Source organism: Apium graveolens, chromosome 5, assembly GCF_009905375.1.
Source record: "Apium graveolens cultivar Ventura chromosome 5, ASM990537v1, whole genome shotgun sequence".
Classification (NCBI taxonomy): domain Eukaryota; kingdom Viridiplantae; phylum Streptophyta; class Magnoliopsida; order Apiales; family Apiaceae; genus Apium; species Apium graveolens.
Window position 1 is genome coordinate 292,836,888 of NC_133651.1, and position 70,245 is coordinate 292,907,132.

Here is a 70,245-nt window from a genome sequence, read left to right on the forward strand (position 1 = left end):
GGTTCTGCATGAGTTGTTCATACGACTACTTAAAGTTTGATTAAATTAGTCAGACCTCCACGTGCTTCTGCCAACTCTCTCTCTTGCTCCATCCTTTTATTACTTGCCTGCTGCAATTCCCCATTTCATTTCTGCTACTACTTCACTCCATTAACTCTCTCTCTCTCTCTCTCTCTCTCTCTCTCTCTCTCTCTCTCACCACAATAATCTCAAGAACTAAATCATATTTGCTAAAACAAAATGACTATAGAAGTTGTTGAAGAAGATTGTGGAGATGGAAGCATGTTATGCACAAACCATCCTTACAAAAACAACACCCCTGGTGGGATCTGTGCTTTTTGTCTCCAAGAAAAACTTGGCAAACTTGTCTCTTCTTCTTTCCCTATCACTATCTTCCCTTCTTCCTCTTCTCCTTCTCCATCTTTCAGATCTCACCATAACTTCACCACCACTTCTACAACAACTACATATACAAACCCATCTTCAGCTTTATCAAACACTCAAAATGAATGCCACCACCACAACCATAACTTCAAGATCTCCAAGATTCCTTATTTTCTCACTCATAAGAAGAAAGTGAAAGAGTCGTCTTCAGATAATCATAACAACAATGCTATGATTTTTAAGAGAAGCAAATCAACTGTGACTCCAAGAAGAGGGGTGCATTTCAATGAGTTTGAAGATTTCAGTGCACATAAAAGAAGGTTTTTCTCATTCAGGCATTTCAACAAACAGTCAGTGGGCAAGAAAGTCCCGGAGATGAAACAGATTAGCTACCCATCTTCCTCTCACTCTACAAACATGGGGTTCTCGTCAACATCTAGAGAGAGAAGTTGGAAGAAAGAAAATGTGGTTGTGGTGGAAGAAAATGAAAGCCCAGATCAAGTTTCATTTGACCGGAAAGTTTCTAGATCAAGATCTGTTGGGTGTGGTAGTAGAAGCTTTTCGGGCGACTTTTTCGAGAGAATCTCAACCGGATTTGGTGACTGTAGTACCCTCCGGCGAGTTGAGTCACATAGGGAAGGTAAATCAAGAACTCGCCGGAGCTCCGGCGCCGGTGCCGGAAGTCAAGATAGTATTAAACAAAGATTGAAATGTGGGGGTTTATTTAGTGGGTTTATGTTGAATTCCTCATCAAGTTCATCTTCCTCATCTTCTTATTGGGTTTCATCATCAAATGAGGATAATAATAGTGTAAATGTGAAAGCTCCGGTGGCCGGAGCCGCCAGGATGAAGGCGGCACATGGGCGGAGTAAGAGTTGGGTTTGGGCTCTTGCAAGTCCAATGAGGGCTTTCAGTAAGCCCACTGCAAAAAGAGATGGAACTAAAAATGTTGGCCCAAACTTAGGTGCAATCCCTTCTTTGTTGGCTGCAAGAAGTTGAGAATTTAAAGGTTGTTCAGAATTTCTACTAAATTTTTGGTTCTTAATAACTTTGTACTGTCTTGAGTAAATTACAAACAAGCTAGTACTATTATTGTTCTTGAATCTGGCTATCTATGTACACGTAGGTATGTAACTATGATGTGCACTTTTGTTGTTAAAGAAAGATGTTCAAGTAACTTTTTGTAATATTTTGATGTGTACAATTTGTATATTTATTATAAATAGCAAAAGGATGAAGATTGATAAAATGATTCTAACTTTTGTGCATGGACAAGTCTAGTTTGATGAGTAACTTTTTTGTGAATAAAGTTTTTGGATTAGATTTGGATCTTTTTGGCCAGTGTCTCAAATCTACGAGTCTATTCTATGTCTTTTTGTATATTCAGGTATGCATGTGAATTGTGAAGGTTGCATATGCACAACTAATCAGGGTAGTTAAGATATTAATTCACTCCTTCAAGTTCAGTTAATGAGTCAAAGTAAGCACATGCTTGCTTGCATGGTGGTTGAGGAGCACATTGAAAGATCAATTGACAGCTACATATCTTTGATAGATCTACAAAGTAATTGTACAACCGACTCAAATTTTTCTCTGATTTCATAGTCAGTTAATCTTTACACTAGGGCTAAGGCTGGACAAATAAACCGCTCAACCGAATCCAATCGCTCAATCGCTTCCAATCGCTTAATCGCTCGCAACCGAACCACATTTACGGATAATCGTGAAACGCATGTTGGTTGTGGATTTAAATTTTAAAAACCGCTCATTTGCGGTTTGGATGCGGTTTTAAATTCTTAAAAATCGCAAAATCACAACCGCAACTCGCAACATATATTTATAATACAATATATTTCCAAAAATGTAGTTGATATCATATAAATTAATAAGTATACACATTTATCAACTAATCTTAAGTTAATGTTAGGACTTCATTCATCAAATTCACAATCATTATAAGATATATAACCAAACAAATGAAAAATATAATTAACATGTCATTTTTTTATCATTTTCTTTTTTTTTTCTCGCATCCACATTTTTGTATGTTTTTAATATCCTTACTCCACACGGAGCATTAGTTTATATTTTATTTTTGAATGTAATTTATCACGTAACTTAAACTTCAATTTATTAATAATCCAAATTTATTTTTTTGCAAATTATTAATTATTTTAAAATAAGTGGTTGAACCGCAAACCGATCCGCAATAACCGCAAATGCGGTTGGCGGTTGCGGATGACAATTTTTTAAAACCGCTTTTACGGTTGCGGATGACAATTTTTTAAAACCGCTCTTCGCGGTTTGGTTCGACTTTTACCTCAAAACCGATCCGATCCGAACCGCGTACACACCTACTTTACACTATCAAAGGGTTGAGTCGATTAACCTGACAAGTCCTTGATGAATGACTGCAATTAGGATATAGCAACTGCAAAATAATAATTTTCTCTGTCCCGTTTATTTCTATACAAATATCTCATTCAATTTTATACATTTCAAATTTACTAAAAATACTAAGAAATAGTAAAAAAATTAATAATATAAAAATCAACCACTTCCACTACTTTCTCCCATTACACTCACTTTATTCATTAAATATTGAATGATCCCACCACTTTACCCCCATACTTTTTCTCACTAAATTACATTTTTTTCTCTCCTATCTCACTACATTACCAAAACTAATATTATTTTAATGAATTTATTGTTATCCGTAATACAAATGGTTTGGCCGGACTGTAAAGTTTAACTTTTTTTTAATTAACTTGAATTATAACATTACAATATCTTAGGAATTCTCAAAATGAATCGGAATCGAACGCATGAAATGAGAGTGTATAAGGCTTTAAGCACTTGTATTATTTAATCGCGGTGGAGTTTGATGACTAAAGTTTAATCATTGATAATAGGAAAAGAGTGATATGAACGATGCAATTGAATAAAAGCAGTGAAAGGATAAGTGTTGATACTTGATAATGAAGATGTCTCTTATATGCAAAAAGACACTAGAAAAAGCTGTCTCTCAGTGCATCATTATATATTGGACTCGGAAAGAGAAACCCCTGCCCACATTTGGGAGATGTGGACAAAGCCCTCTCTGTTACGTGTGTTTGGGCCCCCATAATTGTTATTCAAGCTGTTGGGGTTGCTTCTCCCATATTTTATTCTAGACTTTACCTCGCTCATGTAAATTTTTCCATTTTTCATTTGTTTTGTTTGGACTTGGATTACACAAAAAATGAGGTACTTTAAATCTGTAAAGAAATTGATTCTAATTCAACCCAAAATAAATTAATACATATATGATACAACCAATGTTGAATAAAAAACCCTCCTATATAGAAAAAGTCATAAATAATCCAAATCTCATTGAGTCAAGGTTAAAAATATGAGTTTTTTTTTATTGTAATAACAAAAATAATGATTATAAAGGAGGATGGCACAAAATACAGGATAAATAGAATTTGGGTATTCAAATTTATATAGGATACACATAATAGATAAAAGGGGTGTTTGCTTAATACGCATTTGTCAAAAGGATCTTCAACACTTAATACGCATTATTGGTTTGTGTATCCAAAACAATACGCTTACAACTGTTAGGTATCTTGCAAGTTGCAACTATCAACACATATCTACATGCATATACATACATTTACTTTCCAGAATTTCTTACTCTTTTTGCTTGATACACAGTTATAGTCTACAATCAACCCATACCACCATGAAATCATACATATGTTAGAGATTTGCTCGTAGGAAGGAACATGGATGTGAGAGAGAGAGAAAATAAGTTGGTTACGCATATAACAGTAGGGTAACCAAATGGGTAAAAATTGATCACATATTCTGGAATTGGGTATTTTTGTTACTCTTACTTAGATAGTTGATATTTTTATCATTTTTTTAATCTCATTCACAAATGCTAAAATCATCCTAAAACCATCCTAACCGAACTGCGGTACGCAACCCTAGTACTTCCAAACTTGTACTCCCTCCGTCCCAAAATAAGTTTCCCATTTTAACTTTTTATACTGTTTATGGTAATCGACTGACTACTAATTTATGTATATTCTATAAGATCAAATATAGTCAGTGATTTTGTTGGATTCGTATTTGTTAGTACTTTAATACAATGAAATTTTTATATTTAATAGTAATACGAAATTGAAGATATTAAGAATCAAAAGTATATATCGGCAAACGTGTCCAACTAAAGAGGAAATGTTTTTAGGGACGGAGGAAGTACGTTATAGCGTTATTCAGTACAGTACATGTACGTATCAAGATTGCATTATGAATTGTCAACTTCATATAACAGCTTAAAACATTAATTATAATAATAATAATTCCCCCAGTACTTGTATTATTTTGTTGATGAACCATAATGGTTGTAGCCAGCTACTACCCTTCTGTATTATGTATTTACACTGCTCACTTGTTTTAAATTATATGTACATATTTTCAAATACATTTATCACATAAGTCATTTTTCTGAATAAAAACTTATCAAAGCATACATGTATTTTGAAACATATGGAGCATATTTATAACTACGTTATCACTTTAACTGTTAGAATTGCATTTGCAAGTTGCAAGTGTAAATTTAAACAATAACTCCAATTATATTTATCTATATTTACTCTGAAAAGAAGAAATTGAGACATTGTGAATGCTTTGTTTTGTCAAATCATAATTTGGCGTATTGGAGCTCTACATGAGGTTCAGCCTTTTGTAGTTGCATAACAGTTTAGTATGTCTGCCGTAAATTCCATGTGCTACTTTTGGAGAGAAACGCACACTCTCAATATAAATAACGAAATGTAGATAACTATCACATGTCCATGTTCACACTGGATCACTGATATTCAGCTTTATTTTATTATTTTCCTACTGGATAAATGCTAAATAGTTCAGTACAGTTTATAAAGTCAATAAATCTGCTTCATTTTTTCTGATCTTGAGATACCACACATTTGTTGGAAAGTTTAAGTGTTCAACTCAAAATTAGCAAACAAAAATTACAGGTATAAAAGGTGCAACCAAGTAAAGGAAAGTAAAAACAGTGTACAATAATATTAATTATCCGGAGAGGATCGGAGCAAGTAAAATCAGCAAGAAGAATATTTCAAAGAAAAAAAAAGACAAGTAATTAAAATATCATCTCGATTATCATTTTCTCCTCCACCTGACAAAAATTGTTCCAAGCAGTTGCTTGCCCTCCCACATCTATCTGTAGTTTTTTCTTCAAATTCTTGATACTTCTCTTTCTTGATGGATGTGGTTCTTAAAGGGGACAGGGTGGGATGTCTAGGGTTGTACCAGCTTGAATCTGACCCCAACCGATCAGACGCCAATGTTTCTCAACTCTCCGGCTCAGAGCGATTTTCTCTCCTTTGCTGGTGCAGACTGGAGACGTAAGCTGCAGTTTTGCCAAATCGTTCCTCACGGCAAGAACTCTGGCTCCTGTGGACATGGATCCTATGTTCAACATTAGTATCTCTCCCTTTGTTAGCTTGGACACCTTTCCCTGCCTCTCAGTGCCCTTTGTCCTTACACCCAAAAGTCTCCGCAACAAGAAAAAGTTAACCTAGAAAAAAGATCAAGGGAACAGCTCAGACATCATAATAAACCGTAAAGAATTACATAACACAAGGTACTTGGCCAAGTTTTACCTCCAGTTCGACATACACTTCTGGAAGTGATCCAACCTCCCCAAGAACTTGTCCAACAAGTCGATCAGCACGGGTCAAAGTTGGGTCCATTGTTGTCCCAACACCAATCAGGCCACCAGGCACCGCGAATTGTAGTTCATTTTGCTCAGCAAATAGTGAAACTATTCTAGAGTATATTGGTGTGCACTTGATACTGCCACTTTCATCTTTAACAACAATCCCGGGACGAACCTCTATGTATTGATTGACCTTCAATACACCCTGCATATATGCACTGAACTTAGAACTATTTAACACATTTTTCATAGAGACTTGTAGGATGGTTTAGAATAATGGCTAAGATGAAGTTAAACCCTGCAACAAAATGTAAAATAATGAACAGTAGACCTAAATGAGAGATATAACTGAGATGCAAAGTCCACAATTTGGCCGGAGATAAAGGAAAACCAAACCTTGAGGATACTTCCACCCGCAACACCACCTTTGATTTCATCAACTTCAGATCCAGGTTTATTAACGTCAAAAGACCGGATGACAATCATATTTGGAGGAGAAATGAAGTTTCTCTCTGGGATGGGAATCTTCTTCACAATATATTCACACACTACATCAATATTATATTTCAACTGTGCTGAAACCGGTATCACTGGCGAACTATCTGCAACAGTACCCTGGCAAGAGAAAATTGAAACAGATTACAACTAAAAAAAAATATCGAAAGGGCCTCTGTTAAAATATACAAGAGAACAAACCTGAATAAATTTCTGAATCGCATCATGCTGATTAGTAGCAACATTTTCCTGGATCAGATCAACCTTGTTTTGAAGAATAATAATATGTTTAAGGCGCATAATTTCAATTGCAGCCAAGTGCTCTGAAGTTTGCGGCTGGGGACAACTTTCATTAGCAGCTATAAGCAGTAATGCTCCATCCATAATTGCAGCTCCATTAAGCATTGTAGCCATGAGAATATCATGACCCTGCGGAAAAAGATGAACAATTAGAATCACATAGATGAAAAACACATGATTTCTGGTTAACTAGGACTCAAAATCCTGGGCAATATGAGAGGTCAAAATATATAAATGAATCTACAAGCCGTAAAAAACACTGCAGAGTATACAATCAAGTTGATTGCCATATTAATAGTCTATTTTTTCAAATATATTGCGACATATCATGTATCACATGTGGTTTGCTAGAGCATTGACTGGTCTACCAACACGTGAGCAACTCGAAAGATTTGCTATTTAATAGATAGTAAGATCAATTCAAATCTGGTTACAAAGCTGTTAAATCATCCATTGCCTCAGCTGGAAGTTTAACATGCAATTCACTTGGGATCTAGGAACAGCAATATTATTACACCTTCAACGTCTAACCTCAAAAGCTAACCCTAATTTCTTACGACCTCCAAAAGTAACTTGCAAAGAATGTCATACTTTCTTAAAGAGTCACTAATAATATCAGTTTAACTTGGGAGAACATTGACACAAAAGAAAATGCCTAACGAATCCTCTGCCATGGTGCACTACAATCTGCATTTGCTGGCTCATTTATTAAACTAATATTAGGTGCCACAATGTTAAACTTCCTAAAAAATTGATTATGCATATGACAGGTCTTCCAGTTCAATGAGTTATGAGATAATATGAGGCGTCTTTCTGCAACTCAACAGTAACAAAGATCAACGAAGAGCAGACATCTGTTGCATTTCGACTGGGTTCTTGTTAAGAAAAAATTAAATTTAAGCTTATAGCATAACTTTTTGGGTGATATATTGCTTTCAATCCATCAGCAAGACAAACCTAAACAAAATCCCTAACCACCAATGTCATCTGAATATCAACCTACATAATCATCAAAACAGAAGACATTTTACATATACAAAGAATACTTGCTACCCAATACATAATACAGATTAAATGTTGAATCAGGCTAATGAATTAACATAAATCTGATTTTTTAACCCCTAGTATTGGGTGTGTTTCTGTTTAGCTTTCAGCCTGTATGTGACAATGCATTTTTTAAACTATAAAAATTGGGTTGATATAGAAGGAAACTGTAAAATAGAAGAAAATATAGCTCTTCTAAGTGGCACTTCATATATATTACCGGACAATCAACAAAAGAGACATGTCTCAATAACTTCATCTTAGTATTTTCAAACCCAGGCACATCACATTGAGGAGCATCTTCTTTCCCACTTCCATATGCCCTGTTCAAAAATTTAAGTTTAATTAGACAAAAAAAAAAGAAACAGAAAGTGCAATCCTGAGTGATAACATACTTGTAGCACTTTGGTCGAGGGCAGCTTTCATCTTCACATTTGTATATCTTTGCATTGGCATACCCCAGCTTTATAGTGATATTTCGTTCTAGTTCATTTTTAAAACGTACGGTCTGCAAGGATAAAAAAAAGAATTTCAGAGACTCTGCATTTATAACTAATGCACAAGTACATAACTAAATTATTATACAGCTAGATTATGCTTATGGTCTTATCCTATTTTAAGAAGGAAAAAATATATATATTCAAACTCATATATGTACTGACTTCCAATTATGTTCAACAGATCTTCCATATACATAATACAGGAAAGTTGCATGGTTAACATAAGAGCTTGAACTATGGTTTAATAAACTCACATCTTGATGACAGTATACAAAAAGCCAGAACAAAACATAACATATACTTTGAAGTAATCCTACAGGGAAGTAAATCTATAGAGATACATAACGATAAAGTCATAAACCATGAACTATGCATTATCAGAACTCCTAGCTCAATAAGGAAATGCAGAATGAACATTAATCACAATTAAAAGGCCATATTAGATGTAGGGTTACACATATTTGTAATGTTTACTTATTTGCAAAGATAAGTCGCAATAAATGCCCCCATAAAAATGATAACTCACATCTAAGGAGAGTATCACACTCAATTCTATCAACTACCTTGTAAGTTTTAGTTCCCTATAGGTTTTTGCAACATTCAATTTAAATAGCTAGATCTCTGGGCCAAACTTAAATATCACAACATTTTATGTTACCATCAAGAAGATACACAGTACACACTATAATGACTATTTTTCATGTTAACGAAATTGGTGCTCATGCTCATATATATATATGTATAGACATCTGGACTGCTGACATTTACACTAAAACTTAGAGGTCAAAGCTTCTTTGTTCTGTACATAACAGGAAGAGCCCATTATAGACCACATTCAGAATAACTAGATAATGAAGAGATTACCTGAACACCAGATATAGCTTTTACAACTGTCGATTTTCCATGTGCCACATGGCCAATAGTACCTGAGATTATAAATCTTTCTCAATTGTTGGGTACTACAGGGTCAAATTACGATAAAAGCTCAATCAGATGTAAACAAACATTGAGGGACACCAATATACCATAAAATTAAATATGATGAAAAACAGCTAGTTGCGGACTTTTCTTTCTTCTAATTGAACATTATTATATGAGCTACAGTTTTCAGAAGCAAGTACAAAGTTATAACAAGCACTGACTTACCAATATTAATGGTAGCCTGCCGAGATATGACTTCTGGGGACAGTGGATGTAGTTGTGTCACATCCAGCTTGCTCAGATCTTGCTCCATCAGTCCTTTCCGCGACATTTTGCTCTTCCTGAAAACTTTCCACTTTAATAGAAGTAATTTGGAAACGTAAAGTTCAGGAAGAAATAAGATCCTTCAAAAAGTCAATTAGTTATATAGCGCTGCATCGAACATTGAATATGTTGTGTTAAAATCATGGCTCTGTCAAAGCAAGACAACTCAAACAGAAAGGGATAAGAGTTGCATTGAAAATTTGCCTAATTAAAAATTTAAGAAAAATCCAGTCTAGCATTAGTCTATTAGTATTAGTCCGATTTATTGGAAACTAAAGCAAGACAACTCAACAGAAAGGGATAAGAGTTAGGTTGCAAGTTCGCCAAAAAAACCCAGGAAAAATTCAGTCCAGTATATTAGCATTAGTCTGTTAGCATTAGTCTCCATTCGGCAAAAACAAGAAAAAGGGGAAAATAGAATTCAAAATCTCAAGATCTGGTTAATAGGAAATAGGAATGGTTGTCCCGGATATATGATGTTTAAGTGTTTGATCAAAAAAACCTTGGTTGCACTTTCCCCAATTCTCCCAATCGTTTCTCACCAACTCTCTCTGCAAATGAGTACTTTCTAATCAATTATTCTGATTTCTTCAGATTTATTTTCTTTTTTTTAACTAAGATCTGTTACTATTATTAAATTCTCTAGACTAATAAGTTCCATTTCACTGGCAGACATGAATCATTAGATTCCATGTGGCATATTAGTACGGGGTTAGAAACTAGGCAACCGAAAAGACATTACTAAACGATTTTAAAACAATTGTACGAATACATGGTACATGCTACATATGCAACACGGGGAAGTAATCAGTAACAATAATTCACTACCTAAAAGGCAAGGGAGCTGCACAGTCAAGAATCAAGATGAAGAATAAACAATTCACAGCTCACAGACAATATCACAGATAAAATTAGCATATGCAACTATTTCTTCATCATAATAATCACCATACAGTATTTTCATGCCAATCCATGATATCAAACTGAACACAGGATTGTCTTGTTTCGTGAGAACAAAATGTAACTTAAACTACACCTACAACATTATGCATGACACTCATTTTAACCCCCAACTCCATTCCACAATCTTAAACTACAGTTCAATCTGACCAACGTAAAAATCAATACTCACTTTTACATTCTACTCATATCTTCCCCAAATCTCATCAATTCATAAACATTCCCCATCCTATCATATCATTAACATCTCACCCGATTGATCATTCACTTACACATATCGATATTCTTCTAATACATTTCATTCTATCCACCGGAACCCAACCTCGAAGCATAATCACAACTACTTCTAAACAATACCATGCAACAACAAACTGATAATTTAACGCAATTGCTTAAACAAATTAATCATACTATTTGCATAAATTTTCAATAAACACATAACTATTCTAATTAACACTAACATCATACAATTTAAGCTCAGACAGTTAACAGTTGAAAATGTTGTGTTTTTGCTTCTGTGTATGCAATTGAACATGAAAATACACACATAACGATGATTAAACATAAAAAATTAATAAAAAAAGACAGTTAATTACAAACCTTAATCAAATACTTGTTATTACCGAACAGATTTGATGAAGCTTGAGCTTGTTATACAAGCGCACACTCTGTATCTATCTATTAAGAACTTAACCCTAACACTCGACTCTTGTCGACTAGTACTAGGATGTCCAAAACCCTTATAACCCAACACACTTGTTACAGGGCTGGCCCAACTATGTTTCAGGATTCGGCCCAATGTCTTCAAATTTTAAAATTTTAGAAAAACCAACTATTTTTTTATACATAAAAAGTTACTGTACAACATAAATGGCTAGGATTAAATATTGAGAAATTACCAAAAATATTAATTTATATATTTGATTCCACATATCCATGTTTCATATCCACCTCTCAACTAGGGTATCAAAAACCCATCATGGGGTTTATCTTGGGGGTTTAAGGTATTAATTTAAAGGATTAAATTTCAGAACCAAACAACAGTTATGAGTTTAAAATGATCAAAACTCATTCTTTATACATGAAAAACCTGAACCAAAGGACCCCCAAGTGTTTTTGTGATATTACCATCTTCTGAAAATATTTGTAAAATACGGTGCACCCAAAATTAACAAGATATCCAACTAGTTGTTTCGAGTTTTTTCTTACATTCGAGATTTCATGTTGCATGGAGTTACATCTAGTTGCATCGGCTTATAGAAAATTGCATTTTTGCAAAAATAATTTGAAAATAGTATTTTTACCAAAAAAAATTAAAAGTTGATAGTAGTTTTGCAAAAATATTTTTGAATTTGAATATTTTTCAAAAAAAACCCTTAAATATTTGAACTTCACATTAATAAAAATATTATTTTCCAAAAGCTGGCTACAATACAAAACTAAGATAGCATGTTTTCACTTATATACAAATGTGTTTAGAAACAGAACATGATTTTTCTATAAGTAAGTGTATATGTTATGTTCAAGATATAAATATTTAATTAGATAAAAAAAATTAACAAAATAGCTTTGAAATCCGTCCGAACAAACCCCCACAAAGTCAACGATCAAAAATAAAATTAAAGACTCTTGCTAGAGCATAAGATATTTATTTATAAAGCGTTTTATAAAATCTAGATATTAATGGTAATCTTTTTTAATAAGTTTTGACACTTGTCAATAAAGATGTGGATTTCTCCACACAAAAAAAAAATAAGAAGAAAAATATATTTTAAAAGAACACAATAAATTCAAAAACAGTATTTAAAATTAATAAGAAAGAAAAACTAATCATAATTTATCACAACATAAAAAATTTATATTATCCATTATTGATCTTAAAAGATTACATGAGATGGGTATTCAAAAACTTAGATAATAACCTTAACCCACGGGATTCTAAGAAAAAAATCAATATAAGCCTAAATTAAACAATATCTAAATCCATTTGGGAAACATTTTTAATAACCAAATCCAAATACAAAATGGATAAAAATCGAATTTAAATAGGAAAATAAAACTCTAAAAGCTTGAAATAAGAAAAATTCTTCTAAGTGTAAGGTAAAAATTTGCAAACAAAATTCTAATTAAATAAGTAATAATCAGCTACTTGTCCAACTCCATTCATAACTCCTTATTATCCAAGTAAGTTTCGTCATCCATGTTTGTATTCTCTCCGATTGAACATAGTATACATAACCAAATCCCAATTAACATAATCATTCATTAATCTTCATCATTCTCCTCTCCTTTTAAAAATGACCCGTCTTCGAGTTCTAAAGTATTTATGAATAAGCACACAACAAGATAATTTCTCGTAGAACTTGAAATCTTTGAATTGCAATTTCATGACCAATATCTTAGAAAGTAAACTCGAAAGAACAAGATAGTTTGATGAGTTATGTGCATTTAACAAGTTCTCTACACCCAGAAAATCAATGTGTTCCACGAGGATGATATTATTTTCCTTGTACACAACCTCTTTAGATTGGAACATGTCCACCAGTACCTCTTTCTCTTCAACCATGTTATGACACACAAGTTTAGGAGATGTATCTATATTTTTTTTTCAACAATCAAGACTTTATCATCATATGACTTGCTTTCTTTATGCTTTTCTGTTATAGCTTCCTTTGAAACTTGTTCCTCCTTTTCATTGAAACTTGGCGTAGTCTTCACATGTAACACCTTATAATCAACAACCAAATCGATAAGATTCTCCACAATAACAATGTCTTCTTCTTTAGTTTCTTTTGAAAGAGTAAACTCGTAAAAGAAAGACTTTAATTTCTCATCTTGTTCCTCTTGTTGATAAGATTCAAATTTCCAAGCAAGATTGTATACATCATTAAATGAGATATATGGACTTAATTTAACCCTTTGATAAATAGGAAAATTCAATCCACGAATAAATCTTTCAATCTTCATTATTTCTCTCTCCTCAAAGTCACAAATAAAGCGTAATATATCAAATTCAGAAGTATATTTAGAAACACCCATAATACCTTGAGACATTGATGTCATCTTCATTATAAATTCGAATTTATAATCAAAAGGAATATATATATTGCATGAAGTTCCTTCTTCAAAAATTTCCAAGTTATAATTTTTTCGTTTCCAGATTTAGCACCCCTTTCTTTTAGATGCGTAAACCACAATCCAGCTTCCTCATAAGTCTAGTTGCAACTATCTTGAATACTTTCTACTCATCCCAACCCTTATAATCAGAATTCTGCCTGACTTGTTTAATCCATACAACAAAAATCTTCAGTGTTTCCTAAACTTGTAAAATAATCAAGTTCTATGCAAGGAACATAGAATCCATCACTATCTTTCACCTCAAGTAAAATTTTACCCAATACATCAAACATCGATTATGTCGAAGTAGAAAGCTTTTCAGTACATTTATCAGTCTCTTCCAATTTTCTAAGTAATTTTCTGAGCAATTCATCTATAGCCATAAGAAAATTTCGAAAAAAGAAAAAAAATATATTGAACATTACCCGTGAACAATGGCGATGAACAGTGCATGTGAACAGTACTGATAAACAGTACTCGTGAAACAGTGCCCGATGAACAATAACCCATGAATGTATTTTTTATGTTTAAAAATCTAGATCCCAACAATTAAAATATTGAAGAAAAATCTGTAGTTCTTGAGACCAAATTGATGTGGATTTCTCCACAAATAAAGAACATAAGAAGAAAAAGATATTTCAAAAGCACACGATCAATTCAGAAACGTGAACTTTAAATCTCAAATTGCTTAGATAAATCCAGAAACTAAGTAATTTGAATCCAACTGTTGTGCAAGACATGCCTGTACTATAACAAGACTAAGTCAAATTGACAACCCTGAGAATTAGTTGTATGATAATCTTAATTTGTATTTTGTATTGTATTACTTGAGTTTGTAAAAATGTCAAAGATTAGACTGGAGTTTTTTTTTCTGTAAATAGTCTCAAGCCTAAGAATTAACTCTGGAAGAAGATCAAGAAGATCATGTCTCAGAGAAATTGTGAAGAAGATTGGAGTTGAATAAATCTGTTTTGGGAAAAAATATTCTAAGTCAAGATATCTACAAGTCACAGATCAAGTCATATAGAGAAGCCATTCGAGAACTCCAGAATGACTTATCGATAAGTCCAAAATAGCTTATAGAGAAGTCTCAGAGATATCGACAAGCCAAAAGAAGACATGAAGATTGGAGATATCGACAAGTCAAATTATCATTAGAGATCTCAGAGATATCTACAAGTCAAAATATATATATAGATCTCTGAGATATCGATAAGTCATTTCCGCATTAGAGAACAAAAAGATATCGACAAGTTAAAATGAAGATATGAAGATTAGAGATATCGATAAGTCAAAATTCTCATTAGAGATCTTAGAGATATCGATAATTCAATATGCTTATAGAGATCTCAGAGATATCGAAAAGTCACTTTCACATGCATAAATTTGGAGACCTCGACAAGTCAAGTTCACTTTTAGAGAACTAAGAGACCTCGATAAGTCAAAACACTTATAAAGAACTAAGAGATCTTGGTAAGCCATTATACTTATCGAGATGTCAGTTCTCTATAGATCAAACTGGAGATCTCGATATAAAGCTCAAGTAAAGAATGCAGACAAGTCAAATATCCAAGATTATCAATCAACAAACGATCTAATTAGTTAAATTGAAAAGTCTACACAAGCAGCTTGAAGAGTACAAGATCAAATGCCAAGATTAACTGACAAAGGAAAGTCACAGTTTCACATGATTTGCGAAAATACACTAAGCCAGAAATGGAAAGCTTTAGAGATAACTTAAAGTAGAGTTTAGTACATTCTATTGCATGCTGTGTAAACCTATGTTTACTAATCTATAAAGTAAACACTGGTCCTTTGCTTTTAAAAAGTTGTATCAAACATATCCAGAATTTCTTGTAACTCTCTCAAGGAAGAAGCTGAGTTCTTTACTTACAAAGAACCCAGAATTTGTAGCAAGACATCGGCTTAATTTTAATACAAAATTAAGTGAGTTTTGAAATATTGTGTGCACTGTTTTATTTCAGTTAACATAGTATTGCTGCATTCTAAATCTGCTTTGTTAACCAAGCAACTAACATTCAAAAAGCCTTAAAAATATCCAAAACACATAGCATTTAAAATAATCCAGTAATTTAAGTTAAGAAGAAAGAAAAAGTAATCATAGTTTATCTTAACACAAAAGTTTTATATCATCCATTCAGGGTTATTCATAGGCTTAAACAATAACCCTAACCCGGCTGAATTCCCAGAAAAATTCAATGCCGGTTTGAATTAGCCAATATCTTAATCCATCTAGGAAACGTATTTAAAAACTAAATCCAAATAGAAAATAGATAAAAACTGAATTCAAATAGAAAAATAAAACTCTAAGTGCTTATAACAAGAAAAACCCTTTCACGTGAAAGGTAAAAACTTGCAAGTAAAATTTTAACTAAATATATAATAATCAGCTACTTATCCAACTTCATTCATCGTTTCATTTTTCCCTACTGTCCAAGTAAGCTTCGGCACACATGTTTGCATCTTCTTCAATTGAACATCATCGTGAGTACACATAATCAAATCCCAATTAGCATATTCATTTATTGTTCCTCATTAAATAATTACCCCCAAAATACGAAGACATCTTGGTGGTACTTTCAGTAAGAAACAGTTGAAAATTATTCTATAATGGAACTTGAAAATGTGATTAGTTTGATGCTATGCAAGATATTTCTGTATAATAACAAGACTAAGTCACATTGATAACCCTGAGATTTAGTTATTTGATAATCAATTTTGTATTGTATTTCTCGAGTCTGTAAAAAGGTTAAAAGATGGTTAAAAGATTAGACTGGAGTATTTTTTTGTGAATAGATTCAAGCTAAGAAATAAACTTTGGAAGAAGATCAAGTCATGATCATGCCTCATAGAAAAGTGTAGAAGCTTGGAGTTGAATAAAACGGTCTAGGAAAAATATTCTAAGTCAAGAACTCTAGAAGTCACAAATCAAGCAATATCGAGAAGTCATTCGAGAAGTCCAGAATGACTTATCGAGAAGTCCAAAATGGCTTATAGAGAAGTCTCAGAGATATCAACCAGTCAAATGAAGATGTAGAGAACTGGAGATATCGACCAATCATTTTTGCATGTAGAGAACTCAGAGATATCGACAAGTCAAATGAAGATGTGAAGAATTAGAGATATCGACAAGTCAATTTCTCATATAGAGATCTTAGAGATATCGACAAGTCAAAATGTATATAGAGATCTCAGAGATATCAACAAGTCAATTCTATAAGTAGAGATCTCAGACATATCGACAAGTCATTTCACATGCAAAGATCAAGAGACCTCAACAAGTCAAATATGCCTATAGAGAACTCAGAGATCTCGATAAGTCATTATACTTATCGAGATGTCACTTCTTTATAGATCAAACTGGAGATCTTGATATGCCTCTCAAATACAGAATATAGAAAATTTCAAGATTCAGGATTATCAATCAATAAATGATCTATTCACTAGATTGAAAAGTCTACAAAGTAGCTTAGAGAATACAAGATCAAGGGCCAAGATTAACTGAACAAAGGATGGTCACAGACCTGCAAGATTCTGCACATATTTGCTAAGCTATAAATGGAAATAGAAAAAGGTTACCTAAGAAAGTAGTTTAGTTCATTTTAGTGCAAGTCTTGTAAACCCGTGCTGCTAGTGTATAATGTATGCACTGGTCCTTAGTTTAGGAGTAACAAACAAATTCATATTTTCTTGTATTCTCTCAAGGAAGAAGTTGAGTTCTTATATTATTAAGAACACGGAATTTGTAGCAAGATAAACTTAATTAATACAAATTAAGTGAGTTTGAAATAATGTGCTTGTTGATTTATTTCTTTAACACAATATCTCTGCAAATACAAACTGCTTTGTTCACACAATATCCAAACAAGATTAAAAAGGCTAAAAATTCAAAGAAACACATTCACCCCCCTTGTGTTGTAATCAATATCTAACAAGTGGTATCAGAGCAAAATCTGAAAGTAAACAGATCAAGATCTTGGAAGTATGAGTGCATAAAAGATAAGCAGTATCAAGATACCAGCCTTTGATAAAATCAACTATACACTTTGGAAGAAAAAGATGATGTTTTTTATAAGGATGGTCAAGAATTGCCCTTTTATTCCCATGGAAAGGGTTGATGAATCTACTGATGGAGATATGGTCATTCCAGCTCACTATTCTCCTAAAGACCCCTCAAAATACACTGAACCTGAAAAAGAGAAAGTCTCTCTGGATAGTGGCATGTAACTAATTCAGATATAGCCACTTGATAATGTCAAGTACAACAATATTGTCAACTGTGACACAACCATACAGATCTGGGAGAAAATTGAAATTCTGTGTGAGGGTACAGAGGAAGTAAGATCTAATAAAAGGAGAATACTGGTGTCTCAGTATGAGGGTTTTATGGCCAAGCCTAAAGAAGGAATTACTGAAGTTTTTGAAATGTTCAATAAACTGATAAATGACTTGCAACTTCATGATAAATATTATGAAGCTGAGGAGGTTAACCTAAAGTTTTTGCTAGCTCTTCCAGACCACCTTAAACAGAAAATATCAGCTATTAGAGAAGGAAGAGACTTGAGTAGAATGACACTGGAAGTCTTGTATGAGATCTTGAAATTATATGAGCTTGAAATGTTATAAAGAAAGTCATTAAAGACAAACCGAGTACATGTAGTTGATGGATCCAGTGCCTTGGTGGTCAATGACAGTGAAACAAGTGAAGATGAACAAGATGCTCAAACTCCAGTCATTCATACTGTGGAGCAAAAGAATAAAGAACCTCAAAAACAAGTTATTTTGGAGCTAGGGAAGATGAGTTCTACACCCTTGATGAGCTAGATGAGATGGATCAATCTATGGCTTACCCGGCTAGAAAATTTTCTAACATAAGGGTCAAAAAGTCAAGGTTTTTCAAGAATAAGGGACAGTCTTTAAATAGCAACAATTGGAAATCAAAACTCAGTATAACTCAGCTAACAAAGGTGGCTACAAAACTGGATCTGTTGACAGATCAAAGATAAGGTGATTCAACTGTGATGAGTTGGGTCACTTTGCTACTGAATGCAGGAAGCCAAAGAAAGTGAAGAAGGATAAAGCCTAACTGGAACTGGAAGCAAAGTATGAAGCTCTCTTGAAGAAGCAACATGGATAGGCTTATATAGCTGAAGGCAATAGTTGGGATGATACTGATGAAGAAGATGAGAATGAAGAGTTTGGAAATTATGCACTTATGGCTCTTGAGCAAGGAGAATCATCCTCATCAAAATCAGAGGTACCAACTCTAACTACCATTGATTTAAATACAAGCAAATATAAAGAAACTATTGAAAAGATGAGTGTAGAGATGTTTCATATCCACACAAGCATGGTGGTAGCTATTGAGGAAGTGAGTAGACTGTCAAAGACAAACGAGAAGCTTGAGATTGAGAAGCAAGAATTAGAACTGCAGCTTGTTGAGCTTGAAACTATCAAGCAGGAAAATGAATATTTGAGAAACAAGCTCAATTGTGCAAGTGAAATAGAATTTGTGCTGAGGGAAAAGTTAGAGAAGAATGAGGTGAAACTGAAGTCTTTCAGAAATGTATCTCAGTTGGTTGGACAATACCATGAGAAGAACAAACCATGTGCTAACATAGCTATTGGTTTGGACTATGATACCTTGAACGACAATAAGAAAAATGAAGTGACAAAGGTAAAGTAATTGCAAATCAAGATGTCCCAGTTATGCCGAGAAAAGTTGATGCACCTTTATTCAAGGCATGTGAAATAAATTTCAGTGAATTTGAGTTGGTCATCAAGAAAGAATTTGCAGATGAAGACAATGAAAAGAAAAATAAGAAAACCACTCCTACTGCTAAAATTAAGAAGAAGCCCATGGTCAACCAAGTTTCAAAGACACCGATCAAAGAAATCAAGATTGTGAATGCAGGAAAGAAAAAGATTAACATGAATGGGAAGATTGGAGTAAACAAGAGCAATAACTTTGCATTTGTTGCAGATACTCCCAAGAAACAATGTTAAAAGTGTGGCTCTACAAGTCATTTAACTCACCTTTGTAAAAGACTGTTAGTGAGCCAAAAGTGGGAGCATGCAAATACAATGAAGCAAAGGCTGAAGATCCATATTCCTTCTGTGACAAATTTGATTGCATTCCTTGCAATATGAAAGTGATGACAAGCTGTCATAAACTGAGAGTAGATCTCAAAGAAGTTAAAATTAGATCTGTAGCTAAAAAGAAAAATACAAATCAGTCATTGAACACTGTTCTTTCTGAATTATCAAATTATACTTCTGCAAATTCTGATAACAAGAAGAAAGTACCCAACACTGCTTGGGTAGCTATATAACGACTCGTATATTTCTGTAATATTTAAATATGCAATTATTGCGTAAATATATTGAATAAAAAATTTTGTATTAATTTTGGTCCCTGTGTCTGATTTATTATTGTTTATAGGTGATTGTTGGATTGCGTGGTGTGTTTTCATAATTAGCTGATGCACCGTTTTATTTTGATTTCACTTTTAAAAATGATTTTATGACAATCTTATTTTCAAAAGCTATCTAGGTTGCCTCTAAATTTTTTTTTATGATTCTAAAATTTTAAGGACTATTTTTGGGATTTTATAAAATTTACAAATCAATATTCTGTTAATTATTTATTTTTGAATGATTTTCTGACTGTGTTAATTAGTAAAATCCATATTTAATTCCAGACTTCTTGAAAAATCATAAAACTTGTATTTCATTAAGTTCATAATATTCTGAGAATTTTAAAAATTATTTTGGAAATTTTCGGCATTAAACTTACCCGCGCATGGTTTCATTTAAAGGCTAAAAGCGGGTATAAGTTGCGTTTTGAAAATTGTCTTAAAATTTCAAAATCTATGTTTTTATAAACTTCGGGATATTTGTGACATTTTAAGACTATTTTGGATTTTTTCCGACTAACTCTCGCGCGCGGTATGTATCGCCAATTTTACGATTCAGTGTTATAAAAATTTTGTCCAGTCTAGGAAGTAGCCACGTGTTCCTTTTTATTGGACACGCGGCTTAACAGAAGGAGGGGGCATTTCTTTTCATTTCAGTTCATTCGACCCGGTCTCTCTCTCTCTCTCTCGAATCATCTCATCTCTCTCTCCCTATCTTCTCTCGTGAATCCTCTCTATCTCCTTCTCTGTTCTTTCTCTTTGCTTTCCTGTTTCTAGCTGTTGTTCACCGTGTTCCGGCCGTTATTTTTCCGGTTGGACCCTGCCTTCGATTCGCCTTCGTATATATATATATATATATATATATATATATATATATATGTGTGTGTGTGTGTGTATGTGTGAGTATATGTGTGCGTGTGTGAGTATGTGTGTGTGTGTTTTGCTTCCGTGTTGCTGTTGTGTGGCGATGTCGCCTGTCCTGGCCGTTTTCCGGCTGTCTTGTTCTTCTCGGTGGCACGTGTAGCCACTGTCCTTCCCCTGTTTATTTTGCAGACTTTAATTAGGGAAAATTAGTATATTAATTATTATTGATATATTTCTTGCAGGAATTTTTGTTGACTGACTTCATGAAATAAATTATTTGTACATAGAATATTTTGATTAATCGGCGGAGTTTCGTGTTGGGAACCCAAGAATTAATCGGGTACCCGCGAAATTTTGCTGCCATCCGCGATGACTTTTTACGAGCGGACGGTGGACGGTGATGACGTTGTTCTGAGTCCTAAATATTTTAATAAATAAAATGAGTTGTATAAATTGTTTTCGGGACTAAAAAAATTTAGTTATGTGGCGATTTGAATTGTTGTGTTGGGATTTGGCGTCGATTGATGTTTCGACGGGTAGGCCTATAAATAAAAGAGTCGCGGTCCAAATTTTTCTAAAAATTTCCTTAAATTATAAATCGAGTACATATATCTCGTTTAATACAAATTAACCCATGATTGTTATGTTCTCTTTTATTGCGTATATATTATTGTTATTAATATGCATGCGAGTCGGGAATTATATCGTTAGATAATTATTACTGAGGAAAAGTCAAGCACAATCGGTCGTTTAACCTAGGTTATTTTGATTTCGTAGGTTCGAGTCAAATGACCCAGTAGTTGAAGTCAATTAGAGTTAAGCCAAGAGTTAGTGCAAAGCTTCGCAAGGCAAGTACCCCTGAACTAATCTTTTACAGTTCAGTATATATGAATAGTTGTTGATTTGAATTATGTACTGGAACAGAACGTTTTAAGTTACGTATTCCCCGTATTTAAATATGTTTTACTGAACGAGGTTTGGATAAAAAGTAACTTCTGAAAATGCCTATCTCTAGATTGTGATTAAAAATTTAAAAAGAACGATCTCCGAATCATTTAATAATTAAATAATAGGGCTCGAACACTCGAAAATAATTTTATAAAAATTATCGAGCTTGGAAAATAATTTAAAATAATATTTTAAAGCCCAAAACTATTTTTCGGAATTTTTAAACCAAGAATAAATAATTAAATCTAATTAAATAATCAATTAAAATTTATTAATAACTAATTAAATTAATTAATCAATTAACATTTAAATTAATTGACTAATTAAATAATTAATTATCAACTAAAATTAATTAATTAAATAATTTAGATTTATTTTTGAATTAAAAATAAATTTTCGGAATTAAAATAATGATTTTCAAAATAAAAATGAATTTTCAGAATAAAAGAAACTGAATTTTGATTTATTTTAAAACAAAAATCTGCATAACAGATTATGAATTGGGGTTTAGGGTTTTAAGGGATTGAAACCGGGTCAGGCCAAAATAGAAACGGGTCGAATGGGTCAAGAAACGGGTCGCCAAGAATCCCAGGAACTCGCCGGAAACAATGGCCGAATCAGGCGACTTCCCGGCCGATTCCGGCATCCCGAACCCTGGAAAAACACCACCTTTGAGTCCAGATTTTCACACCAACACGATCCCTATCGCTTCTACAGCCCAACAGAAACCAGAATCACGTCGTAATCAACTCGGAATCGCAGTTCCGATCCAAACGACGAAGAACACGACCATATTCCGGCCAACACCAAAACCTTAACCAAAATTAACGATTAATAGCTTAAATTAAAGCCCTGGATGTGTAAAATCTATCCACGCAAACCTAACTAACAACGTATTCATAGATAACCCAGAAAATTGAAAATAAAAATGGCAAAAATCGAAAATTCGATTTACACTATTCTGAACTGAAACAACCATGATTTATAAGCAAAAAGATTCTAATAATCACGAAGAACATATTCATATAGTCAAAAACAATCAACAGCCATTAAATAAAAAAACACCCAAAATTCGTATATAAACCCTAAAAATCGATTTTGTAAATTACCAATCCTCTAATAATTTTGATGATCAAATAAGAAAGAGGATGTTGAGAGCTTCAAAACGGTTACTCATACTTGTAATTTGGTGTTCAATAACACCTTCAAAATTAACTTTGATTTTCAGAATTTTCCAAGAACACCAAGAACACATATTCAAGAAATTTTCAGAAAATCAAACCTTAATTTCTATATGATATTGAACTCTATTTTTAAAGTATAATATACCAAATCGACCAGAAAAACATACTCTACAACATGGAAGCATCAAATTACATCAACAACATCAAGAACAAAAATTCGTAATTTAATTATCAAATAATTCGAATATAAATAATTAAATAAGAAAATTACTGTGATTTATGGAAAGAAACTGATGATTAATTCAGATAGAAGATTTCGAGAGCTTCGTTTTGATATGCTGCACGCCCGAATCGGAGTTCGATAACGCCCTCGTTCTTGTGTTTGATTCTCGGGAACGTATCGGTTTTCTCGGGTTTTTCTCTGTATTTACAGTGTTTTAACTGGTTGCAAATGAATAAACGGAATAAACGAAATAAGAAATAGGCTATTTATATTTATGGAATATTGGATCGTTCTGGATCGTTTTGGATCATTAAATTAGTTGCTTAGCCGCTAAGTAACTGCAATAACGATCCGATTCAATACCAAAATTGGATAATTATCAAAACCGAGCTTTTTATAAAACACCATATACGAAAATAATGTAATAATATCCCGTCTCTCGAAAATACGGGTTTTTGTCGATTACCGAAATGATTATCGTATCGAAAATATTGCGCCGGGCCACGCACGGTTCAAACCGTAATCCGGATCGAAAAAGTCAAAACACGGAAAATGTCCGGAATTACCAGATTAGGTTAGGAAAGAGTTTTCGGAAGAGTTTCGGGTTGTAAAAACGCAAAACGGTTGAAGTCGGACGATTCCCGGCTTTATAAAATAATTTTGGTAATTATTCAGAAAATAATTAATAATTCATAAATTAATATAAAATCATCTAACAGTCCAAAAATTACCAAAAAAAATATCACAATTATCTATATTTTATTCTGGACATATAATAATTCAAATACTCAAATAATATCACATCTAAACATCCAAACATCAATTCCACTTATCAGATAATTCACCAAAATTCACATAAAATCACATAAATAATTCCAAATAATTATAATAATAATATTTGAAAATATGGGATATTACAAAGAGACATCCAGAACTTTTGGAATTGGGCTTCAGCTACCTTGAGGAACAAGAGCCAGAGCCAAATGAGGGTTTATCCATTATTCATAAACCCCACTTTTGGGAGAGCCCGACTAATTATTCTCGGGAAATCTATAGAGCATAGGCCTATAATATTGGAGTTAAGGACAAGGGGTATCAATATCATCACCTTCCCCGCTGAAAAAGTCCTCATACTTTGTATTCAATGGTTGGATATGGGTTTCTTGATATTTACCTGATGGTTGTGGGTTCTTTTGAATTTACCCGTTGGCTGTGGGTTTCTTGGTATTTACCTGTTGGATGTGGGTTTCTTGGACTTCACCCGCAGGCTATGGGATGGTTTGGCATATACTTGCTAGAAGCAGGTTCTTTGGTATTCACTTCTTGGTTGTAGATTCATTGATATTCTACCTATAATTGGATGGGTATGCACTGGCATTCACTTATGGCTACTGGTAAATAAACAAGTATGGATTCCTTAAAAGGCGAAGTTGGAGGTATGTCTTTCAATCGTTGAATTCACCCCTCACAACAACTTTGTACGGACATGTAAGTCTAATCTTATGACTTCCTATAATTTTATGCATTGGATATACATTGAATGATTATGGTTGATTATGTGGCTGGATATTTGATATTCTATGCATCATACTTTATGTGATTTACTTGTGTTCTTCGTTTAGGGGGATACTAGTGCTTCGTGGTACGAATGCCACGGGATATTAAAACTGTGATAAAAAAGGATTTAGGATTTTAAGACATTTAGAGGGTACCACATTGGAGATGCTTACGCGTAGCCCAAAAATTTGCTTACCTAGGAAGAACATGTAGTAGGATATTACACCTATCTAATTTTTTGTTCAGGCTAACTATTTTGAAAGGCGAATATGTATAGAGGGATGGATAGTTGGACCCTAGGGTATGCGCATGAATTTCTATGTGTGCATGCCTGATTGCCTAGTTGTTAATGTAATATGGATTCTTATATGTGTATGTCTGATTATCTAGCTGGTGCTATAACGTGGTTTGAGAACTAGCAAGTAGCACATCTTCTATGATTTACAACATGACAGTATTTGCTAAGTTGAAATATATGCATGAACACTGATAGGCGTATCTTTGGATACAATGGTTGATGCGCTTAAAATGTGTATACATGGGAATGTGTGGCATGAATTTGATGTTTTACGTGTACATATGTGAACATGTAGTATGGGATTATCATGGAACATTCTAAACTCTGAGCTAGCTAACATGTTTGGAGGCATTCACAATATCCATAGAAAGTAGGTTTCTTAACATGTTTAAGGTTTAGACCGGAGAAGGATGTCATATGAGGTAGGGAATCTGTTGGCTCAGGGGGTATATCAACTCTTTGATACCCCACCACAGAAGGGCTAATATGATGGAAAATGGGCCTTTATCAATGGAACACCCCGGAAGAGGCTTAATTGCATTAATTTCCATGGATTAAACCCTGGTCTACATTGAAATGAGATAAGCCATACTCTCATGCTTTTACATGTTCAATATCATGCATATTTTATGTGTATATTTGGAAATTAATTATACCCCATATCTCTTATTTTGCCCTATATGTGGACATATTTCTCTTAATATGCATACCGTATATTCTCAAGGAATAAAACTTACAAGGGTTTACATGTGTGGGGGTATTTTATTTTATATATTTCCTTACATTATGCATGGGGTTTCAAAATATTTTTAAATTTATTGACCGAAGCTTTCAAGCAGATACCTAGGCACGCTATATTCTTCATAATGTAACCACTTGGAAGGACAATAGCAACAACTGATGGGTATCTACATGGCCTTCCCTTGGTCTCTCCTTCGCTAAACTTAAATAGCCCCATGGAATATAGGCAGGTCGAAAAAGTCCCATATCACATGGGAAGGATTTGAAAGTCCCATATTACATGGGCAGAATTTAAGTCCCACAAACACTGGGCATCAATGAAAAACTAAACAATATATTAAGAGGCCAGGTGAAAGAACCATGAAAGCCTCTGAAAATTGTGGCTTTGTCTTGAAAAGTGCATTCGCCAAGGTTCAGCCTGATTGCTGAAGCAACAACGAATATGGATATTTATATAAAATCATCCACGCTTTCATCTGCTTACTTGCATTCTACATGTATGGGTTTCATGCATTATATATAAGAGCTGTTTAGCTCGTGCTACTAATCACTCTTTTTAAGTTATCTTGGCAGCCCAAGATTATGGATATATGAAGCCTATTTGAAATAACAGGAGTTTCTGGGATTCATTCATAAAGGATTATAACCTAAAGATCGACTTCACAAGGAAAATGGATATCTTGGAAGGTTAATGCATGACTTTTGGGTAAATGGCTGAAAGCCATAGGATATAGCTGAAAAGGACAGGAAGTCCTAGATTGGAACTGGCATGGGAATAGGTGGTCTGAAGTGTATTCAATAATTTTATTTAAGGATTCAGATTGAGGTACATATGTTGAGGCATTGTGTTTCCTGTTTTTTACACCGAGTTAGCTCATGTAAGCTTGGAAGCAAAATGTGCAAGTTATGTATTTCTCTGAGAAGGGTAACAAATGATTAAACTCTGTGCTATATAGGTTCCTCTTGCATTCAATTGCTTAGAGGAACCAGGGGGTAGTTGTTGTGCCTAAAATCAGCCTTGGGCCGGATTTATGGGCCATAGAGGGATTAAATGAATTGACATATTGGATTGGGTTTTCTGGATGGCAAAGTAGGGGTATTGGACCCGAATGGATTACTATGGTGGGGGTATAGGGAAAATGGTGATTGCCTGTCGGAAGGGGTATTAGCAAGGGGGAACTAGAAGCATACTTAGTGGATGCCTAATACCCCAGGGTCTCTGTAATGTGCTAAGACATCAGGGTATTCGGAGAAGGGCACTTAACTGGGCTATTCTGATAATGGTAAGAGGCCTGTAGAAGCAGTGTTCTAGTTAGAAACGAACTCTACAATGGGACAACAAGATGGATACGACTTCTAACAACTTACAGCTACTTATAAACGGATTTATATGATATATGTATGGAATATACATATATTTGATGGATAAACACAATAATATCAAAGATAAATAAGGATTAGTGGCTTATTAGAAGTAGAACTCTTTGGATTAAGCCTAAACCTAGTTGGATAAGGCTTGGAAGCTATTATGGGCTTAGTAAAATGTGGATAGCCCATCATGGAGGAGTCCTAAGAATATAAAACTACATATGAACTTGATTCCTATAAATATAGGATATGTAGGCCATTTGCAGAGGTTGGACACTCGTTTTCTCTACCAAAACATACAGCGGAGCTCTCACGAGACCTATTCCGGGCACCCCCACGGCTGAGTAGGAATTACTCCGCCACCACGCTCTGAATCCTTGCAAATTCAGTCCAAATACAGCCACAAACACCTCCCGCTTTCGGCAGATCAGGCGTATTCAGCTTTTCACAATACGCCCGATTTCCGGCTTAAATCTCCGCGATTATTCCGTTATTCCAACAACAACTTCCCCGAATGTTACCAAATTCCTCTCACAACAATTACTAAAACATACTGAAAACCAGAAGCAGATGGTGCCAGAAGCAACTAATTCAAATATTAACCTTAAAGAATCCACTATAAATCGCTTAAAAACTTGTTCTAAATTGCAGAAAAACGTCTACTAAAATTGCTTAAACTAGTATAACTCCTTTTAGTGTGGAACACAAACACAATTTACTCAGAGAAGATGAAAAACTGTCGTACCAAAAAGATATGCATCCTTGCATATCAAGCTTTAAATCAAGTAAACATGCAGGTGCACTATTAAAAAAAGCATCGCGAGTGCAAGAAATAGCTCAAATAAATTGGTTTCTTGACAAGGTTGGGAGAAAAGAGATTCTGCAAGGTCAGCAAGAACAGATGTACACCAAGGACGGGAAATAAATTGACAGGTTTAAATCCCATGGATAATGCCAGGTTTAAATTAGCCTGCTCAATGGAACTAGCTACCGGTTTCAATATATTAAAACCCTTAACTAAACAGTGATATATGGCTATCAATTTCCCAATCAGGATATAGCACCTTGAAATTCGGCAATCCAAACAGCCTTTAAGAGACTAGGTGTTCCAAACATACCAGTAAAGAATTACTAAATTGTTAATGAAAATATTAACAAAAAACACCATGATGATCTTGGAGAAAATCAATATCAACAATGAGCCAAACCTGCCATGGTGGCGCTATCAACTGAAACATGGATATTTGCATAATAAACGGATCTTCAAAAGATATTAGTTCCCGGATCCAATAACCATGTTTGGATCGACAAAATAACTTGTAACGAGTCAAAGAATATTTGTTTGTCACTGGTAGATGATACATAGAGATGCGGACCCCTCCCACCCTCATCATTACACGTGAGACTCTCATCAGATAGTTGCACAAGTGTCTACAAGCATTTGTATCTCACCCCGAAGAGGAAGCATCAAGTAAAGCGTCGAATCCTTTTGAATGTTATAATCTGCTAATGTTAAGATAATCGATAGTGTCTGGGCATTGAACCTCCAAAGTGATGGTCATGCCAGAAAAAGTTTTCACAAAACTTTGCATTTCAACACGGACTGAAAACATTAAATGGAGGGTTGATTCCTTCGTAATGTTGTAATCAGCCAAGGTACGGCCATCCTCAACCAGTTTACTGGAAAAGAACAGACGTTGAAGATGTGGAGGAATTAGCCTTAACAATTTCAACTGTATCACATCTTTCAACATCAAGGGTGATGGTTCTTCCCGAAAGTTCTTAACAAATATCTGCACACTGCCACTGAGGCAACGTACCAAGCGAAGTATCGACTTTGTCTCAATATTATAATCTGCCAAGGTACGGCCATTCTCGAGCCATTTACCAGCAAAGATCAGCCTCTGATGATCCATTGGAATTCCTTCCTTATCCTGAATCTTAGTCTTAATATCGTAAATTGTGTCAGATCTTTTAGCTCCAAAATCTATGACTCCTCCAACAAGGTTCCGCACAAGTACTTGCATGCTGTCAGCAAGGCAGCAAACCAAAAGGAGTACTGAATCCTGCTGAATGTTATATTTGGTCAAGGTACGGTGATTCTCAAGCTGTTCATCAGCAAAGATCAGCATCTGATGATCCACATGTATTCCTTCCTTGTCCTGAATCTTAACCTTAATATCAAATATTGTGTCAGATCTTTCAACTTCTAGGGGAATGATTTTACCATCAAGGTCGATAAAAACTTGCATTCGGCCACCGAGATTGTGAAGCAGGAGGAGTATTGACTCGCCCTGAATGTTATAATCAGCAAGAGTACGGGCATTCTCTAGCCGATTTACACCAGAGATCAGCATCTGCTAGTCTGGGAGGATGCCTTCCTTGTACCGAATCCTAGACTTAACATTGTCAATAGTGTTAGAACTTTTAACCTCAAGAGTGATGATCTTGCCTGTTAGAGATTTAACATAGATTTGCATCCCTCCTCTGAGACGGAGGACCAAATGGACGGTTGATTCCTTTTGAATATTATAATCATCCAAGGTGCAACTGTCCTCTAGTTGTTTCCCAGCAAAGATCAACCTCTGCTGATCTGGAGGGATACCCTCCTTGTTCTGGATCTTAGTCTTAACATTGTCTACAATGTCTGAGTTTTCAACCTCGAGAGTAATAGTCTTTCCCGTAAGAGTTTTAACGAATATTTGCATCTGCCTGATTAGCAAAAAATGACCAAAAAAATTAGGGACTACAAACCAAATAGCAATATAAAGTGGCACATGCCATCATGGCCCTTCAATGGATCGGATTTGACCGGATCGACCTAAATCCATATCCATTTAATTTTTCGGATTTGGATTCGGATTCGGATCGGCTCCGGATTTTTTATAAGCCGATCCATATCCGGATCTGTTCGGATCACGGATTTCGGACGGATAGCCGCTCCATTTATGTATATTTATTTTTTAACTTAAATTATTACAATATGTATCTAAAATTGACAATTCCGAAAAATATTAAAATACAAATGGAATACAACGAAGTCCAAACATAAATTACGAACTAAAATTCGCTTTTTGAAACAAATATACTATTCAGTTGTACAATATTTTTATTTAACAATAAAAAAAAATTGATGTTGCAAAATGAAAGTATTACATGAATTGAGATTTGGCTTATACGGCTCTAAGAGGTAAAAGAATCAGGGTTATAAATATGGACTGGACTATAGAGACTAAACCAAACGAAATATAAATATGGGATTTGACTCGAGGATAATACGTTTAAAATTAGAATTATTAAAAAATATTTTTAGTACATTATATATATATATATATATATATATATACCGGATCGGGTTATTAACGGATCAGATCGACTTAAATTCATATCCGCTCTATTTATAATCGAATTTTTCTTATCGGATCGGATCTCAGATCGGATTTTTAATAGGTCAATCATATTCACTAAAATGACTACGGATCGGATCGGGTCGGATCGGATTTTCGTTCCATTGACATGCCTAACACCATGCACAAAAAACACATCGAATTAATCATTGCGAAAGTGGCACATAAACTTCCATCAATCTATGAATTGTAATTTAAGAGAGCACACAAACTATAATGTTATGAACCAATAAGTCAATATCAAATTAAGTGCATAAGATCAAATTTGTATATAATGTTATGAACACACAAGTCAATAGCAAATCAAGTTCATGTTCTCTTAAGATAAAAGTTATTGTAACAAAATCAACTGCGGTAGCATCAATTGTGTCAAATATAATCATAAATTAAATTACAGTGCTAAACTACCGAGCGGGGTTTTCAATTGTGCACAATATCATGACATGCTGATCAGCATTTCACAATCAAGTCATTGGAATTGGGTCTTGAACAATAACGAACTATAGCTGACCTACTGCCGGGCGCCACATTTCTCTATGACACTTACATTTAAAGATCGGCAGAACCGGTAGATATTGCCTGAGAGCGACTGCATAGCCTAATTGTTAAATGGCTTATACTTTATGGTTTCATATTGGAGTTTGACTCTGGCTCACCAGAAATAAAATTTAATACAACAATGTCGGAAACTTAGGGTCTCGTCAGGTCTTGAAAGTTGGTAGATTTTTTTGGCCCCGGGTGATATTAGATAATTGGTGAAAAATCTTTGTTATATAATATTTCAGGCTCAAAAGTTTTTTCAAGAATATGATTGATAAAACTTGTGTGAATAAGAAACAAGTGTGTCGGTGTGTATTTATGCATATGGAAGTAAGAAACAATGTAAGAAAAATAAATTCTTGTCTTACTTATATGAAGCTTGAATAAGTAGATAAGAGAGTACTGGTTATACACATTATTATTTGCTCACTACGTTTTATACAGTATCGCTACAGTGTCGTTACAGTACAAGCTTGGGGACAAAGTTGTGGTGACGTCATGGCCATGACGTCATTGTTGTGAAGTCATTACTTTAACACACCCCTCAAACTCAAGATGGTCTATACACCAAGTTGAGTTTGGAAACATAATGACGAAAACTTCCAGGAGAATGAGATTTCGTAAAAATATCTGCAGCATTGTCTATGCTAGGGACACTACGAAGATGAACCGTGCCTTTTGTAACTTGTTGACGTGTGAAATGACAATCAATCTTTATATGTTTAGTTCGCTCGTGAAGGACATCACTGTGAGCAATATCCATGACACTTTTACTATCACAGTAGAGAGGAGTGGCCGGAGAGCGCGTCCCACTCATATCTTCAAGTAACCATTGTAGCCAAATTAACTCCCGTGTGGTGTCTGCAAGTGCTCGATATTCTGATTCTGCACTTGATTTGGAGACAAATGATTGTTTCTTACTTCGCCAAGAAATGAGGGAGTCACCAAGAAAGAAACAGAATCCTAGTAGAACATCTGGTAGTAGGATCACCACCCCAATCAGCATCAGAGTATCCATGCAACTCAATAGAATAGTTATATGAATAATGTAGTCCATGAAATATGGTTCCCTTGACATAAGGAAGTATGTGAATAACAGCTGTATAGTGAGGAGTGCGAGGAGCTGCCATGAATTGACTTACAATGTGAACAACATGAGCAATATCTGGACGAGTGACAGTGAGATAAATTAAACTCCCAACCAACTGACGATATAGTGTAGGATTTTGAAGTAGTTCCCCATCCTCAACATTAAGTCTTGCCTCGTATTCTAAAGGAGTATATGCAATTTTTGTGTCAATAAGTCCAGATTTCAACAAAAGATCTAATGCGTACTTGACTTGAGAGAGAGTGTAGCCACTAGGGACCAATGAGACCTCAAGACCCAAGAAGTAGCTTAACGAACCAAGATCTTTCATTTCAAATTGTTGACTCAGAAATTATTTTAGTTCATAAATACCAATGATATCATCTCCAGTAATGATCATATCATCCACATATAGAAGAAGTAACACAATTCCTCGTTCAAATCGTCGAATGAATAATGCATGATCGTATGGACTGGAGGAGAATCCCAGTTGTTGAACCACTTTGCTAAATTTTTCAAACCATGCTCGTGGTGCTTGTTTAAGACCATAAAGAGCCTTGTTAAGTTTGAGCACCTGATTTGGAGAATGAAAGAACCCTGGAGGAGGTTTTAGGTAAACTTCCTCATGAAGGTCTCCATTAAGAAAAGCATTCTTGACATCCATTTGCCACATATCCCAATATTTTGATGCTCTAACTGCAAGTAAACTTCTAACAGATGTGAGGCGAGCAACCGATGCAAAAGTTTCCTCATAATCAATACCATACTCTTGTGTAAAACCTCTAGCAACAAGACGAGTTTTATATCGATCAATAGAGCCATCAGATTTTGTCTTGATTCTATAGATCCATCGACAACTCACCGTTGTTTTTCCAGGAGGCAAAGTCACCAAATCCCAAGTGTTAGTTTTCTCTAATGTTTGGAGTTCATCTGCCATTGCTTTCTGCCAAAAAGGTTTAACACTAGCCTCGCTATATGTTTGAGGCTCATGTAACAATTGTATAGCAGAATAAACATGATAATCAGTAAGTCGAATAGAAGGCTGTCTTACCCGTGTAGAACGAAGAATAGGCTCAGCTGAAGGTGATGGTAGAATAAGAGGCTCAACATTAGAATCCTCAGACTGAACTTCTGTTGGAGGAACATTAGTAGATGAGGATGGTTGTATGAGCTCGTTTGAAAGATCTGTTGGAATTGTGTTTGAGGATGTTGATGAGTCTAGACATTCGTCACTGGGATGTAGATCAACAAAAGGATCTGTAAAGTGATAAATGCTAGAAGAAGTGTTGATTTTAAAATCTGACATAGATGCAAACATGTTGTGCTCCCAAAATACCACATTTCGAGAGACTCGTAGTCGTTGAGAGATAGGATCCCAACAACGATATCCTTTCTGACCACTACCATAACCAATAAAATAACAAAGACGTGAACGAGGTTCTAGTTTTGTTCTTTCATGTGGAGGGAGAAGAACAAAACATGCAAAACCGAAAACCTTAAGAGTATCATATAAGGTGGTTCTTCATATAATTTTTCATAAAGAGACACATTATCTGTGACTGGAGAGGTAATCATGTTTATTGTATGAACAACAGTCAATGCAACTTCACCCCAAAAGTATTTTAGACATGAAGAATAAATGAGAAGAGCTCGAATTGTGTCAAGAATGTGTCTATATTTTTGTTCGGCACGACCATTTTGTTGTGATGTGTATAGGCACGAGCTTTGTGCAAGAGTACCATATGATGCCAAAAATTTTGTAAGTTCTGACTCTTTGTATTCTTTTGCATTGTCGGCACGAAAAAGTTTGATTTTCTTTTTGAATTGAGTTTCGATCATAGTGGCAAAATTTTTATATGTTTCTCCTAATTCCGATCGATTTTTCAAAATGTATATCCAAGTGTATCGAGAGAAATCGTCAACAAATATCACATAGTATCTAGACCCCCCCATAGTGGGAGTTGGTGAGGGACCCCAAATATCAGAATGTATAAGATCAGAAATAGTTGATGATTTTTTATAATGAATAGGAAATGGAAGAACATGTTCTTTTGCTAGCTTACATGACATACAATCAATAATGTTTGCATTTACACTACCTCGATGACCACTAGAAACAAGACTACATAAAGGAGAAGTTGAAAGATGTCCTAACCGAGAATGCCAGATGCTGGTTGTAGATGAAACTTAACCAACTACATTAGTGGAGGGAGATATTGATGTAGGAAGATGAAGTGAAGTGAGCTCAAACAACCATCCATATATCCTGTCCCAAGAGTTTCTCTAGTATGAGGATCCTGTACATAACAACCAGAAGAGGTAAAGATAATGTCAAAACCGAGATCACATAATTGACTAATAGAAATAAGATTAAGTGAAAGATTAGAAATAAAGTATGAGTTAGGAAGAGAAAGATCTTCTGCGGATACAGTTCCATTATGTGCCACTTTCATTGTAGATCCATCGGCAGTTTGAATATTTGGAAGGTATAAATTCTGTGTTTTCGTGGTAAATACGGATGGATCATTTGTTATGTGATTGCAGCATATAGAATCAAAATACCAAGAAGTACCTGAAGTGATAGAGAATACAGTGGAGGGGGAGTTGGCTTTCTAGTAAAACCTGTCGGAGCAAGGACTCAAGCTCGCTTGCAGATGTGGTTGGTTCAGTTTCTGATGTAGATTCAGAGGTTGCAGCATCGGAAGAATGAGAGAACTTGTTTGGGCGAAATGATGATTTTTTCTTGCAAAACTGAATGGAGTAATGTCCTTTTTAATGACAATGTTGGCATGTGTGATTGTGAAGTGCAACGCAATCCTTAGTTACATGTCCATTTTGACGATAAAACCTACAAAATATTTTGTCAGAAGTAGATGTTGGAGGTACTTCTAGGACAATATCAGTCGTGGGACTGATTTTACCGATGCCAAGTCGTGTTTTCTCAGAAATAAGTTTAGTTAAGTTAAGGCACTCTCCAGCAGTGGCGGACGCAGAAAAGTTTTTTAGGGGGGTCCGGAAAATTTTTCGTGCCAAATTTTTTAGCGTAAATTTTTTTATTTTCATTAAATTTCGGGAAAATTAAAAAAAACATAATAAAAAATGATAATATTCTAAAAATAGTTTCTATGCATCACCCCTATCATCCTTCGAATATCTAACATATATAAATTAGAAGACTAAGGGGGAGGAAAAAACTAAGACTGAGGAAAAAAATAAGGAAAACAAATGAATGCAGAAGTCTAGAAGAGCATATGACAAGAAGGGGTTTCGAACCCTGGTGTCCGGTGAAAATAACACTACTTAAAACCATCCAACCTACATCAACTAGTCATGCATTGAGCCTACTACACTGAATATATTTAGAAATTTAGGGGGGGCCAGGGACCCCCCCTGGACCCCCCCCCCCAGATCCGCTTCTGCTCTCCAGAGTAGGCAGCGGAACACGGTGGAGGAGAGCAGCTCTAACTGGTTCAAAATCTTGAGTAAGAGCCATTAAGAATTGAATGAGCCGTTGTTGATCACGGTAAGAGTGATAAAGTGTTGCATCCTCTGTATGTAACCATTTTGGTTCAGATAGTGTTAACTGATCCCAAAGTGCTTGAATTTGAGATAGAAAATCAGCTACCGATTGACCAGATGCTTCTTTCTGTTTACTCATAGATCCCATAATTTGATACTGGTGTGCAAGATCCGATGTAGTATACCAAGATGCCAGCAAATCCCAATTTTTTTTGCAGTCTCAAAATTTCCAAACTGCAAATTGATTTTAGAAAGAGAAGTGTTTCTAAAGAATGTAATTACTTGATGATTTTTGAAATCCCACTCTTCAATGCGATCTTTGAACTTTGATTCAAGTTCATCCTTCTCTTTATTTGGAATAGTAAAATCCCCATTTACATAGCGCCAAATTCTTTTTCCTTTGAGAAAACTTCTCATAGCTTGAGACCAAGCTAATTAGTCGAAGCCATTTAAAATTGTTTGAATAGGTTCATTATAGGTTTTAGGTTTAAAGTGTAATTATTATAAACTATAAGGACAGGTTTATAAATAGCAAGAAATTCTGAGACTGTATTGAAAATGGGCTAATATATGTGGTACTTATTTGTAATTTAATTAAAAAATTAAACTACAAGCTCTGTATCAAATATAAAGCATATGTGTCTCAGCAGAGATATATGTGATATAAATTGATAAATTTGATTATTTGAGTTTAGTGTTACCACGGGCTAGATGATGATGACTTGGCAGAGAAGAACCAGGGATGACTCTTCAGCCTGAAAACTCGAGAGGATGGCCCGAAAACTTGTGACCGGAGAGAGAAAAAGTGGCCGGAATTTTTGACGGAGGTTCGTCGGAGAATGAATAGAGGCTTCCGGAGTTGATGTGCTCCCTTGTAACAAGAGCAAAACTTTGGTTTGGCAAGTCATTGAGTTGGTTTGTCAAAGCGTAACTAGATGAGTTGACTCATCAAAGCGTAGCTTGCTGAGTTGACTCGTTGGTGGTTTATGATGGTTGATGTTTCCCAAAGTGTGCTTGTAATCAGTGGAAGCTTCACTTACGAGGTTTTCTGGGTTCTTTTATATTGAACAAAGCCAGGAACCTTGACTGCAGAGGAGAACCCACTAACTGTTTGATTAAATCTCGCAGAGAGTTGGCTCCTCAAAATGATTGTCGAAGCAGTTGGAAATGTCCGGAAATGATGCAGGTAAGGAGCATAAAGCTCTGATACCATGATAAAACTTGTGTGAATAAGAAATAAGTGTGTCGGTGTGTGTTTATGTAGATGGAAGCAATAAATAGTGTAAGAGAAATAAACTCTTGTATTGCTTATATGAAGCTTGAATAAGTATATAAGAGAGTACTGATTATATACACAAAACTACTTGCTCACTACGTTTTCTACAGTAACGCTACAGTGATGCTACAGTGTCGCTACAGTAACAATCTTGGGGACCAAGTTGTGGTGACGTCATGGCCTTGTCGTCATTGCTGTGAAGTCATTACTTTAACAATGATCAATTTATTTCATTATTTGACATCAGAAGATACAAGACACTATGTTGTAACTGTAATCTAAAAGTGTAAAAAAGAGAAGTAGGGTGAATAATCCTTGGACAGTGGAGAACAAGTGGTGAGTAGCTGAAGCAAGTATTACGAGACGGAATATTCAAACAGGAGTACACAATAAAACTACAATTACATGAGTGTATTTTTACGGGGGAGGTAAGTTGAGTGTAATTGCAAGTTGCCACACTTTCCCGCTTTTATAGCAATTTCAATAGAGCCAATTTGGGTCTCTGTGAATTTTTTTTATGAAAATTGGGTTCTTTCTTTTTGCTTTTTGACTCTTGAGCGGGCCCGGTTCTAAAAATGGTATAGGCGGTGATTAGATATTAGGGTTTAATGTTATAATACAGGGATTGGTGATTAATTTTATAATTTTTTCATTGTCCGTGATGAAATTAAATGATCAATAACTTTAAAAATGATTAAATTAAAAAAAAATAACAAATTATAGATAATGAAGCTTATGTATGGAATATGGAATGAGAATGTTTACCGATTTAATTAATGATTTACCTATTATATTTTTGTAATACTAAAATTAAAAAGTAATTCTATATTAATAATAATTTTTAAATATAACCGATTATTAATTCGATTAAATTTTGTCTAGTCGATTAAATATTAGGACCGCCCTGTCCGTTTCTTGCAACATGGACTGTCATTAGTTACTTTGAAAAGTTGATTTAATATGCAAAATCTCACAAAATACCAAACAAGTAGTGATGGGAATAACCCCCGACCCGTTTGTTCCCGATCCGATCCCAGCCCCGAACACATCGGTATTTCGAGGATTTTTTCGGGTTCGGGTTGGGGAGCGGGGAGTTTTTTTTTAAAAAAATCAGGGATCAGGGCGGGGACGGGTTTTAGTGCAGCCCCGCCCCGATCCGACCCGCCCCAATACCCGAACCCCGATTTATCCCCGCCCTGATCCCCGCTTTATACCCATTTCCATGATACATTATACATTATATTAAAAAGATGGGACTACAGGAATTTGAACCTGCGTACTTCTTTTTTATTTGCTCTTCCCTTACCCATGTGCTACTAATGCATCTGATGGACAACCTTTAAAATCTAATAATGAACTTGATGTCTATTAAAGTAGACAAACCTATACATTCCATATTTATATAATATATTAAACATATCTATACTATATTATAATAGATGAAACATTAAAAGTTTGGTAGTCGATCGATCGGTATTTGGTGAAATTACTTAATTACCCTTAGTTAATTATTTTAATTCTAATTATTGGGTGGATTAATTCTAATTCTAATTGATATTGAAGTCAACTTCCTCTATTATTTTACCAATTTCAATTTTATTTTATATCTAATTCTATATCATTATAATTTATATTAAATTCAACTTCTTCTACCAATTTATATTTCAATTCATACCGAGTTCTATATTCTTCTAATTTATTATTTCGGGCTAAATTAATAAGCAAACTAAATATAATTAGTAAGATTTAATGAATATGTCATGTGAATCGGGTTAAGATAAAATAATAATAATATAAGTCCTCCTAAAAATTTATACAAATGAAATTGGATAAATAAAATAATATATTTTATTATCCAGGATAAAAAAAATACATTATACAATTGCTTCGGACTAACACAAAACTAAAATAAAAATACAATTCGACAAAAAAATATAATAATATATAGTAATTATTCAGTCTAAAACAAAATTATCTTATTGATCCATACTTAAAAAAAATAAACTAAAAATAATTAGTTTGATTTGGTCGGTATATTGGACATCAGGCTAAAATAAAATAATATAAACAACTGCTCTGAGATAAATTAAATTAATATTAGACTAAGTATAATTCGTATCCTATTGATGTGAACTAAAAATCAAATTTTAATTAAAACATAAATATTACTTTTTATTAGGTAATGAATTACACACAGGGGGGTGGGGTGAATGTGTTTTTATGTTTTTGTACTTTTCTTGAACTGTTTTTGGTTGAACAAAGTAAATAAAATCTTGTAGTGAAATGTGTTAATACAGAAATTAAATATGCAATAATAAAGAACACAATTCTTTCAAAACTCACTTAATTTTATATTAAAATTAAAAAAATTTTGCTACAAAATTTCTAGGCTCTTTGTTGATAAAGAGCTTAGCTTTTATCTTGAGAGAATACAAGATTTTTGATCTGAATTGTTACCCTTAACTAAAGGACCAATGTTAACTTTATAATTTAGTTAACTGCTGGTTTACACAGTGTACAATAAAACATGCTATTAACTTTAGTAAATTGTCACTTGTCATTTTCATTTTAAAAAAAGTGTATCTTCTATTTCTGGCTTAGCATATCTTAGCATCCTGTGTTTACTTTGATCTTCCTTTGTTAGTTGATCTTCACCCTTGATCTTGCACACTCTTCAAGCTGCTTTTTATAGACTTGTCAATCCAGCTGGTTGGATTGTTTGTTGATTGTAAATCTTGGATATTGAACTGGTCTGTAATTTTGTACTTTGAGATTTTACCTCGAGATCTCCATTTTGGTCTATAAAGAACTTGACATCTCGATAAGTATATTGGCTTATCAAGATCTCTAATACTCCATAGTTAATTTGACTTGTAGAGGTCTCTGAGTTCTCTATAAGAGAATTTGGCATGTCGAGATCTCTAGTCTTCATTTCTTCATTTTAACTTATCGATATCTCTGAGTTCTTTAGTGGTTTATTGACTTTTCGATAACTCAGAGTTCTCTAGTCAAATTTGACTTGTCGATAACACATAATTCTCTAGTAAATTTTGGCTTATCGATATCTTTGAGTTCTCTAGTGTAATTTGACTTATCGATAACTCAGATTTCTCTAATGAATGTTGACTTGTCGATAACTCTGAGTTCTCTAGTGAAGAAATGACTTATCGATATCTCCAATCTTCATGTCTTCAATTTGGCTTTTCGATATCTCTGTGAGTTCTCAATAAGCTATTCTGACTTCTCGATAAGTCATTTTGAGTTCTCAAGTGACTTCTCTATAACACTAAATCTGTGACTTGTAGAGATCTTTGACTTAGAATATTTTTATCCATACAGATTTATTTAACCCCAAGCTTCTTCATAATTCTTTTAAGGCATGATCTTCTTGATCTTCTTCCAGATAGAATCCTTAGGCTTGATACTGTTTAAAAAAAAGACTCCAGTCTTCTCTTTTATATTTTTACAGACTTTAAATGTTACAAGTACAAATGCAAACTAAGATTACAATACAACTTACTTAGGGTTGTCAATTTGACTTAGTCTTGTTTAAAGTACATGCATGTCTTACACAACAATCTCCCCCAATTTGTAAGAAGAATGCTTAACACAAATTCATGCCTGTTAACAAGACTAACCCCAAGTTAAAAAAATGGAAATTGAAATCAATACATAAAGCTTGATAGAATTACAACTTTTATACATTAGGAGATTTACAAAGTTTAATGATTACAAGTATCAGGTAAATACAGTTTTTGTATCTGCTTCCTCCCTAAGAACATCCTTCAAGTGATCAAGAATTTCCAGTTCTTCTATAATAGGTGTTCCACTTAGAGCTTCTACCAGTTTTTGTATTGCAACCTTTGGATAACCACTGTCGAGTAAATCAATCTTAAATCTTGAGAATCCACCGTCTTTGATGTTTAGAAATTTCCCATCCTTAGAGATTCTGCTCATTCCTTTGGCCTTGAGCTCTTCTGATCCATCTGTGAGAGAAAAAAGAACGAACGGATTCAACAATAAATTTTTTGAATTCAGAATCCAAATCAAACTTTGTTTGTACATCTCTATTTCTTCATCATACTTCCTCCTTCTTTCTTCAGATTCAGCCTCATTTCTTTTTATTATTTCCTCCCTTGTAATCAACCATTCAGTTACAACTTATCTCCATGCCCTTGTAGTAGTATCCTTGTCCTTTAGCAAACTTATCATTCTCTTAATTTCTGTGGGAGAAAGAGAATCCATTAAATCACAGCCAAGAAAGGTGAAGGACCCATCTTCATAATAAATTCTAACTTCCCTTAGAGATACAACCCGGACTATAACTATTTCTTCAGCTAAATGTTGGAAATAATCTTCATCTGAGATGCACCAATTTAAAGGTAGAAAGTCAGATTGCTTGAAACAGTTCCTGACGGCCCTTTCAGTGACTTCTTCTTTCTTTGTAAGCTTGTCTTTCTTAGTCTTTATCCCAACAGATTTGAGATTGACTTTTAGTGAAGGCTTGGCTAAAGGTAAGGTTGTGATTTTCTTGAGACTTGTCTGGCTTGTGGTAATTGGAATTTTTAGGAAAGAGTTAGCTGTTTGTTTGAATAGAAATTTAGGCTTTGAGGTTTGAGGTGGTTTTATGTTTGAGATAGTTGATGTTGTAGGTTGAGATGAGGTTTGAGCTAGTTGTGTTTGGATTTTTAGGGTTTGTTGTGGTTCTGAACCATCATATCTTCTCTTACTCCTTCTCTCACTTGCTCTCTTCTTCTCATCATTTTTCTTATCATCCTCATTCGTCTTCTCTCCACCCTTGATGTCAGATGGCTTAGTGGATTGACTTGGATTTGAGCCATAAGGATTTTGATCATCTTTCTTCTGCTCATCATCATCCAAATTATCCTTGTTGATTTGAGATTTAGGCAAGTTGGCTTCGGCATCACTCATATATCTTTTCAATAGCTTTATCATCTCCTTATCTTCAAAAGCCTTGTTCCTTTTTTTTGTTTTCAACTCAGTCTCCAGAGTGATGATAATCTTCTTGTTGGCCATGACACACTGCTTAGGAATTTGGAAGTGTTTGAAGTGTTTGGTGGTAGGACAGATGTATGCCACTCCCTTGCTAGGCTGTAGATAAGCTTATAGGAAAGCAGCCACTTATGCATTCTTCAATTCTATTAGCAAGAGAGTGTCTTCATGAATTACCACTTTGACTTTATTTATTAGAATGTCTAACTCAGATGCCCTCCTAGAGATAAGACAGTTGAGGGACACCTGCATACACCTGTCTACCCATGAGTCATTTATGTTGACCACTATCCTTTTTTCCTTGAAGTTGTCTTTTGTTACCAAGATCACCCTTATTGAGTTTATAGTCATGTCCAAGGCTTTCTTGCAGGTGAAGAAATTGTCATTGAGAGAAGCCCTGAGTGCCTTAAGCAATTCATCAAATTCCCTGCTTAGACTGGGTCCCTCAGCTGCTTTAATAAGCCTCTCCATTCCAATATCAACAACTTGACTCAAGCTCCTTTCAACACCTTGGACATGTTAAGTAGATGATCTTGATTGTGCTAGCCTAGCCTCTATCTCCCCCTTAGTCTTGTTGGCAGGCATGAGAAGGGGAGTATGAATTTCAGGCCTCACAGCTTCAGGTAGTGCATGCAATTGAATATTGAGCTTACCCATGATAGCTGTAATATCCCATATTTTCAGATATTATTTTTATAATTATTTGGAATTGTTTATGTGATTATTATGGGAATTTTGGTGAATTATCTGATGATTGATATTTATATTTGGGTGTGTATATGTGATAAAGTGTAAGTATTTTTGATTTTGAATATGTTCAGATTAAAATATAGATAATTGGGGTATTTTCTGGTAATTTAGGGATCGTTTCCGTTTTTCAAAAATCAAACGGACCGGGACCCCACCGGGATGTTAAACCCCACAAAATCTGTGTTTTTTTATTTTTATAAAATTATACGTGTTTCAAATATCCCGTATTGTTGTATTTTTGAAGTATTCGCGAATTTTAGGAAATTTTGATATAAATTTTATATTTTATCGCTTTTAAAATTATTCCCCAAAATTATTATTTTTGGGCCTAATTATTTTGATTAGGGGATAAAAACACCCTAAATTGATTTGGGGGTATAATTTCCTGTAAATATAAATAGCTGCAAAAATATATTTATTTTATTGGTTTTTATTAAAAAATTCAGAAAATAGAAGGAAATCAAGAACATTGTTCTTGGGGGTATAATCTTGTTCTTGACACAAATCAAATGATTCCCGGAGATTTACAAATCGGTTTGGGACGTTCTGATTATCAAATTGAAGCTCTAATCGAGCCCGTTCCGTTGATACCAATATCTCGATCTAAGGTTGAGTATTGTAAAATTTCGATTTTTGGGTTATAATCTTCGAATCTAGGTGTTTGATTTTATGGTTGTTTTGATTGATTCTGATGTTATAACCACGTTCACCATGTTAATTAGAATCGATTTATGCTAATTGTTTATCTGTTTTAGTCTCGAATTGATTAAGCGAGTTTTGGTGTTTATTATTATTGGTTTTCAGTTTCTGGATTATTGTTAGATTGGTTGTTAATTTCGATCATAGCAATAGGTTGTAAATGTTTCCAGGGTCATTTTCGTGTATGGAGCGTTGAATTTGGATTACGAATTGCTGCGTTCGATCTCGGCCGGAAACCTTGAGCTATGGCCGGTGTTCATGGCGTTTTCTCGCCGGAATTAACGAACTATAGTTCGTTTGTAATGGTTTTTCGTGAGTCTGATTAACTGAGATGGTTTCGAATCGATTAGGACGATAAACACAGCTTTGTCGTGTGTTTTCGGTCGGGAACTGTAGTCGCCGGGAAACCCCCTGTTGGCCGGAATCTGGGTATCCCCAGAAACCGATGGGTTGTTCTTGGCAACCCGGGGTTGTTCTTAGTGACCCGTTTGGTCGACCCATTCGACCCAGGTTTGATCTTCCCTTTCCCCAAAACCAAAACAGAAAACTGTTTATAAATTTCTGATTTAAAAATAATTCAAAAATCCTATTCTAATTCTAAAAATCTATATTTAATTCTGAAAAATTAATTTTAATTCTAAAATAAATCTTAATTAATTACTTAATTAATTTTAGTTGATAATTAATTATTCAATTAGTCAATTAATTTAAATAATAATTGATTAATTAATTTAATTAGTTATTAATTAATTTTAATTAATTATTTAATTAGATTTAATTATTTAAAATTGATTTAAAAATTCTGAAAAATAGTTTCGGGCTTTAAAATATTATTTTAAATTATTTTAAAAGCTCGATAATTCTTATAAAATTATTTTAGGGTGTTTGAACCCTATTATTTTATTATTAAATGATTCGGAAGCCTATTTTAATTTCGAAAAATGTTCAAAAATTCATAATAAATCAACCGTTCGTCCGTTTAATACGAAACGAACGCGTATAGACTCAGAAAAATATTCTGCTTTCATTAAAAATACTTTCGAGACCCAAATCTTTTTTGTTTCGAAAGGTCGTTTGTTTTACGAATCATTCTAAGTCGATTATTCATCGATAAATCATATTTTTGACCTGATTTCCGTTTTAAACGTATCGAGTCGACCCTTTTGACGAACCGAGTCTTATGTGATATGAATTATGTGATATATGAGTTATGTGCTTATGTGCTATGTGAATTACGTGTATATGTGGGTCATAAGTCTTGTGTTTGACTGTTTTTCTTGTGTGTGGGCTATCGTATGGGTAGACGATAGGCTTTTGACGCGTAGTTCGTCGAGTGGTTATCGATTAGACAATTAAAATTCTATATTTTAATTATAGATGTGGATCATTCGAGTTGATCAGGACAAGACGTTGGATAAAGAATGAGATGGAATGGTATTGGATCTCTGACTTCTAGCAATCGCAGGAGCAGCATATCAGTCAAGTGTTGAAAAGCAGGACGGAGATGTCTTGAGACAGAATGTCAGAATAGATGCGTGTTTGCGAGTGTGACTAACTGCTAAAAACCCAAAGGCAAGTACACTAACCTCACTTATCATTCAAGTGACGTTTAATTCGATTCATATTATGCAAGTACCCCTGACTTCACTTATCATTCAAGTGACGTTTATTTCGAATTATATTATGCAAGTATTGCTTTCCATATTCTCAGTTTAGAATGAATAAATGTTTTACATATCGCTAAATTAAATGATTCTGTTTACGCAAGTACCCTCTGCTATTCTATGTTCAGAATAGTCAAGTGATTTTACTTATCCAATTATTGGATTTATAAATGTTTTGGATTTTGAGAAAAGTGATTTGGTTGCGAATATTCCTACCCAAGAATTGGGGGAATAAAATTATTTCGGGTGTCGAGTATCATGACCCCATTTCAATAAAAGGTTTTAAGATTGGATTATAATTGCGTAAGTGACCGGGACGGACGGTCCAGCGGAGGGCTATTTCTAAGTGCCATATGAAATATTATGACACCATTTTGCCACAGGCTAGTTATGCCTTTTATTTGAGTACTAGTGATTTTGGGGTCACGTTTCTACGAATCATGACCTTGTGCTATCACACGGGCTGATCAGCATGTGATAGTACGTCCGTCGGAGGATGATCCTAATCTAAATTATTATATCATTTTTGATATTCATAGAATAAATGATTTATCAACTGTTTCCGTTTTGGAATAATGGTAAAGTACGGTTTGATTCAGATTTTGATTTATGCTGATACTTACGTTGTTGCTAAATATCAAAGGTGGTATTAGTATATGAATGATGTTGACTTCAGTATGGAATGTTGTGAGCATCAAAGTTCGTATTAATATCTAATTTGATATGACAACAAAATAAGTATTAATCTCAAGAGTTCGGTTTTGAGTAAAGTTTATGATTCAATCCATAATCATTGTTTCATGTTATTGTGGTTTACGATATTTCCGTAAACACTGTTTTACGAGTTTTATTCTCGTTATGATTCAAAGTATTGCTGAAGCACGTCGCTGGAAAATATAAAAAGGGTTTTTGAATACAATTAAGGAATCAATTCTGGGGTTCCACTACTAAAATTTTATGATTCAGCAATTATGATTTTTAAATGTTCTGCGCTGATGCAGATGTCGATTTTATATCAAAACGACCCTATATATGTTATAATTAACTTGCTGAGCATTTCTTTCGCTCATACCTGCCTGTTTTTAAATTTAACCTCCAGTGAGGATTAGCTTGCGCTACTTAGCTGCGAAATTCGAGGAAGCAAAGAAGAAGCTCTTGGAAGGTGGTTGGTCCAGGGTTTGCGGACTAGTGTAAGTTTTATTGTGTAAAGTTATTTATATTAGATTATATTATAGTTGTATATTTTATTTGGGCCTAGTATACTTCATTTCGAAGTTATACTAGTGGGTTTAGTTTTGAGTTGGAATTTATTGAAAAGAGATTTAAAAGAAAGTGAGAAAAATTATTTGTGGAATTTGGAATTCTTGTTTCTAGAACTGTAACCTTAAAAGATCTTGGAGTAGTTTGGGGTCATTTATGATAATTATCTTCCGCTGGCATTTATTTATTGATTTAACAGGTTAATTTGGATTGAAGTTTTATAGTGACGACCAAATCCTCTGACCCCGGATTTGGGGGCGTGACAGGTTGGTATCAGAGCTGAGGTTATAGTAAACTAGAAACGAGAGTGTGTAGGAGTGTGTATAGCTATGTGAGGACGTTTGAGCTCATATCGAGTTCCTGTTGGACTATTGGATATAGTACCAACGAGTAAGTTAAGATGAGGCGTATTCGTTTGAGATGGTTGTGCTGAGCTGGATGGAACTCCTGGCAGTTGCAAAACTTCTATTGTGGAACCTTTTGAGGCTACTACGTTTTGACGACGATGGAGATTATCGATATCCTTGGAACGTGAAGAAATGTCTAGAAGTGAATGACAAGTCAACAGAAGAGTTCAGATAGAAGATAAGTATTAAGACTTTGGCAATACCTTCTATTTCTATAATTCCTTTTGACATCTCTCAAAAAAAGAAGTAATTGTTAGAGGAGATATTCCCTACCACTCATTTTCAATCATAATTGTGTTTTAAATGTGCCGGAGTCTGTCATGAAGCCTATTTTTTCCGGTTTTGATAGCTCTGTCAAGTTATGATAATTTAATTCCACTTTTCTTATTTGGTGGATAGTTTCTTGGTGATGTGACACCAGTTGCTCATTTGGTGCCAAAATTTTGTTCTCTGGATTCTATTCCTTCAGAAATATCAGCTTTGAAATCTTTTCAGTTTATTCATTTGATTTTGAATTCCTTTGATATTCTTTTATTCTGACTGAGATGAACAACCTTAACTATAAGGGACGCAAGGTATACCTGTCTGTGTGATAGGAGTTGGATGGGACGCCATCACTTGTGTGTGTTGTGAATACATGAAGGTTAACAACCTTTAGTAGTGTCTTAATTTGGACACGCAATACCAAGTTCGTTTGATCATATTGATCTCTCAGTTATTCTTTTATTTCAACAATATTTTTCTCAAATTCAGATTTTGGTTCCGTTATGGTATCAAATTCTCTTCTTTTTGAAATTTCATGATTTTTATCATCTCAAATATTCAAAGGTATGCCAATAAGATTAAGCTGAGTTATCTTTGTCAAGTCAAAGCAAGGTTATGTGATGGAACTACCAAGAGCAGCAGTGGACTGCGATGCTGTTATAATATTAGTGGCGTATAGCGAAGTCAATCGATTTCTTTATTTCTCTCTATATCTCTTTTTCTTTTCTTCCCTCTATCTTTCTCTCTATTCTTCTTTCTCGCAATCAGTAAACGATTCTATTGAGGAATTGGTCAAAAGAGGTGAATGGAACAGTGGTGCACGGTAAAGCTCCTATAAAAGTTTTATTATACAAAGAATACAAGATTTATTTGAGATTATGGAAAATTGAGGTTATTTGAAAATGGAAAGTTGGTTAGAAAACCCTTAGTGCTTTCTTCTGCTGATTCCGAGGACGGAATCCTTATAAGGAGGGTAGATTGTAATATCCCATATTTTCAGATATTATTTTTATAATTATTTGGAATTGTTTATGTGATTATTATGGGAATTTTGGTGAATTATCTGATGATTGATATTTATATTTGGGTGTGTATATGTGATAAAGTGTAAGTATTTTTGATTTTGAATATGTTCAGATTAAAATATAGATAATTGGGGTATTTTCTGGTAATTTAGGGATCGTTTCCGTTTTTCAAAAATCAAACGGACCGGGACCCCACCGGGATGTTAAACCCCACAAAATCTGTGTTTTTTTATTTTTATAAAATTATACGTGTTTCAAATATCCCGTATTGTTGTATTTTTGAAGTATTCGCGAATTTTAGGAAATTTCGATATAAATTTTATATTTTATCGCTTTTAAAATTATTCCCCATAATTATTATTTTTGGGCCTAATTATTTTGATTAGGGGATAAAAACACCCTAAATTGATTTGGGGGTATAATTTCCTGTAAATATAAATAGCTGCAAAAATATATTTATTTTATTGGTTTTTATTAAAAAATTCAGAAAATAGAAGGAAATCAAGAACATTGTTCTTGGGGGTATAATCTTGTTCTTGACACAAATCAAATGATTCCCGGAGATTTACAAATCGGTTTGGGACGTTCTGATTATCAAATTGAAGCTCTAATCGAGCCCGTTCCGTTGATACCAATATCTCGATCTAAGGTTGAGTATTGTAAAATTTCGATTTTTGGGTTATAATCTTCGAATCTAGGTGTTTGATTTTATGGTTGTTTTGATTGATTCTGATGTTATAACCACGTTCACCATGTTAATTAGAATCGATTTATGCTAATTGTTTATCTGTTTTAGTCTCGAATTGATTAAGCGAGTTTTGGTGTTTATTATTATTGGTTTTCAGTTTCTGGATTATTGTTAGATTGGTTGTTAATTTCGATCATAGCAATAGGTTGTAAATGTTTCCAGGGTCATTTTCGTGTATGGAGCGTTGAATTTGGATTACGAATTGCTGCGTTCGATCTCGGCCGGAAACCTTGAGCTATGGCCGGTGTTCATGGCATTTTCTCGCCGGAATTAACGAACTATAGTTCGTTTGTAATGGTTTTTCGTGAGTCTGATTAACTGAGATGGTTTCGAATCGATTAGGACGATAAACACAGCTTTGTCGTGTGTTTTCGGTCGGGAACTGTAGTCGCCGGGAAACCCCCTGTTGGCCGGAATCTGGGTATCCCCAGAAACCGATGGGTTGTTCTTGGCAACCCGGGGTTGTTCTTAGTGACCCGTTTGGTCGACCCATTCGACCCAGGTTTGATCTTCCCTTTCCCCAAAACCAAAACAGAAAACTGTTTATAAATTTCTGATTTAAAAATAATTCAAAAATCCTATTCTAATTCTAAAAATCTATATTTAATTCTGAAAAATTAATTTTAATTCTAAAATAAATCTTAATTAATTACTTAATTAATTTTAGTTGATAATTAATTATTTAATTAGTCAATTAATTTAAATAATAATTGATTAATTAATTTAATTAGTTATTAATTAATTTTAATTGATTATTTAATTAGATTTAATTATTTAAAATTGATTTAAAAATTCTGAAAAATAGTTTCGGGCTTTAAAATATTATTTTAAATTATTTTAAAAGCTCGATAATTCTTATAAAATTATTTTAGGGTGTTTGAACCCTATTATTTTATTATTAAATGATTCGGAAGCCCATTTTAATTTCGAAAAATGTTCAAAAATTCATAATAAATCAACCGTTCGTCCGTTTAATACGAAACGAACGCGTATAGACTCAGAAAAATATTCTGCTTTCATTAAAAATACTTTCGAGACCCAAATCTTTTTTGTTTCGAAAGGTCGTTTATTTTACGAATCATTCTAAGTCGATTATTCATCGATAAATCATATTTTTGACCTGATTTCCGTTTTAAACGTATCGAGTCGACCCTTTTGACGAACCGAGTCTTATGTGATATGAATTATGTGATATATGAGTTATGTGCTTATGTGCTATGTGAATTACGTGTATATGTGGGTCATAAGTCTTGTGTTTGACTGTTTTTCTTGTGTGTGGGCTATCGTATGGGTAGACGATAGGCTTTTGACGCGTAGTTCGTCGAGTGGTTATCGATTAGACAATTAAAATTCTATATTTTAATTATAGATGTGGATCATTCGAGTTGATCAGGACAAGACGTTGGATAAAGAATGAGATGGAATGGTATTGGATCTCTGGCTTCTAGCAATCGCAGGAGCAGCATATCAGTCAAGTGTTGAAAAGCAGGACGGAGATGTCTTGAGACAGAATGTCAGAATAGATGCGTGTTTGCGAGTGTGACTAACTGCTAAAAACCCAAAGGCAAGTACACTAACCTCACTTATCATTCAAGTGACGTTTAATTCGATTCATATTATGCAAGTACCCCTGACTTCACTTATCATTCAAGTGACGTTTATTTCGAATTATATTATGCAAGTATTGCTTTCCATATTCTCAGTTTAGAATGGATAAATGTTTTACATATCGCTAAATTAAATGATTCTGTTTACGCAAGTACCCTCTGCTATTCTATGTTCAGAATAGTCAAGTGATTTTACTTATCCAATTATTGGATTTATAAATGTTTTGGATTTTGAGAAAAGTGATTTGGTTGCGAATATTCCTACCCAAGAATTGGGGGAATAAAATTATTTCGGGTGTCGAGTATCATGACCCCATTTCAATAAAAGGTTTTAAGATTGGATTATAATTGCGTAAGTGACCGGGACGGACGGTCCAGCGGAGGGCTATTTCTAAGTGCCATATGAAATATTATGACACCATTTTGCCACAGGCTAGTTATGCCTTTTATTTGAGTACTAGTGATTTTGGGGTCACGTTTCTACGAATCATGACCTTGTGCTATCACACGGGCTGATCAGCATGTGATAGTACGTCCGTCGGAGGATGATCCTAATCTAAATTATTATATCATTTTTGATATTCATAGAATAAATGATTTATCAACTGTTTCCGTTTTGGAATAATGGTAAAGTACGGTTTGATTCAGATTTTGATTTATGCTGATACTTACGTTGTTGCTAAATATCAAAGGTGGTATTAGTATAGATGAATGATGTTGACTTCAGTATGGAATGTTGTGAGCATCAAAGTTCGTATTAATATCTAATTTGATATGACAACAAAATAAGTATTAATCTCAAGAGTTCGGTTTTGAGTAAAGTTTATGATTCAATCCATAATCATTGTTTCATGTTATTGTGGTTTACGATATTTCCGTAAACACTGTTTTACGAGTTTTATTCTCGTTATGATTCAAAGTATTGCTGAAGCACGTCGCTGGAAAATATAAAAAGGGTTTTTGAATACAATTAAGGAATCAATTCTGGGGTTCCACTACTAAAATTTTATGATTCAGCAATTATGATTTTTAAATGTTCTGCGCTGATGCATATGTCGATTTTATATCAAAACGACCCTATATATGTTATAATTAACTTGCTGAGCATTTCTTTCGCTCATACTTGCCTGTTTTTAAATTTAACCTCCAGTGAGGATTAGCTTGCGCTACTTAGCTGCGAAATTCGAGGAAGCAAAGAAGAAGCTCTTGGAAGGTGGTTGGTCCAGGGTTTGCGGACTAGTGTAAGTTTTATTGTGTAAAGTTATTTATATTAGATTATATTATAGTTGTATATTTTATTTGGGCCTAGTATACTTCATTTCGAAGTTATACTAGTGGGTTTAGTTTTGAGTTGGAATTTATTGAAAAGAGATTTAAAAGAAAGTGAGAAAAATTATTTGTGGAATTTGGAATTCTTGTTTCTAGAACTGTAACCTTAAAAGATCTTGGAGTAGTTTGGGGTCATTTATGATAATTATCTTCCGCTGGCATTTATTTATTGATTTAACAGGTTAATTTGGATTGAAGTTTTATAGTGACGACCAAATCCTCTGACCCCGGATTTGGGGGCGTGACAATAGCCCCCAAAGCAACTGAATTTTACATTTGTAGGTGTTTATGGGAGTCCACCAAGGATTGGATGTCTACTTGTTGACTCTGCACCAGTGTGGTGAGAGCATGCACTTGAGCTGTGAGCTGATCATTTGATGTTTGCAGTGTGGAGACTTGTTGTTGAAGTGCTTGAATTTGAAGATTTTTTGAAGTAGATGCAGTGATGAGAGCTTGATATAAAGATAACAGTAGATGGTCCAAATGTAACTTGCACAACTTTCTGAATTTCATCCATGACTAGAGGTGAAGGAGTGTATCTTGCAGTGTGTATTTGATCCAACTTCCACCTTGTGTCACTGGATTTAGTGATGTGATCTTGAACTACCTTGTGCAAGGCTACGAAGGATTCTTTGAGTTGATTTACACTCTTTTCAATTCCACTGAGATCATACCTTGACATTTGCTCTGAGAAGGTTTTGAATTGGTTTTTGATTTCAGTTTGAGAGGGGATGATTTCATCCATCTTTTCCCTTATCATCCTCCTGATTTTGTCCTCATGACCAGACAGCTTGACTTCAAGAGCTTTACCAAAGAAGTGAAAAGCTTTGAGTTGAGCTTTGTACACCTCTTTAATTGCATCATACACCTCTTGTGGAGTCAAGGCCTTTGCATTGCTTCCAAGAATTGTAACATACTCATCCCTGAATCTGGCCAAGATTTGATCTATTTCCAACACAAAATCCTGAGAGAGCCATGCATCCACATTACCATCATGTTCTTCATCATTCACAATCTTCTCCTTCTATTTTTCAATATCTTCATTGCAAGTGAGCATGATGGCCTGATAGTCTTGATTGCTCATATCAGAAGTGAATAGATGCTGAGAGATGTTTGCCAGTCCAGAAATATGTTCAACTAGAAGATCATCAATGGATGTAGGTTGAGAACCAGACTCTTGCAGCCATTGTGATAGGATGTGAGGTTGTTGATGTTGTGAAGTTGAGGGTTCAGAAACACCTGTGACTGAAGTCACAGTTTGACTCACTGATTGCTCTGTGGTTTCGACAATGTGTTGTTCTCCACTTGTAGTGGGAACCTCCAATTGAATTGGAGGGGATTTGACTGGGTTACTGTCATGTATACCAGCCTCAAACCCTTGTGTGTCTTGCACCACACTGTCACCTGAATGTGCTATACTTGCCTCCCCTATGACAGAATCATTAACAATTGTACTCCTATCATCAACTGCCAAAATAATTTCTGCTAGAGTTTTGAGGGGAGTTGTTCCTACATGAGGAACCTCCAATTGAATTGGAGAGGATTTAGATAGCTCCCCCTCAGGAGTACTACCCTCAAACCTTATAGTCTGTGAAGACTGATTTGCACATGAAGGTGCATTTAGTATCTCCATGGGGTCTTCAGTAAAAACTGATGAACCCCCCATGGTTTTGATGGTGTCATCAAAGTCTACCCCAGCTAGTAGCCTCTCACCATCTAAATGAAGTGTCTGGGTGGTGAACATGGTTTCTTGAGCCAAGTCACTTGAGTGAGCTTGTACTTGAGAATTGAATTCAAGTGTTGTAGGTAGAGAAGAAATTTGAGATATGAGAGAGTGTTGCTTAGCTGTGAGTGTTGGCAGCTCCCCCTGAATAGATGAGGGTGCTTCAAAAGATGTGCCCTTACTGTGTGTGTCATCCTTATTTCTCCTACCATACACTTGAATTGCTTCATGTGCAGGCTGTGCAGACTCTTTACATGGTGTATTGGGATGAATGCTCTTTTCAATAGATATACCATGTTGAGAGGATGCATCTAGAGTCTGTTTAGTCCCCATTGTTACAACTGCACCCTGTTGGGAGGATACATAAGTGGCTTGAGTGGTCAGCTCAGATTTCTTACTTCTTTTGTATCTTTTGACCAAAGGTGACTCAGCTTCTGCTTGATCCTCACCGCTCTCAGTTATAAGTATTGTTCTAAAAAGTGAAAATCGGCATTGTTCAGTAGAGTAACCTTTCAGTGATTAATCGGATAATCGGTGATTAATCGGATTGATTAATCGGAGCGTTAATCGGGCGTGTTTAATAAAATATAAAAATAATTAATTTATTAAACTAAAAATATTAATTTAAGAAAAAAATGGAGTGATTAATCGGATTATAAAATCGAATCGGCAGAGCATGTTGAAACGATTAATCGGGTGATTAATCGGTAAAATCGATGATTTTTAGAACAGAGGTTATAACTGCTAAAGTTACCCCCTTTCTCTTCTTTTTACTCACCTCATCCTTTTGAGAAGATGAAGTGGTTGGTTGCCTAGCTTCTACAAATTTTTAAGGAACCGGCTCAACATGGGTAGGTTCTTGTGGGTGTGCCTGTGTTTGTACTTCTACAAGCTCAGGAACCATTGTTGTACTGGGTTGACTTGCACTTGTTCTCATGTCTGCCATATGATAAGGATAGGTCTTTAATTTTTCAATCATGAAAGGTGTTAATTTAAGACCCACAAGTATCTTATTTTTAGTAATAAGTGATCCAAATAGAATTTTGGACAGTTGTTTACAATTGCCAATTAATGACCTATCTACTCCTTCAAGCATATGTATGTAATTAACTTTATGGTTTAAAGCAGACATGATAAGTCCAGGAAGGAAGATTTCTTTACCTCTTGACTCCAATGGCATTATCAACCTGGTGCTTAGCTCCTCCAATATGTAGAGTCCTACATTGATTTATTTGTTGTGAGTCATGGAGTAGACCAGCTTCTGAACAATACTGGATATGTTGTCAAATCCTGACTTCCTGCAAGTGAAAGCCCTTATCACTGAGTCAAACAAGAAGGACCACTCTCTCCTTAAGTTCTTCTTGTTCATGCTTTCCAAGTTGATCTTCTCAGAATAGTTGATAAAGTCCATGAATTAATAGAGCTCATCCTGAGTTGGGATCCCTACTAACTTGTCAGTTGGAATGTTCAAGGCCAAGTTCATGTCAGCTTCAGTTATTTCCACCTGTTGTCCTTTGATTTGACAGTAGACAACCAAGCTTGAAGATTGATCTTCATGAATAACTGTCATAGCTACAGCTGAGTTCCAGAAGTCACTCAATACATCCAGATACAGAACTGGGTTAGTTATAAGAGCTCCAACAAAATAGGTTTCAGATAAGAACTTGACAAAGCTTTTGAAAGCTCCAAGAGCTTGATTGGCATCTAGAAAAGCAAGGAAATTGGTCTCCTTTGGGATGAAGGGTGCAATAGTGGTTGCTGCCATTGATATAAGTATGAAATTTAGTGGGTAAAAGAAATTTGTGAGAAAGGAGGAAAAACGAGAGAGAAATCGGTTTTGGATTGAAAGCTAGGTTACTTGAGATCACGAAAGTTGTAAGTATGTATATGTATCGAGAAGTCTGGGTATTTATAGTAAAAGCAAGTGACTTGTCGAGAACTCAAAAATAGACGTTTGGAATTTGTCTATCGAGAAGTCATTTTAAGAAATAAAAAACATATCGAGAAGTCATTTTAAATTACTCTTATAGAGAACTAAAAATTGACTTATCGAGATGTCAAATAAATACCCAGTTTGTCCAAAAATGGACTGAATTAATTCTAACTTTTATTTGAATAAATTCAAAATAAAATTAGAATAAATTTGCCAAAAGTATGTTACCAAAATAATTTATTAAGTTAAATTATTTCAGTTCTGAGTTATTGAGAAGGCTAAAAATTATACTTGTAGAGAGCTCTGTGAATTAACACTACTAGAGAACTCTACAAGGACTTATCGATAAGTCATATTAAAGCCTATCGAGAAGTCACTCGAGAAGTCAGTAAATGACTTATCGAGAACTTAGTTCTCTATATAACTTTGGATTACTAAAATTCTGCCTTGTGTTAATTTTACATATTAAAGATGTAAATTAATAACTGGGCAGTTTACTTAGAATATGAAAAATTCCAAGTTAAATTTTGGATTTTGAAAAATAAATATGCAGAGATTTCTGAAATATTTATAATTCATATTTCAGTTAATTTCTAATTAAATCAAATAAAGGTTGATTTATTAGAAATTGATCTGCTGCAAAACATTAGCTGGGTTCTTGCCTTAGGATGAAGAATTAAGCATTCCAATTTCACCTATAAGTCTAGTGAAAGTTGCTTCATCCAAAGGTTTAGTAAAAATGTCAGCCAATTGTTTTTCTGTTGGAACAAAAATGAGCTCAATGGTACCATTTGTAGCATGTTCTCTAATAAAATGGTACCTTACATCAATGTGTTTTATTCTAGAATGATTAACTGGATTAGCTACTATAGATATAGCACTAGTATTGTCATACATGATAGGAATTTTGTGTAACACTAGGCCATAATCCATTAGCTGATTTCTAATCCAAAGCACTTGAGCAAAACAACTTCCTGCAGCTATGTATTCATCCTCTGTTGTAGAAGTTGATACAGATTGTTGTTTCTTGCTATACCAGGATACAAGTCTTTGTCCAAGAAATTGACAGCTTCCACTAGTACTCTTTTTGTCAACCTTGCATCCAGCAAAATCTGCATCTGTGTTACCAACAACTTCAAAACCAGTTCCCTTAGGATACCACAATTCCAAGTTTGGAGTACCCTTCAAGTATCTGAAAATCCTCTTTACAGCCATCAAATGTGATTCTTTTGGATTGGCTTGAAATCTTGCATATAGACATGTAGCAAACATGATGTCGGGTCTACTTGCAGTTAAGTAAAGCAATGATCCAATCATTCCTCTATAGCTTGAAATATCTACACTCTTGCCCTTTTTATCTTCATCCAGCTTTGTTGCAGTAGACATAGGTGTAAATGCAGGTGAACAATCAACCATACCAAACTTTTTCAATAGATCCTTAACATATTTAGTTTGGCTGATTAAGATCCCGTCACTTTTTTTGACTAACTTGAAGTCCAAGAAAGTAACTCAGTTCCCCCATCATACTTATTTCATATTCACTTTGCATAAGCTTGGAGAATCTTTGGCAAAGCTTCTCATTTATAGAACCAAAGATGATATCAATGACATAGATCTGAACTAGGATCATATTTTCACCATGTTTCTTGTAGAAGAGAGTCTTGTCTCTAGTACCTCTAGTAAAACCATGTTTAAGTAGGAATTCTGACAATGTATCATACCAAGCTCTAGGTACCTGTTTTAGTCCATATAGATCATTGAGTAATTTGTACACAAAATTTAGAAATTTTGGATCTTCAAAGCCAGGTGGTTGTTGCACATAAACCTCTTCTTCTAGCTCACCATTTAGGAAGACACTTTTGACATCCATTTGATACACTTTAAAATTTAAATGTGCAGCAAATGCTAGAAAAATCTTTATCGCTTCAAGTCTTGCAACTGGGGCAAAAGTTTCATCATAATCAATTCCTTCTTCTTGTGAGCAGCCTTTTGCAACCAACCTTGCCTTGTTTCTGGTAACTACACCATTTTTATCCATCTTGTTCCTGAACACCCATTTTGTTCTAACTATACTTCTATTCTTTGGTACAGGAATCAGTTCCCAAACTTTGTTTCTTTCAAACCGATTCAGCTCTTCCTGCATGGCAGATATCCAATCAGGATCCAGTAGAGCTTCATCAATTTTCTTAGGCTCTACTTGAGACAGAAAATATGCATGTAAGCACTCATTAGCAGTTGCACTTCTAGTCCTCACACCAGCAGTAGGATCACCAATAATTGCTTCTCTATTATGACTTCTATCCCACTTTCTTGTATGAGTTTGTTGACTTGTGCCTTCATCATTTTCTTCATTATTGGTATGACTGCTAGATCTTTCTTTTCTTTCTCCCCCTGAGTTTGTGTATCAAATTCAGGTGTTTGAGATGAGCTTCCATTTCCATGATTTTCTTGTTAAGTAGGCTCTTCATTTGTCATCTGTTGTGCATCAACTTCATCTTCCCCATCAGAATCACTATCAATGTTGAGGTTTTCAAATACAAGAGCTTCAGCCTCATTATCATCAAGGCATTTCAAGCCTGTACACATGTCATCATCAAAAGTCACATATGTGCTTTCCATAACCTTCTTTTGATCAGTCACATAAACTTTGTAGGTTGTTCTTTTTAATGAATATCCCAAAAAAATTGCTTCAAAAACCTTTGAGTCAAATTTTCTCACATATACAGAGTTGTCTTTCAGAATGTAACACTTGTTTCCAAATATATGAAGATGCTTCACAGTACGCTTTCTCTTAGACATGATTGAGTAAGGTGATTTGCCATGAGCCTTGTTAATGAGATATATGTTTTGATATAGCATGCAGTGTTAACAGCTTCTTCCCAAAGACTTGTTGGCAGCTTGGTATCTTGCAGCATGGTTCTAGTAGCTTCAACCAATGTTCTGTTCTTTCTTTCAACTACTCCATTTTGTTGAGGTGTTCTAGCAACTGAGAATTCTTGAACAATACCCTTGATTTTGCAGAATTCACTCAATGTTGCATTTCTGAAATCTGTTATATTATCACTTCTCAATCTTTTTACACAATTGTGATCTTCATCCTGTTTTTCTATCTTCTTGATGTGCTCAATTATGATGTGTGGAGTTTGATCTTTAGAGTGCATGAACTCTACCCAAGTGTATCTTGAGAAATCATCCACCATCACAAGTGCATATTTATTCCTTGAAATAGATAAGATATTTACTGGCCCAAACAAGTCCATGTGAATGAGCTGCAATGGTGCACTTATAAAATTCACAGTTTTTGAATTGTGACTAGATCTTTTCATTTTTCCTTTCTGACAAGATTTATAAAATTTAACTTGAGCAAACTCCAGTTTAGGCATGCCTCTTACCAATTCCTTTTTGACCAATGTGTTGATTGCCTTGAAATTCAGGTAGGACAACTATTTATGCCAAAACTTGCTTTGTTCTTCTGATGCCTTGTGTAGAAGCAACAAATTCCATCCCTATTTGTTGAGTCCAAGTATGCAACAAACAAGCTTCCTTTTCTTGCTCCTTTTAGAGCAACTTCTCCGATTTTCTTGCTGATAAAAGTGCATTCTTCTTTGTTGAATAAAACTTCAAAACATTTGTCTGCAAATTGACTAACACTTAGAAGATTTACTTCAAGACCATCTACCAGTGCTACATCATCAATGACAATATTTTTAGAAACAATCTTGCCATATCCCATTGCGAATCCTTTGTTGTTGTCTCCAAATGTCACTAAAGGGCCATCCTTCTCCTCAAACTGTGATAGCAGGGCCTTATCACCTGTCTTATGCCTCGAACATCCACTCTCTATGATCCAAATGACTTTCTTCACTTTGCCCTGCACACAATGAGTTTTAAGTGTGTTTAGCAACCCAAGCAGCGTTGGGTACTTTCTTTTTGTTAATTGATTGAGCAGAAGTAGAATGAGTAGTTTCAGATAAAATGGAATTCATTAACAATTATGCATTTTCCCTTTCTGTTGTAGACCCAATTTTTGTTTCTTTGAGGTCTACTCTCAGTTTGTGGCAACTTTTCATCACTTTCAAGTTGCAAGAAATGCAGTCAAACTTGTTACAGAAGGAGTAGGGATCATTTGTATTTGCTTCATTATATTTGCAGGCTCCTTCAGTTGGCTTGCTAACTGTCTTTTTACAAAGGTGAGTTAGGTGATTCACAGAGCCACATTTTTTACACTTCTTTCTTGGAGCATTTACAACATAAGCAAAATTATTGTTTTTATTTATCCCAAATTTTCCATTTTTATTTTTCTTCTTTTTTCTTGCATCTTCAGTCTTGGTTTCTTTGACAGGTGTCTTGGAACTTTGTTTATCCATGAGCTTTTCTCCAGTATTGGAAGATTGAGTTGATTATGCAGTTTTCTTTTCTTTGTCCTTATCAGTAATTTCTTGCTTGATAATCAGCTCTTCTTCATTGAAGTTAACTTCACATGCCATGAACATTGGTGATACAACCTTTTTCAGCATAGCTGGAACATTTTCATTAGCTGTTATTTTTCCTTTGTCACCTATCTCTTTCTTCTTGCTGTTCAAGGTATCATAGTCAAGACCAATATAAATATTTGCACATGGTTTGTTTTTCACATGGTATTGTCCAACTAACTCAGATGCATTTTTGAAGCACTTCAACTTCACCTCATTTCTTTCAAGCTTCTCCCTTAGCACTGCTTCAATTTTATTTGCACACTTGAGCTTGTTCTTTAGATAAGCATTTTCTTATTTTATAGCTTCAAGCTCCACCAACAACAATTTAGTTTCTTGCTTCTCATTTTCAAGCTTTTCATTTATCTTTGTCAGTCTGTTAACTTCTTCATTAGCAGCAACCATGCTTGTGTGAATGTGAAACATTTTTGTGCTCATCTTCTCTACAGTTTCCTTATATTGACTCACATTTAAATCAATGGTGGTAAGAGTCGGTACCTGTGATTTAGATGAGGATGATTCTCCTTGCTCCAAGGCCATGCGTGCATAATTTCCAAATTTTTCATCTTCATCATTTTCAGAATCATCCCAACTCTTTCCCTCTGCAATATAAGCTTTGCTTTGTTGTTTCTTTAGAAGAGCTTCATACTTTGCTTCCAGTTCAAGATGAGCTTTATCTTTCTTTGCTTTCTTGGGTTTCCTGCATTTTGTAGAAAAATGGCCTAATTCATCACAGTTGTAGCACCTTATCTTAGATCTGTCAACAGATGCAGTTTTATAATCTTGCTAACAGAAGTGTACTTCCCTTTATCTTTCCAACTGTTATCTTTGTTGAAAGACTATCCTTTACCCTTGAAGTATCTTGGCTTCTTTACTCTAATGTTAGAGAATTTTCTAGCCAAATAGGCCACTGATTGATCTAGCTCATCCAGTTAATCAAGAGTGTAGAACTCATCTTTTTCCAATTCCAGAATGACTTGTTCCTGTGAATCATTTGTTCTTTGCTCATTTGTTGAGGCAACTGGAGTTTGAGATCTTGGCTCATCGTTAGATGTTTGGATTTCATTGACAATTAAAGCACTTGAGCCATTTACAACATGTCCTTGACCAGATCTCAATAATTTCCTTTTAATCATTTCTAGTTCATATATTTTAAGAATTCCATATATAACTTCCAGTGTTATTCTGCTCAAGTCTCTCCCTTCCCTGATTGCTGAGATTTTCTGTTCCAAATGATCAGGGAGAGTAAGCAAGAACTTCAAGTTCACTTCTTCAGCTTCATAGTATTTGTCATGGAGCTGCAAGTCATTTATCATCTTATTGAACCTTTTAAACACATCAGTTATACTTTCTTTTGGCATGGCCATGAAACCCTCATACTGTGAAATCAGTATCCTTCTTTGATTAGATATAACTTCCTCAGTTCCTTCACAGAGTATTTCAATCTTTTCCCAGATTTGCTTGGCAGTGTCACAGTTGACAATGTTGTTGTACATCATATTATCAAGTGACTCTATCAATATCAATTGCAAGCCACTATCTAGGGAAACTTTCTCCTTTTCAGGCTCAGTGTACTCAGAAGGGTCTTTTGGAGCATAATTAGCTGGAATGACTATATCACCATCTGTTGATTCTTCAACTCTAACCATAGGAGTGAAAGGCCCATTTTTTAGAATCTGAATATATAGTGGATTAGCCATCCTGATAAACAACAACATTTTCTTTTTCCAAAGAGTGTAGTTAGCTTTGTCAAAAGTAAGAATTTTGATGCTACTGATTTTCTGTGTATTCATTCTTCCAAGATCTTGAATCTATTTACTTTCAGATTTTGCTCTGATACCACTTGTTAGGTAATGAATTACACACAGAGGGGGGTGAATGTGTTTTTATATTTTTGTGCTTTTCTTGAATTGTTTTTGGATGAACAAAGTAAATCAAATCTTGTAGTGAAATGTGTTAATACAGAAATTAAACATGCAATTATAAAGAACACAGATCTTTCAAAACTCACTTAATTTTATATTAAAATTAATAATGTTTTACTATAAAATTTTTAGGCTCTTTGTTGATAAAGAGCTTAGCTTCTATCTTGAGAGAATACAAGATTTCTGATCTGAATTGTTACTTCTAACTAAAGGACCAGTGTCAACTTTATAATTTAGTTAACTGCTGGTTTACATAGTGTACAATAAGACATGCTATTAACTTTAGTAAACTGTCACTTATCATTTCTATTTTAAGAAAAGTGTATCTTCTATTTCTGGCTTAGCATATCTTAGCATCCGGTGTTTACTTTGATCTTCCTTTGTCAGTTGATCTTTACCCTTGATCTTGCACACTCTTCAAGCTGCTTTTTATAGACTTGTCAATCCAGCTGGTTGGATTGTTTGTTGATTGTAAATCTTGGATATTGAACTGGTCTGCAATTTTGTACTTTGAGATTTTACCTCGAGATCTTCATTTTGGTCTATAGAGAACTTGACATCTCGCTAAGTATATTGGCTTATCGAGATCTCTAATACTCCATAGTTAATTTGACTTGTAGAGGTCTCTGAGTTTTCTATAAGAGAATTTGGCTTGTCGAGATCTCTAGTCTTCATTTCTTCATTTTAACTTATCGATATCTCTGAGTTCTTTAGTGGTTTATTGACTTTTCGATAACTCAGAGTTCTCTAGTCAAATTTGACTTATCGATAACTCAGAGTTCTCTAGTAAATTTTGGCTTATCGATATCTCTGAGTTCTCTAGTGGAATTTGACTTATCGATAACTCAGATTTCTCTAATGAATGTTGACTTGTCGATAACTCTGAGTTCTCTAGTGAAGAAATGACTTGTCGATATCTCCAATATTCATGTCTTCAATTTGGCTTGTCGATATCTCTGTGAGTTCTCTATAAGCTTTTCCAGACTTCTCGATAAGTCATTTTGAGTTCTCGAGTGACTTCTCTATAACACTAAATTTGTGACTTGTAGAGATCTTTGACTTAGAATATTCTTATCCAAACAGATTTATTCAATCCCAAGCTTCTTCATAATTTTTCTGAGACATGATCTTCTTGATCTTCTTCGAGATAGAATCCTTAGGCTTGATACTGTTTAAACAAAAAGACTCCAATATGCTCTTTTATATTTTTACAGACTTTAAATATTACAAGTACAAATGCAAACTAAGATTACAATACAACTTACTTAGGATTGTCAATTTGACTTAGTCTTGTTTAAAGTACAGGCATGTCTTGCATAATACTTTTTTAAAAAATACACATAGAATTATCAATAAAACTATATCGTTCAATCAGTAATATTATCTTTTTCATATATCTTTTATAGAATTACTGTTAATCGATTAAGTAATTAACATGCTAAAATAATATTTTTTAAGGTTCCAACATAATGAAGACATTATATTTGTACCCTCAATAAAATAATAATTTCGTTATAATAACGTTTCCCTCCTTACCAAAGCTATCACTTTAAATAAGTTTAAATGTTCTAAATAGTTATGAACATATACGTCTACTTATATAATTATTATGAAGTTATATTATTTTAAAGTTTTAAATTAACAAAATTCAAAATTGAATTCAAATTTTTTTTAAAAATTATATAATATTAAAAAAAAATATGTGCGATCCGTGCATCGGGTTTTAAGCTAGTTTATGATAATATTCAAATATATTTATTTTTAACTTGTCAACCTCTTCTAGTTTTTTTAATTCAACATGTATTAGTTACTTAAAAATATAATATATATTTAAAGCAAAAAATTGAGTTGCTATTATTAATTATAAATGGGGCTCAAAATTTATCTAGTTTGCTAACAAATGTTAAATTTTTCATTAGGTCTAAGTTAATTTTTTGGATCTAAGTTTATTATGTTTATGCATTTTAATATTTGACACACATGATTATATATATATATATATATATGTATATTCAATATAAGGTATATAGTGAGAATAGAGGAGGACACAAAAATAGTTAAAATTTATAAGCCAATTGATCTATTTGTATTGTGATATGGATTTGAATAATAATTTACCTATTTTCCTTTTTAATTTAAGTAACTTAAATTTTTTTGTAGTTCAAATATTTATTCAAATTTAATATATATTAAAAATATATCTCTTTGCAATCTTTCATATATAAAAAAAGTGATATTTTATATTTATATGTTCTAGGATTTTTAGCACATTAGCATACTTTATTTTATATTTTATTTAGTCAAAATAGTCTATATTTATAAGTCAAATGATGATATGGATTTGAATAAAAAAAATTCTAATTGAATAAAGAATTTCTATTTTTCTTTTAAGTTAACTTACTTAAATTTTATGTAGTCAATATTTTATACAAATTGAATATATTGATATATAGCTCATTGTGATATTTCTAACTAACTAATTATAAGTAAATTATTCATTTGTAACTTTATATTTTAGCAAGAAATCTTAATAGGTGAACAAAATACATAAAATAAAAGATACAAAAGAAAGTATGTGAAGTAATTTATATTTTTATAAGCCAACTTATAGTTTAATCATTCATTTGTAGTCCATGTGCATATTTTGGAAATTTTAAAATAAGTAATTTAAAACTTAATATGAACAAGTGACTTAAGTAAGTATTTAAATAATTTTACTTATAACAGAGAATTTTATATATCCAAAATAAATAATTTCTAAATATAATTATTAATTTATGAGTAACATGTGCATTTTTTGGAGATTTTAAAATAAGTAATTTATAACTTAAAATGAACAAGTAACTTAAATAAGTATTTAGATAATTTTACTTATAACACATATTTTATATACCCCAAAATAAATAATTTCTAAATATAATTACTAATTTATGAGTTACATGTGCATATTTAAGAGATTTTAAAATAAGTAACTTATAACTTAAAATGACAAGTGACTTAAATAAGTATTTGGATAATTTTTACTTATAACACAAAATTTTATATACCCAAAAATAAATCATTTTTAAATATAATTATTAATTTATGAGTTACAAAGTATAGAGTTTGAAATTGCTTTAATTCTATTATAGAGTTTTTAGAATAATTATATGTTAATAATTTTAAAATTGCTTATAGACTAGTTAATAAATGTTTTATTTTCAAAACAAATATCTTACCCTTTCATATTTTACCTATCTTTGAACCGTCATTGTCTACTTAAATTCAAGACTATATTTCTATTTTTCTGACACCTTGGTTACCTTCTTATATCTTAACCTAGCACTACCTATGTGTTATCAATCTTGTACGATATAGACATTATTATATATTGAATATATAACTAATTCACAAGAATATTTCTAATTCTTAAATCACATAAGCATATAAGAATTAAAAATTAAATTAGAAGAAGGGTTTGAGAAAAGAAACAGAGATTGGATTTAATCTCAAAGTCCAGAAAACTGTCTTCTTAAAGCAGTTTCGTCCCGCACCATCCGTGTTTAGTGACCTGCTTCCCAGGATAAAACGAGATACTATTATAATCAATAAATTAAAAATACTCTCAGCGAACTTGAACTGAGCCTGAGAACTATCACCAGAATATTTGGAAAATTTAAGACTGAAGAGACCGAGAATTAAAAAGACGACTCTTATTTTCTCGACTTAATAAAACTGGTGCCCTAAGACCCTATATATAAAGAGAGGCTTGAAAGGATTTGTATTTATTTTCGATGTGGTGCATGGTATTTATAAGAAAAACCAAGGAATAGGTTTGTGCTACTCTCGATGTGGTATAAAACCCACTTTTCACATTAAAAGGTCATACTTTGGAACATCAGTTCTCATTCACCTTTTACTCATTTTGAGCATGTAAATATGCGTTGGAATCTCCTCGGAGAGGAGAATACATTCCAATAAATACAAACTACTAACACATAATGTGTATCACTCGTATAGAGTCTCAAAATAATTTACAACTTAGACTAAAATAATAAGTTTGTCCAACAATCCCTCATAAATGAGATTGATGGTCCAGTAGCACGCACCACATAGACAGACAGACGCGAAGCTTGACTTGGTGATAGTTCTGGCGGTCAGATATAGCATACGCTAGGTAAATAATGCTCCTTGAACCTTTACTCGAATGAGTATACCGACTTTACTAGTAGATAGTATGACGCGATGTCCTTGAACTGTTCAACCGTTTGTGTAAACGATGATATACTTATCACTATATCTTTCCTGATTCATTCAGTTCTCATGATTATGTCCATTTTGGCCCTGGAACATCGTCCTGGTTCTGAAAGAATTTCTAAAGAATTGTTCTTTGCAATTCTCCTTTGAAGCGGCCCTACTTCTCTCTTACATAGGTGATCTTTATCTTATAGATTAATCTGTGTTTGCTCAACCGAATATTATATATTCAAACTTGAAATCCTTGTATTCGTCAAAGATCATTAAAAGCATAAATCTTAACCTCGTACCTCATGGGTCTCACTATTTCATCATCATAAAAATAGGCCGGGATTACCCCCATAGTGATTTGGTCATCATGATTTAGTTGTCCCATTGAACCAAGTTCTTGGGATCTCCAGTCAGCAAGGTTGGGAGTCCACCTTGACGCCGTTAAGCAATAGGCAATGCCCATTCCTCTCGATGATTTTACAACTATCTCTTGGTCTAAAACTAGATTCCCTTGGCTTAAGCAGACTCGCTCAGTTTAACCATCTGGTTAGTGGATCCAAACATTATCATTTGACTTTACATAGTCAATCGTGATAATTCTCGTTGAGAATAGTTGTTTAATGGTATCATGTCATCATCATAGATGTGAGACATACCATTGCATACACAATAATGTGATCTCCCAATTGGTAAATTGATTACACAATATATGCATAATGAAGACATGTTTCCCTTGTCATTTAGGAATATCCTTATAAGTGGCTATTCAGCCTTTTAACTGCATTTATTTATGCACCAGACTCATATTGCATCATGAATCGAGCTAAGTTTAGGATTTCCATGACACGACTGCTAAGTGTGAAATATATTCTCTAATGACTTTTAAGTTATTAAAGTCAAATATCTAATTTACATACTATATTCACATAGTACAATTAGATATCTTTCGTATTGCAGTCCAAGCTCACGAGCACATATCATACACCTTAAATCCCATTGCAATCACTTCCAAGTGACCAATTTCCATTGTACTCGTGCATCTACTCAGTTTACCAACTGTGTAGCCTATGTCTGATTTTGTACAATTTTAAAAAGTACAACAGACTTGCAATCCTTCATGAGAGAACTTTGTTCATCTAAGCTTGGATAAATACAAATCCATTCTAGCTATGACAACTTCAGCTTTGTTGATCTCTTCAAGATTCACATCACCAACATGTGAGATGTATCACCTAAGACTTTTAAAGTCACGAAGATTGCAATCTTCAAATCAAAACCTTTTAATCTCATCAAGATTTTAAGAGATGATCCTCTTGCCATTGCTTCTCGTAATGATCAGATCACTCACATGCAATCAATTATGACTTGCATATCATGTGTAAATAACACATGCACACTTGTCAATTCTCTAATTTTGAATCAGTTTGACGTCTCATATTGACATATTTCACATTTATGAAATAACTTTACCAGTTATTACTAGAGGCTTCCACTTGTTATTGATGTTACCAGCTTTTCGGTTCCCCAAAACTAGCAATTTCAGTTTGCATCATTGCCGAGTTTAAGCGTCCTTAAATTGGCGATCCTTATTCACATAGTAACCAATTTTGAGCGTCCTCAAAATGGCAACCATGTCGTTTATTTGAAGCCATTGCTTATCACAACAATATCAAATTTAATATGCTATTATTTTGTGTCTCTGTTGTTCCATTCAACATGATCACCGAAAATACAGACTTTCTACACTTGCTTTATCTAAAGCAATACCGAGGTTCACATTAATAGATATTTCTCCAAATATCTATTTAGAAAGACTGTCTCAATGTTCATTGATGCACTTTTAAATTTCACAATACGATAATTTTAGTATCATCTTAATGAACCTTATTCTCAAAACTAGAGAATATTTCATAAAGTATATAAGGTCATCACTTTTGACTGTAATATTATATTATCAGTCTGACCTTTTACTTCCTTCCGACACACATATATTTTTCCAATTTGAAAATTCATTTGGGTCCTAATGCTTCTATCTCGTAAGAAGATCTATATATTTTTAAACAAGATCCTGTCAAATAGAATCACTCTCTTTATTTCTTAACATCCTTTCCTCCACAAATGACATAGAGAAAACATACATCCATTTTCTAGTACACGTGCTAGAAAATCTTGATTTATTGACTTCTCAATAATAGTCACATTTTCTCTTGATATATTCACTTATCAAGGAATTATACGAGAAGTGCATTGCTTCTATTAAACTTACAGGTTTACCTTCAAGCAAATTATCAAGACATCCAGGACTAGAAATTACCCAAGTCTTTTGCTCTCTACAGGTTCATCCTCACATTCGTCCAATATCTCATAAATTCATTTAGATGACTTTTAGATCTACTAGGAACTGATAACTTATCGCATAAGCATTCACAAACTCTGTAATAGTATTCTTACGGATCTCACAAATTATATTCATATATCGGATATTATTAGATTCAACCATTATCTATGTATCCATCCAAAATATCTCAATTGATTTTGGATCTCATGTTACCAATAGAGGTATTGGTATCAAGTTTCGAGATATCCCCACATTTTAATTATTTTTAATAATGTTTCATTACATTTCACTATTCATAGAAAATTCAATACTTTTCTATTCTAGATACCCCCATAATTTTAATATCTTACAGAATGTCAGAAAACATTCTAAACCTAATAGGAAATTTAATTATTTCCTTCCGTGGTATCTTGTTTAAGGAACGATTAGCCCTTCGTAACTAATATCCTCAAATTCAGTGATATTCTAAGCAGATCACAATCATTTTGCATCTCCCTCAGTCATTACTTCTCGTAATGATCAGATCACTCACATTCAATCAATTATGACTTGCGTATCATGTGTAAATAACACATGTAAACTTGTCAATTCTCTAATTTTGAATCAGTTTGACGTCTCTTATTGACATATTTCATATTTATGAAATAACTTTACCAGTTATTACTCAAGGCTTCCACTTGTTATTGATGTTACTAGCTTTTAGGTTCCAAAAAACTAGCAATTTCAGTTTGCATCATTGCTCCTTAAATTGGCAATCCTTATTCACATAGTAACCAATTTTGAGCGTCCTCAAAATGGCAACCATGTCGTTTATTTGAAGCCATTTCTTATCACAGCAATATAAAATTTAATATGCTATTATTTCGTGTCCATGTTGTTCCATTCAACATGATCACCGAAAATACAGACTTTCTATACTTGCTTTATCTAGAGCAATACCGAGGTTCACATAAATAGATATTTCTCCCAATATCTATTTAGAAAGACTGTCTCAATGTTCATTGATGCACTTTTAAATTTCACAATACGATAATTTTAGTATCATCTTTTTTTTTGCCAGCAGTATCATCTTAATAAACCTTATTCTCAAAACTCGAGAATATTTCATAAAGTATATAAGGTCATCACTTTTGACTGTAATATTATATTATCAGTCTGACCTTTTACTTCCTTCCGACACACATATAATTTCCCAATTTGAAAATTCATTTGGGTCCTAATGCTTCTATCTCGTAAGAAGATCTATATATTTTTAAACAAGATTCTATCAAACAGAATCACTCTCTTTATTTCTAAACATCCTTTCCCCCACAAAAGACATAGAGAAAACATACATCCATTTTCTTGTACACATGCTAGAAAATCTTGATTTATTGACTTCTCAATAATAGTCACATTTTCTCTTGATATATTCACTTATCAATGAATTATACGAGAAGCGCATTGCTTCTATTAAACTTACAGGTTTACCTTAAAGCAAATTATCAAGACATCCGGGTGTAGCAATTACCCAAGTCTTTTGCTCTCTACAGGTTCATCCTCACATTCATCCAATAACTCGTAAATTCATTTAGATGACTTTTAATTACAGATCTACTAGGAACTGCTAACTTATCGCATAAGCATTCCTAAA

General features: G+C 33.9%; 2 protein-coding genes and 1 pseudogene across 2 annotated transcripts in view; 1 reads left to right on the plus strand and 2 right to left on the minus strand.

Moving 5' to 3' along the window:
* Positions 1–1,571, plus strand: part of LOC141659146 (uncharacterized) — a 1,697-nt gene extending 126 nt beyond the window's left edge. Inside the window, exon 1 of the mRNA XM_074465896.1 lies at positions 1–1,571. This exon is cut by the window's left edge and continues 126 nt beyond it. Coding sequence (XP_074321997.1) covers positions 241–1,383 — 1,143 coding nt within the window. The 5' untranslated portion in view covers positions 1–240 and the 3' untranslated portion in view covers positions 1,384–1,571.
* Positions 1,572–5,434: 3,863 nt separating this feature from the next.
* On the minus strand, positions 5,435–11,391 carry LOC141659147 (eukaryotic translation initiation factor 2 subunit gamma-like). Its single transcript, XM_074465897.1, has 9 exons — positions 11,263–11,391; positions 9,604–9,719; positions 9,322–9,383; positions 8,353–8,465; positions 8,178–8,280; positions 6,815–7,042; positions 6,515–6,733; positions 6,063–6,323; positions 5,435–5,977 (listed from the first exon to the last, which is right to left on the minus strand). The coding sequence occupies exons 2-9, from the start codon at positions 9,707–9,709 to the stop codon at positions 5,675–5,677; spliced, it is 1,395 nt and encodes a 464-aa protein (XP_074321998.1). The 5' UTR covers positions 9,710–9,719; positions 11,263–11,391; the 3' UTR covers positions 5,435–5,674.
* Positions 11,392–28,810: 17,419 nt separating this feature from the next.
* Positions 28,811–30,116, minus strand: LOC141661040 (polyubiquitin-like; annotated as a pseudogene).
* Between the last annotated feature and the right edge of the window lie 40,129 nt (positions 30,117–70,245).

Excerpts from the sequence above, each read along its gene's own strand:
- LOC141659147 (XM_074465897.1), bottom strand. The coding sequence starts at position 9,709 with ATGTCGCGGAAAGGACTGATGGAGCAAGATCTGAGCAAGCTGGATGTG. Across the intron at positions 8,466-9,321 it reads AAGCTATATCTGGTGTTCAG|ACCGTACGTTTTAAAAATGA; the intron begins GTAATCTCTTCA and ends TTATCCTTGCAG. Across the intron at positions 7,043-8,177 it reads TCTCTTTTGTTGATTGTCCG|GGTCATGATATTCTCATGGC; the intron begins GTAATATATATG and ends CTTTTTCCGCAG.